Here is a 63788-nt window from a genome sequence, read left to right as displayed (position 1 = left end):
TTATCTCTTCCCACACCTATCATAACTAGACTTTTTGAAGCTGCATCACTGCTTCTGGGGATGCAGTAAGTAGGCTATACATGCACACCTAAGTTGACTCACTTGGGAGAAGATGTCTTGCTCCTTCTGCACCATTCCCTCTGTGGATGGTTTTAGAGAATGAGGGGATCAGTTCTGATAAAAAAATACTGGAAGGTATAGGGCATGGCTCCTGGGTTAGCAAATTAGTTTGTTTTTTCATGTGAAGACTTTTTCAGAGGCCTTAAGGAAGGCTTTGTAAGGGTTTTCATGTAAAATATTTGCTCTTTGCTGCTTTGGTCAAAGATGACCACGTGAACCTGGGACCTGCTAAGGCAGCATCCCCCAGCAGAGGCTGGCTCCAGCTGTGCAGCAGGGCATGAGCTGCACAGCACAGCCACACTGCACCAGACCAGTGCTGATGCCTCACTGCCCACCCTGGGTGGCTCCTTGACACATGCTGGTGGCATCAGGCACCCTGCAGCTCAGGGATAGTCCTGGCCATGATGAGAGTCTCTGTCATGGTTGCTGTATGTGGGTGTGATGCATTCACAGTTTTCCAAGGGAGGTGCTCTGCAAGAACTGGGCTGAAGGTGTGGAGGCGATGAAGCCATGTCCTGGTGTCTCAGGCACATGGGAAGGAGAGGACTGAGAGGGAAGCACAACCTGAGACATGAGCAATAAGTAAATAAGTACATCAGGAAAGCAGGAAAAGACAGGCAAGGAAGCTGGTGCTCATTCAACAAGAATTTGTTTATATGTACTAGATGAGAATATTTTGATGAGAAACTCAGGGAGACCATGACCTCCACTTTACATCCCACAGTCCTTCTCTGCCTTGTCCCATCACCCACAGGCAGGCAGGCAGGCAGGCAGGCAGGCATCTTTCCAGCACTGGTTTCAGCATCAATAACAGTCACCATTTTCTAAGACCACAAGTATGTAGCAAATAATAAAACCCCCAAACCTAAGAGAGGAAGGAGTTCAGGCCTGGAGATTGTGCAAGCTAAGTTCTGACTGTGTCAAAGGGAAGTGAGGAAGAAGCTCTCTCTGGGTGGAGATAGGAACAACATGTGTCAAAGGGAGATAACTGCATATGGGACTTGTCTGTTCAGATACAACTCAGATCCTCCATCCTCAAAGCTCAGGAACATCTTCCATCTTTGGTAATTAAAAAAATGATGATTGTAGTGCCAAACTGCAGAAACAGAAAATAATCTTGCCTTACCTTATTAACAGCAAGCAGCTCCAAGTGTCATAGCTAGAAAGGTTTTCCAGAAATATGAGATTTACTGAGACAATGGTATCATCTGCCATATAGGCCTCATGCTCTGCCTCATTCTGCCCCTTTTAGACAGGCCAGTGTATGGCAGACTAAGCTCTGACCAGGAGGCTCTTTGTTATGACACACAATAAATACAATTTTTTTGCCCTTGAAAACACATAGAATCTCAAACTGTGGTTCACTCCCCATTCTTCTACATCTAATTTCTTTTTATCTGCTTCTATTTTCATCTCAGAACATTAAACTGTGTTGGGTTTTGGCTCCCTAAATAGGCACAGGGAAACTGCAGTGAGCTAGAAAGCTGAATTTTATCTTTCACTGTGAGGCTGGCAGTGCTTTAGCTTGGTGTATTGTGCTGTCAGTATCTCACTGTTATCCTTTAACCTGACAGCAAAAAACCTCCCAGTCTGTATTTGTTCCTGATGAGAGAAATACAAGGAGAGAAGGACATATAGACTAATCTTTTTACTTCATTAGAGATCAGCAAAGCAAATGTTTCTTATTTTATATTTTTACAAGGTTTTTAGCTATTAACATAAGCAATTTATGCATAGCATAAAAAATTAACATCAGGGCTGTCCTTTTAATAATTATAAGCAAAGTTATTGCAACTAAAGAGTTACAGCCTATCCTGCTACATGAATTATTATGTATATTATCCTGGTTATTTACACATTGTAATTAACTGGGACTGTTTTGGTGCTTTGAAAATGTAATTTCTTAGCACTTACAGCCACTTATGGAGATACAAACCCATGTAAAATGTGTGTTAAGAAATTCAGTTTGCTGAGATCAAACTAACATTTTGCTGGAAGTTACCCATTTCCTGTCTCTAGTCCAAGGGGCTTTTATATACACTAAACATAAAATGGGTTACTATTTAAAAGACTGACAAAAAATAGCTTACCAGGTGTTTTGTATACATTAGTCCTAATTTCTCTCAGGCTTGAATGCATCATTGTAATGAAAGCACTGAAAAGTCTTGTGACATCTCTGTCTCAAATTCAAATTATGCAGAATAAAGGAAAAGGGATCTGCACAAGCAGCTTTACCCATGCACCTCCTCACTTTTCCCTGCTGGAGAGGTGCAGCATTTTCAGAGGAGTCTGATGTTCACCTCTTATAGAGAGACACTTTCCTATAAACTGATCCTACAGCAGATTGAGAGTTGTAGCCAGCTGCAAGCCACCTCTGGAAGGATAAGCTATCTAAACTGTCATAAAGGGTTTTTAAGTGGCTCTGCTTAATATCAGAAGATATGTTGTAATTGATCTACCTCAGCTGATCAGAGGCTCTTGATTCATTAAGATGTATTAGGATTAATTTCAGCTAAAGGAGGTTAGGGCTTTGACTTTAACAACATTTTATCTAACTGCCATGACAGAAAAGAGGCACACATTGAAACACAAACTGCAGAAATCCTTATAATACAGAGGTGATGGAGACAAGTAGTGAGACCAAAAAAAAAAAAAGTACACTGCTGCTAAACTATCTTCCTTTGCCCTGGTGATGAATTATCAGCAGTTAACAAAGGTTAACTAAAACAGAAATCTCGTAACAGAGAATACAACAGCACATGCACTTTTGTCTGATTTTTCTCATCCATAAATGCTAGATACTAAAAAAAACCCATAATCAACTTGAATATAAACACTGTGTTTTCATACTTAGTAGATGCATGAAGTATAGGCTGGCAAGCTTAGCTGCTCACATGGTGTCAGGATTTTGTGTTATGGTGTCTGTGCATGTATGTCACGTGCTGGTTTAGGGGGAGAGGATGTTATGCAAGCAGCAGTTCATACTGAAATTTTCCAAGCCTGAAGCAGAAATCACTTGGGAAAAAATTCTAGGTAAAATGGCTTAGCTGTTCCTGAGAACGGGGTTTGGAAAATATGTTGTTTTGAATGTATTAAGCTAAAAGGTTTTTTTTTTTCTAGAGAAGCTCCAAGACGGTCAGGTTTTAAACTACCACTTGGCAATTTGGCTGAAATGGCATCAGCAGTGCTTCTTTTCATTCTTGTCAATTTGCCCAAACCAGAGCAAGTTACAATATTTAGAAAGCAGCATCAGTTTGCCCATGCCAGGTAGAGACATGCCAATGTGCAGGTAGTAAATTCAGACAGGTCCCTCTGTGCCACCAGGGTTCTGTCAGGAAACACCTTACTCAGAGGCACTACAGCTCTGATCCTTGGCTTTGCAGCACCAGGTGCCAGGCCTGGAACAGCACTGGGGGGAGCAGAGTGAGGCGAGAGAGACCGAGCTGATGGGGGACACTGGAGCAAGGAGCTGCAGTGGAAGAACTGGAGGTACAGGGGGCAGGGGGAAGCCACAAGCTCTGGCTGGAGGACAGGTAGAGAAGCTGGTGCTGACTAGAGTCAGGTCCTTGCAGTACCGGAATTCTACACTGCTAAATTCTCTGAGACACATAGGCAGAAGGGTCATTACTCACTTGAATTCCTTGTGGATAATCCCACTCCCACACCATTTTGTGATCTTGCCAATATCAACAATCCCGGTACTTCTAAGAAAGTAAATAATTCTTTAATAAAAGCATTACTGATTTGCTAAGATAAAAATTCCACATGGCAGAGAGACATGGAAGACAGGTTTATTGCGCTGGACAACCATGAAAGTAGGTCAGATACATGCTTTCTGCAGATTCTTGATGGCTGTCACAGTGTGACAGCTACAGAAACAATTGTAGCAAAGCTTCCACTTCTATTTCTTAAACAGCTTTCTCACATGGATTCCTCCCACAAAAATAAAAATGACAAAGAGCAAATTCTAGAAATTTTGCCAGACCAATCAAGCAGATTACAGGGAAAAAGAGAAGAACCAGGCAACGAGGAGACCAACAAGACCAGTCTATTATGAAAGCGTATGCTAAGTCCTTTTGGAGAATGCAGATTTTTACAGCTGGGAAGGAATGAGGTTTCCAAAGTTCACTGGAGTGGCTGTTCAGTGGGAAAATAATTCCTAGAGAAGAGATGGATGGCACTGGGGAAGAAGAAAGAAAACATCCTGAAAACAACACACACAGCCCATTAGCGAGGACAGCCAGAGGTGTTGCTGGGCTGCTGCACGTTGCTATTATAGGTAAGTATATTCCACACCAGGATTTTTTTTCCCTTCATCCAATTAAAAACAAAAAAAAAAAAAAAAAAAAGAAAAAAGCAAGCCTAAATTAATCTAGACATTTGTTGGTAGTTGATATCTGGAGATAAAAGGCAGCAATTCCTTTAGCTTGACAATATGAAGGAGACATGATCAATTCCGTCACAACTGACACTGCTATCAGACAATAGTATTCAGCTTCTTAGATAAGTAGCCTGAGCACAATATTTGATTTAAAGCATTTAACTCAATTTACTAATGTAAAAGACAGAGTTAGGAAATATTCCATAATACACAAGTCACCTCTGTAAGAATAGTATGTTTTTGTTTTTCTTTTTAAATCAAGAGGTTTAAAGTGTCATCACTTTAGGACAGGCTTCTGATTTTTGATGATTCCAAGTCCTTCTATCAATGAAACATGCTTAAGATATTCTTTTAATTAATTTGTTTCATTGGACTAAGTGTCACCACATTTTGCTACCAGCAAATTGAAAACATGATTTGAGGGAATAATCTGAATTATTACTTTCTGAAATAGGAATCTGTTGTATTTTACTCTTATGAAAGAACTATTCAGACCTGTTTCCTTATGAAGTAGAACCTTGCTTTTCTTTAGTGCAGAATCAGTTATTTATTACAATCAGAAACTATGATACATTCCTAATGCTTCTTCACCCACCCCTGCTACAGCAGACACTAGAAAAGCTCTTGCAGACTGGCAACTCCAGTCATTGTATCTTCCCACCTGGTGATTTTGGTTACCAGTTAAGCACTCTCCTGTAGGTAAAACAGCTGTGAGATTACAAGCAAGATACTTGCTTTCCCACAAAGGAGCGCACAAGCAGAGTGGGTAAAAAAAAAGCAGAGTGTGTATAAAAACAAGCAGGGGGGTGAAGAGTTCCAAATGGATTTGTGTCTGCAGCTACATTCTCTTCCAGCCTCTGCCTGAAGCACATGCCCAGCACTACATCACTTCTCTATCACTCTCCTTGGCATTAGTAAGGAGTGGGCTGACACTGCAGCTGACATCAGAGGCACTCTTTCTTCTGTGATGTGTGCATTCACACAACTTGTAAGACCTCTTCATATTTCTCCATATGAAATTTGACCAAAGTTAATGAAGAGGGTCAAATATCAGTAGAAAAAGGGAGAACCATTTGAGAGACTTCATTGTGGTCAAGACAAAAAAAAAAAAAAAAAAAAAATCATGTTCTACATTTGAAAGAAACAATTCCAGATATTGAAAAAACACTTTCCCTTAAGAACAACTTGCCCTCATCTGCCAGCCTGAGAAACACTGCAAACCAACTTTTTCATGCACTGACACTGCTCTAGGTAACTGTGGTGTATCCCATAATCTCCATTCTTCAATGCTTGCTGCTACTACAGCTGTACTTTACCTCAAATAAGCTTTCTGCAGCTATGTGACCTTGACTGGTACAGGTATCAAAACAGGTAGTTCAGCACTAGCCCACCTGTTCTTTCAGGAAATGCAGTCACACCTTTACTGGAATACAGCATTAACTCACAAAAAGGCTGCAGTGCTTTCAGAGGCATTTGTTTCCACCTTATTGGAAACATATTTTATTTCAAAGAGATTGATGAAGGCAAGAACTGAGGCCGGGTGAATTCTTTACCAAATTGCTTCTGGGTCTTGTTACCTGCCTCACCCATTCCTTACAGAGAGGGTTTCATGCTGGTTGCAATTAAGGATAACATAAATTCAAGCTCTGCTAACAAGTTAAGGTTTGAAGTTCATCAGAGGTACTTTAAATCTTTTATGATTAAAGTCCACATTTCTGAACCACTGCTAAATACACATTTATTTAATCTAATACAATTAATTTTCCACCGAATGTACCACATCAAAGGAAAGCATTCACGCAACATCAACTTCCATTTTTCCCCAAGGAGTGCATTCTTACAGAAGTACAGACATGTTTCTTCAGCTCCAGGTAAGCAACTTAAGAGGATGGTCAGATACAAGGAGCAGGAGCTGGTGACATGGGCCATCTTCTTCATTTAGTCCCATATTGATAGGTCAGATAAGTTTTATTGACTCTTTTGCCCTGTCTCTGGTTTGCAGACAAGAGAGACTTGCATCCAAAAGAGACTTTAATCTTAAAGATTTTACTCTTTCTTGCAGTCAGATTGTTCCACATGGGTTATATTATGGCCTTGGGCAGGCATACAGTTGGTGGTCTTGCTCCAAGGGTTTAAAGGATATTTTACACATTCTTCTAGAAAATGGAAGATGGAAATCAGAGGAAGGAGGGGGAAACAAGCACAAGGAAACATACAGAGCACAATTTAAGGCATCTAAAATTTATAATTAATTAAAAAGGTGCATCCTTCAGTTTGGTATTTTGAATCACTTTCTGATTTAAGGCAGAAGAAATCTGCCTTCACAGACTAGACTCAGCTGTCTCCTACACTTGATGATGCCAATACTGCCCAAGAAACACAATTACTGTGTACACAATGCCTACTCATACACCCTTTTCAGAGATCTGTGCCCCAGTCTAGCCAGATGTTATTAAAAATACAATATAAATGAACACACTGCAGCCAGCTTCATGCCTAGAAAGTCACCACATCCCAAGGAAGTTCCTTCTGCCTGGCATTGCTTTTGCCCTTATGACAACACATCGGAGGGGACTGAACACCTCCCCTGACACAAGAAATGGTCCCAGGGCAGGCACAGAGGATCTCAAACAACACAGCACTTTGATTCAGAGCTCTTTCCTTAATGCTCTGCACTCAAATCTGACATGACCAGCCTCCTGCAGTGCTGCAATTACTAACACTTTTAATTCTCAGATTTCAGAAATGTTGAGGGACAGGGAAAATACCTCTTCCTACTAAAGCCAAGAAATTAGTCCTCAACTTCCCATAACGACTAAGAATTCTTGCTCCCTTGGGTGCCTCAACCAAGGGATTTAAGGCATCCTGTAAGTAAACAGTAAATCCTACATCATGTCCAAATTATTTTCAAGTACTAGAATTTGTAGGCTGCCAGAAACAGTTTGAGCTGAAACTTCTTGCTCAGTTCATTCAGACACTTGAAAGCACATGTTCTCATAGGAGAAGTATTTGAGAAAAATAGAGAAGTTGCACCTTGACAAGAGTGCATATTTTTCATATTAGACTGCACTTTAAGCTGAATGAAATGTCACCTAAGACTCCTCTCAAGAGTTTTTTTGCAGTCAAGTGATTAAGATTCCAGAACAGTCTTCTAAGAATAGAAGGGGAAAAACCACAGAAAACTTTGCTGTAAAATCAGAAACAGATTCAATGATGGACATATTGTTGCCTGTGAAGTAGATTATTAACTGTGATCTTAGGTTTTTTCCCAGTCCTTAACAAAATGCTGATACTGTAACAGCAGTATCTTTAAAAAAAAACAGTATGCTGTAAATACTATTTAAACTTCAGATGATGTACGTGCAGTCTTACATAAAAACGGAGTCATGTCTCCTAAGAGCACAGCACTTCTAATGTGAGAGAAAACACTTCAGAATGGTGGAAACATCAGCACTAATAAACCAGATTTGTAGAGGGATACCTGAGAACTACAAGGGCTCTTGGACATCACAGAGCTCCAGTAAAAAGAACATCTGTTATATCTGTACTTTATATTGCATCTGTCCCTATAAATGTTACTTGACAGTTTCTTATTTTGACTTCTAACGGGCTTCGAGGGGTTATGGATTACCTGAAGTACTTGCACCAACTCTTAACATTCACTCATTATTTGAGAATGCATGAATGCTGTTCAACAAAACAGGACATTGTGTGTCAGTATCTAGTATCCCTTACTGGAGACAACTTAACTGACTCAAGCACTATTAATCATCTGCAAGATAGAATACAGCTATTTTATTCCAAACAAAGTATTTTTCAGAGTGACTCAAAAGGCAACCTGAAACAAAATCAGTGAAAATGTTCTGGGAAGAATTATAGGCATAGTAAAAATGGAATTCTTAATAAGAAAACCAATGACCACAAAAATCAACCTAATCCAGAACTGTCTCTTTTTAGTACCAATGAAGTAAATTCAAAGAACAGAGATACACTGCTCCAATTCTAACACACAAGGTGACTCTGAAGAACTCAGTTTGACAACAGAAAATTTTATCCAAGTTTTCATCCACAGTGAGACTTCAGAGCAAGAAGAAACCAACACTTTCTGTGCAACAGGTCCAAGTCACAGCTATAAGCAGCTGTGAAATAATGTGCTGGCATCAAGGTCTAAAGCAATGACAATGCCCTCAAAACAGACAAAACCATGCCATCTAATTCTGACTCAAATACACAGCTGGCAGAAAAAAATGGACTCCAATTCATTTTGTGACAAACTGCAGGTGATGTTGGTCAAGAACTGCTAAAGACTGTATCACCACTGGGTTCTAAACCACCACCACAGTTTGAAAAAGACACAAAAATGTACCCAATCAATTGCAAATCACAAGCTGCAGAGGAGACACAGTCAGCTCAGAGACACTGCAATGCAACAAGTCACCTTGTGAACAACTGGCAAAGACTGCATTAGCTGCAGGTTCAAGAGACAATATTACTATTTTGATCATACTTCTAAATGGATGTGATAAGATATCCAATTACCTCAACATTTAAAGATTTATCACAGGATAACTGGAGTGCCACAATATATATATAGGACAAGCTTATATTTAGCTGTGCCATGAATTTATTGTAAGCATCTTAAATGCCGACCCATACAGTGAATCAGACATCTTGTCTGGAACTGTACAAATGCAGTAAAACCTCCTGAAACTCCCAATAAGAACCAGTAATCAAAATTTTTTTAAACCACTTTATTCAAACCTGAGCACCTCAATATAAAACTAAACACTGGTGAACTGTCATTTTTCTTGCTAAACCCAGATTACTGCAAATTTAAAATCTGCACAAGTAAGTTTCTATCAGTTCAACATTTAAATAGACTAATTCATCTCTTCTGACACACTTTGTAGATTTCATATAATGAAAATAACTAAAAGAATTAGTGCAATATACTGGACTGATCAAAATAAAATGTACTTTGGAAAACAAAGTTGCAAAGTTCATTACTGACAGACAGCAGTACTTATGTTACAGATACAGGAGCATCATTTATTACTGTTCTAGCCATAAAGGAAGAACTCAGAACCCCCTTTGATTAGAGAGGAAAAAAGTTAGCTTTAAGTAACTGTACATTCTGTATACCTTTAAGCAACTCTTAAATATTACAGAAAGTATTAAACAAATGTAGACTACAATGCAGAGTACCTATTTACAGTACATTAATATCCAAATTTAAAATCAAGTTGGATGTACATAATCGTTAGTGCACTATTTTTTTTCCTTAGGGGAAAAACAAACTGTAATGGCCAGCAATGATCAGAAACAAGAAAGAAGTCACAGACACCGAGTTTGTTGTGGTTTTACTTGAAGAGCTCTTACAGTTTGTAGAGGACAAAAAAACCCCATATCCTAAGTTGTAGAGTTGAATTTACTGGTCTGTACCCTCTGAACAGATTAGAAATGAAGTTAGACTTGATTCATCACTAATTCATTAAGATAACTAACTGGGTTGATATAATTTACATACAGTGTACCAACTAAAACTCCACTTTCTGGCAAGCATAGAATTCTTAAAATTGTTAATGCAAGTATTATCTGTAATAAAATTATTAACCTATGGAATGTGTAACTAAACAGTGGATACCTGCAGAAACAACTGGTTGCATCAATACTGCAAATAAGTTTAAGTAATTTTTAGACCCTGTTTCTAAGGAGGTTTTAAAGCACAATTGAGAATTATGAAAAGACCCAATTCTATTTATTATAACAGTGATCAGTATTGAGGCTACAGGAACTGGCCAATTAGGTCCACAGAAAGTAGTTCTTCTACACCTCTAATAATAACAACTGATTTTTAAAACCTTTCAACTGAAGGAAGTTTATTCTGCCTCCATCTCTCCTCTACTGCTGAAACATTACAGCCAGTGGTGGATACATGCATGTTAAAATTTTAGGTGAAAAGAAAACTCTGTATCATGAACTTGACTATTATTGTAAGTCTCTTCGCTGTTTGGAAGCTGTACTGGACCAGGTTAAGCACTCCAATTCCATGGTTATTAACAGTTAGGAAGCAGAAGAATATTCAGAACAGTTTAAAGCAATTGATCTTTTAGTTACTACAACATTGACTCTTGGGTGGTTGTGTGGGTTCAGTAAGGTCTACTCCTCTTCCTCTGGCAGAGCTGGCTCCTGCATTCTGTGGTTCATTCTTGGGCAATTTTTTTGCTGTAAGGTGAACAGGAAGTAAGAGTTAAACCTGAGATTTTACTAAGATTAAATCACTTGAGTAAACAGAACAACACATAATAGGCATATCAGTGTACTCATTGGATAATCTGATTTGATTCGGTGCACTGGTAATAAAAGAAGTGAAGACACTTCTTAATGATTAGCTACTTTATGATTTCCAGGAGTAAAATGGCATTGGTAACCTGAGCAGTAAAATTCATCTGCACAGGTGTGCTATGCCAGTAAATGACAGCTCTTGTGGGAATCCACCCACACAGAACAGGCTTTAAGATCAGGATGTTAGTGCAAAAAGATACAGAAACATTGAAAAGGCAGAAAACACAGACAGAAATGGGTCAAATAGTTCCCAGATATGCAACCAGAATAAGTGTTTGCAGACAACATATAAAATGGCCCTCAACACCAGATCAAGCCACTCCTGGTTTTTTTTAAAGCTGTTTCTTCAGTTCTTATCAGTCAATTGACTGGTAATTTCTTTGTTGCCCTTGTAGCTCCAAGGTTCCTCCTCAGTCTTAACACAAAAAATAAGGGTGAAAGCTGTCACCCTTCTGAGCAGTAGCTTCTCCTGGATTTCTCTCCATCAGAAAATTGCTAAGTTCTACACAAAAGGACTTCCATGGGCCTATCTTACCAGGGCCCAACAACCACCCTTGCTCTATAGTTTGGATGAATGGTTTCACTCCAAAGTAATTACTTCGGTCAGTTTTTAAAAGAACTTTTTCTAAAATGAATGAAACCCAGCCAAGAAACTGCAGAGCAGACATCAACATGCTGTGGTACCAGATAACCTCAGGGTGCTGGGCAAAAGGGTGGGCCACAGGGATCCTCTGATATCCCCTCCAAGCTGGGCTGTTCTACAGTTCTGTGGTAAAATCCAAGAATCCACACAGTACTAAGCTGCTGAGCCACTACAAAGGGTCAATGCACCAATAGAAAAAAGTCTTCAGAGCAATGTTTTGGATTCTAGAACTGTATCTAGAACTGAATTAGCATTGGGAATTTTTAACTGGGAGTTCTGAATGAGTGCTGCAGCAGTCAATTTAGAAGCAGCTGCAGCTTGCATCCAACAATTTACAATATTAATTTACAGTTAATATGAAGCAAGTACTTCTTATAAAGTGTTGCTGATAATTTAATTTGCATCTGCTGGAAGTTTGAAAAACACCAAAAACTACTACTGCTCTCCTGGTTTGGAAAGCCGAAGATTAAGACCTCTTTAAAAACATTTAATTTTAACATCAATGATGTTTTTTCACAAAAAGCAGGTTAGTGAGGTGCAACAGACAAAACAGATTGAGTGAGGTTATTTGATGCTATACATTACTACTACCCACTAGCAAAGCATCTACTATAATTAAGATAACTACTAAATAGATTAGTGGCCAGCCTAAAAATGAATTCTTTTTCTTCCGCTTTCAGAAGTCTATCAACAATTAAATACAATTTTGGGTATCAAAGGAACACAAAAGTTCTTGGTTTATACTTACTACTACAAGCTAGCATCTTTACAGAAATCCCTAAGATTATGTTAAGTTCAGAATATATGAGTAGATCTACTTTTCACATGCAACATCCTTTACTTATAACTTGGACACTGAATTTAAGCACACATTGCCATCTTTGGCACAGCTTTTGGATTTCAGATAGATGCTTAAATAAAATTAAACAAATGAAAGGGAGAAGGGAGTAAGAATACTTCAATACCAAAAATAATTTACATGAAAAACAGAGATCTTAGGTTAGGAAGATTGCCATGGTCTGAATCTCATGAAAACCATTCCCTTTAAAGTTCTCATTTTGTTCACAAACTCACCAATTGCCATGAATATTTCATTTACGTTCATAGATGTTTTGGCAGATGTCTCCATGAACAATAGGCTGTTGTCATCTGCATAAGCCTGTGCTTCCTGAAAGTTAAAATAAGAATAATTTCTTTTTTTTTTCTTATGAAGTAAATTCATACAATCATTACACACTGTACTTTAAATTGCTACAAAAAAAACAATCTCTACAGCATTTTGAAAGAAAGACAGTTTGTGGAAACACTCATCTGACAAATTTATACACCAGCTATGGAGAAGTTACAATTTCACCAATCAGTTAAACAATTTAAGTGGAATCTTAAAGATCCCTACTAATCTTAAAAATATCCAGGTGGAAAAATTTCAGACAAAACTAAATAATAAATTAAAATATTTATGAAAGAGATAACCCCAATGCAGAACATTAGCTCTGATAGTAAGAACAAATAAGCTTCAAAAGTGCCATCAAATGTCAGCGAGTCCATTATTACCCTGGAAAAAGGCAGTCTGTGAACGATCTTGAATCTTTCAACCACTGAGGCAGATGGATCAGAACAGTTTTATTATCCTGATATAAATTCGCAATTACCGCGAATAAGCAGTAATCAGTAATTTGCCATGTTACCTCCCTTTTCAGTATGAATTTTAATCTGATACACTGCTCTTAAGAACCATACTATTTCTGCCACTTCTTATTAGTCAATTCAGCTGAGAATCTGCAGCTTCTTATGATTATGTAACTGCCTTTGCATTCAATAAGAAATCCATGAAAAAGCTGAACTACAGAACACCTTTGATGATCATAAGAATAATTGACGACTCTCTATAATTAAGTGACACCTGATAGAATTACATAGATCTTATCTGAAACAACACATTAACAAATACTTAGAAATCTAATATTTGATTTGCAATGAGAAAGGCCTGTCAAGCCCACAAGGAGCCCACAAATCCACAGTAGCAAACCTCCCCTACATCTGAAAAACATTAAGACTGTAATTGTTCAAAAAATAGCACAGGTAGGTCTACTTTGTTAGTTAAATGTGATTACATTATTGACTGCAGTCATGTATGAAATTTTTGTTAAATACCACCATTTTTCATAAAACACCAAAGCCGCCTGTCAACTGTCACAGAAGTATAAAATTAAAAAACTGGCAGAAAAATACCTAAATCACTACTAACCTTTCAATTCAACTCTATAGTTACAAAAGGATTCATTACTGTATGCAGCTGTATCTCAAACAGTGACCCCAAACACAGATTAAAAACCATAAATTACTGACTAATAAATACTATCTTAATTCAAATTCAGCCAATCATGAATGGACCAAAACTACCTGCAGGTAGTTTAATTCAGTTTAAAAGCTATTTTCTGATGACTTGATTAAACTTTCTAGAAGATAAAATACACACCAGTGAGAGCACAGCTGTAATCACTAAACCAAAAGAAATACCATGAAAAGCTCAATTAAAATTTCAACACTGCTTCAACAGTACCTAAGCAAGTTAGGCACATCAATCAGCTTTGTATCATATGATAATCAAAATTCTCTGGCTGACAAGCCAGACAGAACAGTTTGCACTGAGTTACTGCTATCTCATACACTGAAACTCTAGTTACTGGTAATTTTGGGTAGAAGACAGAAAGAGGTCACATCAAAGAACAGATACTCAATTAGCCTTAAAGATACGCAAATAAATTAATTATTCCTCAAAGTCAAATTAATTATTCCAAAAAGCCTATTCCTCCACATTACTTGTACAGAAATAGGTTTTTCAGTAGCATGTATAATTTAATTAGTCTCAGTTGACATTTATATTTAACAGCGTGACCTCCATAATAACTAGATAGGCTATGCATATAAGCTCCCTGTAGGTTTATTTACTATCTATTCAAACAAAATGCAATTCTTATGAACAAAAATTATGTACATACCTGGAAATCCACAGCTCTTTTGTTAGCTAGATCAGCTTTGTTTCCTGCTAAAGCTATTACAATGTTAGGACTTGCTTGTCGCTGAAGTTCTTTGACCCAATTTTTCGCTCTGGCAAAGGACTCCTGTTAATGATTATAAATGATGCAACTGAGTTTTATCATCCTTTTGTACTCACCTATTATCCCCATCTCTGTTACCTACACTTCAAGCACAAAATGCCAGTGTAAGGCTGCTACCTTAGTCCAAACGCACACTCCAAATTGCCAACTGAGCTTTTAAAATTAAACATTCCTACCTTAGTTCTCAACTGTGCTTAGCTGGGATAATGCTGAAGTAAATAGGTAGGAAGATCTTTGTGTAGACAGAGTAAAGAAAGAAGTGGTTGAGAGAGAAAACAGGAATTTCAGTTTCTCTGGAAGATTCAAGTGTATGAACAGCTACATTGAGAAGGCCTCAAAATTACTTTTTAATTACTGAGGACTGTTCATTATGGTACATGATTTCTGTGTTTTTTTTGAGAGATTTGGGTTTGAAGTCTAATTTTATCAGAAACTACTGAAGCTTAACTCATCCAAGTTCAAATAAAAAGAAATCTAATAACCTTCAGTTTTAGTCTCAATAGCTTGTGCTGCCTTTCCAATCCTTAATCAAAATTTGCAAAAATACAATATTAAAATAATGGCTGCACTCTCAGAAATAAAGGTGCCACCAGTAATGTGATGAGAGTAAAAGCTCAAACTCCATGAACTGATTTAAGGGTGGGTTAGAAACATTTTTACAAGAGGATTTCTCCTCTTCTTTTCCCTCTTTATAATAGAAAAACCACCCCAAAACAACCAACCAACCAAACCAAAACACAACAACAACAAAAAAAAACCACCCCAAAACCAAAAAAAAACAACAAACAAAACCCCAACTCTAGAAATAGTCTTTTAGCCAGAAAAGTTTAGACACAAATTAATTGACATTACACAGTGCAGTATGAAATGAGCAATCTAGTCCAGCAGAAGGCATCCCTGCCCATGGCAGGAGTGTTGGACTAGATAACCTTTAAAGGCTTCTTCCCATCCAAACCATTCTATAATTCTACAAAATGATGAACTGATTTACACAAGTCAGTGAGGAAAAAAATACGTAAAGATCAGTGCAAGACTGGTAACGCCCAAATCCCCCTTATGCATCCCCAGTCCAGCACTTACCTCGTTTGTAATGTCGTATACCACTATAGCTGCTTGTGCTCCTCTGTAGTACATGGGTGCTAAACTGTGGTACCGCTCTTGCCCGGCTGTATCCCAAATTTCAAATTTTACTGTTGTATCATCCAGACATACAGTCTGGGTTAGAAAAGCAGCTACAAAAAAGACAGAGGTGCTGAAAACAGAAGTTTGCTTGTATCTCTATATTCATATATAGTTATGCTCACAGAGATGCAAAACATTTATAGCCTACTATTAACATACAACAGGTTTGATGCAATCATTATTTCCTATCTATTCAAACAAAATGCTGACAGCCTGACTCTGATCATCAAAGAGGAGTTATTTAAACAACTGGACTTTCCTCAAGTTAGACATAAGAAAGCAAAAATTGGAAAGAATTCCCTTTTTCATTATAGTGAATCTGAGTAACCATAAGCCTTCTCTTAAAGCTTCTAGATATGGTCTGTTGAAGCAGGATGGATACTAGAGTACCAATAACAGCATCCCATCATGCTATAATCCAAAAGTTCAGACATTTTCAATTCTACATATTTGTATTACTTGATTTGCATCTTAAAACTTTGATTTTCAGCTCCTAACAACTTTGCCTTAGCTAACAGGTCTGGAATAAAGAGGCACTGCTTGTAACTTCCTATTCTCAAAGCAGCTATATTTTTGACTTTGCAAGTGATCTCAAGAATTAATTTCAGCACAATTTCAACAGCCTGCAGTTTCAGGAAAACTTGCAGCCATTGCTACTATGGCTGAATGCATTACCATAAATAATGGTCTTCCAATTAGAGAAAATACTAACTCATTCCAAGTTTTTAAACAGTTACTACTAGTAAAATTTTTCCATTCAGATTAAGGTACAATCAGAAGTATTGAGGTGAGTGCCCACACAGCATAGAAAACCATATTAAAAACTAAACTAAGGAAAGCCCACTACTTAGCTGAAGCAGGAGCTCTGATCACTAGGCACACAGATGGTCTGTGACCAATTTAAATCAAATGGCTGAAGAGACACTGATCCGTAACACTTGCATACCTGGGATTTCATCCTGTCCTACATACTTCTGAGACATCATAGTGTATGAATCATTCCAAAACTGCTCCAACCTTCAACTCAACTCATTACAGAAACCAAAGTGAAGCCAATCTTGCTCTGTAAAGGACATTGTAACTCGCATACAGAAGTGTCCCTGTCTCAGCTGTAAGCAGCAGCTGCATGGTACTTAGCTGCTGGCTGGGGTTAAACCGTGACCAGAAGCTGACTCCTTAAGTGGTCAGGTGCTCCTGCTTCAGGGGTATTAGCATCCATCACAGATGAGCAGGCAGGCTGGAGAAGGTAAAAGCTTTGATGTTCCAATGTTAAATCAACATAAATCTCTCTAAATGCTACATATCCGAACACTAGAAAAACAGGCTCCACTTGGCAGCTCCCTAAGCAGCCCAGAACCGAAACAGAGTGGAAAAACACCATACACTCTGCACTAAACTAAGGGGCTTTCTCACCAGAACCAGCTCAATATTGTCTTTCTCCAAGGCAGAGACAAGATGTTAAGCAAGCTGATTTTCAAGTTCTCACAGACATTATTCTCTTAACAAGAAATGTACCTACTCTGCATAAATGAAGGTATGTACTAGGAAAGAGAATTAAACAAGAGGTCTATTCTTTGCAATCCTCTTGGTTTTGTCAAAAGTAACATTTCAACCACTTTAAAATGACAGTTAATTTCTGCAAAAAAGATAAATTTCTTCTACCTTCCCAAGGCCACAGTGAATTGACAATTAATCATCTGTTAATTATCTGAAAGTCTGTCATCTTTAACAGCCATACTTTTGTCTTAAGCAACTAACAGGCCTTGCTACACTAGTCTGAAGTGGCAAAACCACACCACCACCATCCAACATGTCTGCCTTTCACTGCACTCCCTTTCAGATGTTTTTATCCAGATTCACAATGCACATAAGCCTCTCTTTGTTAAAAGGCCCTTCTGTATACAAAGAAAATTATGCCTTAGGCAACTACAAGCCACAGAGTTAGACAGCTTTCTCTATAGAAAACTTTTCTGAATCCCAACATTGCTGCATGTAACAGCTCTCAGCTGTATTATATAGCATTTCCTTGTTTCTATTCGATATAGAAGAGGCACAAGTTAATACAGATTACACTAAACTTTATATATATAAACTTGAACTTAGGCTCTTGTTTAACCTTTGTTTAGATTTTGATCAGTGTAACAGGGTTTGGGTTATTCCAAACACTAAAACAAGAAAAAAAAACTAAACAGAGGTTAAATGAATTTTGAGATCATTGAAATGGAACAATGAATTTTACTTAATTTTAACTGTTTTTCTAAACTAAAGACCTTGGTGATATTGGAAAGTTAATTCACAACCCATCTTTGAGAATGTTCTCTGTATTACCACACAGCTGTTTATCAGAGCATGCAGAAACTTTCATACTAACACCTATCCTCAAGCCATGATAAAATGCACAAAGCCAAAAGTATGCATTAGCAAGATTGCTAAAGTAGAAAATATGTGGTTGTCTATTTATGCTGACAGATAGAAAAAATAAACACATGTAACAGCTAGAAATAGGGCAAAAGAAGTATGCAATGAAATTCAGCTTCCATTTATTTTGTAAGCTTTCCAGCGTTTTTACATTTCAACAACTGTTGGTGTGTGAAGACACATACAGACCACTGAAAGGCCTTCACATAAATATTACAATGGAACAGGCTGACTCATGCAAGCTGCAACAGCAGCTACTGGAGAGTATTTATCAATTCACAAAATCCAAACTTTGTAAAGTCTGTATGCTGTTAGGTAGTTTTAGGATACATTTACATCTATCCGAGGAGGAATACAGCTCAAAGCACAAATAACTCCAAAACACAATATAACTTAAGAAATCTGCCAAGGGAAAGAGTGTGATAAAAGCTGTTTAAAGCTAAACAGATTTTTTAAAAATTCTGGTAGCCAGCACCTGTTTTGTTTGAAGTCACAGAATGGAAAAACAGCACAATAAATTCTGTGATTGCTAACACAGAAATATATCCAGAAATGTAGCAAGTTCTCCAAAATCAAAGTCAGAATGCCTAAGTGACAAACCCAAGCTTTATGGAAGATGCAATGCTAAGGTTTTTTTCATAGAAACTAAGCTCATAATTCTTACTAAGCAGTTATTTTATGCATTAAGCATGCAGCACAATTAAAAGAGCCACACACCCACTTACAAACAAAATGTAACATTTAGTCCAGGTTTCAAAACTATGCAGTTCAAGACACCTTTACTACCTCCATTTGAAAAGGATGTTTGTGTTTAACTCAGACAGTTATAGTTCTCAATTACTGACACAGGTTTGATCCTTGCTGTCAATGAGCCACTCTAGAAGTGCCATTACATTAAAGGCTTTCAAGGGCATGGACAATATAAACACATAACATGAAACAAATTAACAGGGTAATTTTCTCACCTCCAATTGTACTTTCTTGAAATTCATGAAACTGTCCTTTTACAAAACGAAGCACCAAACTTGATTTGCCAACTGCAGACTCTCCTAAAAGTACTAGTTTAAATTGGCAAATTTTATTTCCAGCATTTGGCCCGTTGGGCCTTGTCGCTCCTCGATTAGCCATGTCCAAATTAGAAAGCAGTCCTTTGTTTCAACAGCTTTTGAAAGCAAGTTCCACTGAGATCTGAATCCTGGTTCTTCTGCCAGTAACAACCTATTTTGTGAAAAGACAGTGGGTACATTAGATTTACAAACCAAGTAAGACAAGTCTCATTCACTAATGCAATGTATTATGTATAACTTCACCTAGTATTTACCAAATTCAACAGTCCAGACTACAAGTACCATCATTTGTAAGTTGTCAACTATAGCCAGAATTATGATACATGAACCAGTTATCTTCTTCAACACCTAGTCTTCCCATCAAAGCTTCAAATTAGCATATTAAAATCCAATTATGCTGCTTTTTCCAAGACCTCAGTCTCCTGTTATTTCTTAACAAATCAGGACTGATGTATAAGACAACAGGTTTAGACTTTCAAATTGTCAGTAGAATAACAATGACAAGCAAGAATAACTTTTCATAATTATGCTATTGCTAACCAATATTCCAAAGTCAGCACTGCTCAAGGATGCTAAAAAACTGAGCAATTTGGGAAAACCCAACACCACAGCAGCTTCTTTGCAAGTGTAGCTCATCAATTCACTTCTATCCCACCTATCAAACACAATTTCCTTACATAAAAGTACAGATCTTCACACGCAAACCATTAATATCCTCTCTAATTAACAACTGTACTGAGAAGCAAAAGTGAAGCCTTCCATATGAAAACCAATTGACCAGTAAGAATTCCAGGCCACTTTGCACAAACTACCAGACAACTACCATACAATGATAAATTTCTATTTCCAATAGTTATACGTGTCCTAGATCAGTATTAACAACAGAGATTTTGGTAAGAACAAGTAAGAACAGTGTATCGCTTAGTCTGCTTACTCTTCTTTCCAGCTGCTTAAAATAACCCCACCCACAGTACTTATTCATATAGAAAGGGAGGCCTTTAGACTCTGCTGGTACCACTTCTGACCCTAATATTTATGCTTTTACACACTTAACAGTAGATACAAAACAAAAGACCTCTCAAAATTAGCTCATCATTTTGTCCTGCTCCAGCTGATCATTTATTTGAATTAAGCACACTTTGCAGGGATACAGCTTTTCTAACATCTAGGATGCGAGTTAGGTTAGAGTACATGCTCCTAATGCAAAAAAATGGCTTTAACTCATATGTTGCAAAAAAGTAAGCAAACATATTACTTTCAAATTACTTCCTGTTCTTTATTCCTTGTGATAAAGCAACTACATTTTAAACCAAGCAGTATTCTTTAACCACCTTCCTGTTTCAAACACAGATCAGGCACTTGAGCATTCCAGTTTGCTACAGGCCTAGCTCAGATGCTAAGCCTTCCTTCTCCTTCCTAGCTCTCCCCTTCCCTCAACCCAAGTCCTGAAGAACCTTCTTTCCTGGAAAGCATTCCAGCAGTCTAGCAGAACTCTACCCTTCAGTAAGATACTCCCTTTCAAGCTAATATTCAAGGAATAAATGAGAACAAAAAATCTTAGCATTATTTACAGAAAAATGTAACAGCTGAAAAACAGGTAGTTTATTTCCAATTGTAAACAGAATACAGGTTTTAAAAAATATTTTCAGCATCTTAGACACACTTTTATTTGCTCATGGTTCCTCCTTTTCTCATCTCTCTCAAAATAATTTCCTTTCTTTGAGGTAGAATATAACGATTTTGCATTCTGTCCTGAGTTTGCGTTCCATTTCACTATTACATCACACTAAAAATACATATTTTAAACATTTCAGTTGTGCAACATAATCTATCAAGCATTACCTTTTAGCTGTATATTCTTAGAAACATGTGAAAGTATTCCACAGTGAAAGAATGAAGCAAAAAAGCCCCTGCAAATCCTACCATCGTTCCTATTAACGACCACATTAATTCTATACTACAAATCTTATTCATTAAACTAATTTTGGTGAAGTATTTCAGAATACGGGAATAGATCCAGTTATTTTAAAAATATCAGACCTTTCATCCTTACACCATAAAACGATTTTGCACTACTAGTGCGTTGGCTCTCAGGCAAGACTCTTCCCCCCTCCATGATGTGGAAATATGCTTCAGAAGTTGTGGAGTGATTTGGATAAAAATGGATCAGTGACAACAGTTAATCTCTCCCTAACTGTACTACAATAGAGAATGCAGCAAGGCATAACCAAAATATAGGTGGTTCAGAATACTGTTAGACATTTGTTTATCTTTTCCTTTGGAAAAATAATGAAGACAATTAAGTTATTTTTGTTTTAAAATGGAAAAAAACCCATCTGTTTGCTGTAGCATTCCAGTGTGTTTGGACAACCATGAAATAATTTAAAACCCTTTAATCTTAATATGTCCCATGTTTTTCCAGACTGCAGCATTCATAAAAACATAAGGACAACATCCAATGACTGTATGACTTGGTACTCCTGGGAGCAAGTGACTTCCAGATGACACACAACACACAGTGAGGAAATCAAGTCACTGCACAGGTTACTCCCTACGACTGATTTTTTTGCTTGCTGTTTCCCATACTGAGAGCAAAATGAGGTATGAGAAAAGAACATTTAGCTTGCATAATATTTATCAATTTCACCTGAGCATTTATGGCTGGTAGTTATTTCAGATTTTTATCACTCATGAAACAGTAATTACTACCCCTGGCAAAACTACTTCAAAACTACAAAGCTGACACGGGTTGTCAAGAAAAATATCTAGTTTGATTTTTATTGATGCCCAAGCTACAGAAGCCATAGTTATCAGAGACCCTCAAAGTTTACATTCTTACAGCATCCCTCCCCTGAAATCATTCTAGCCAGTCAGATATCATGTACAAAGATAACCAGCTCTCAAGCTGATAGCAGACCACAGGACCTGACAGGAAGGCCATCTAAGAAACATACTGCAAACCTCATTCATTCAACAGTCACATCAATACATCTAATAAATTAATAATGAATCCTACTAGTCATACCACCCACTTTTCAACAGCTCAGGATAAAAGAATGCAAGACTGAAAACCTGATAGAGCACATCCAGATGATTGTGACATATTAAAAAAGTCACTAACACCTTCTATCAGCATATATGGAAATCATAATCTTTTGAAGTTTCAGATGATGCCAAAACTCTGTAGCTGAAGTTCACAACATGGCAGCAAACTTACACAAAAACAAGAGAAGTACCTGCTTGATGTGAAGAGAAGCAGTACTGCAGTTTGACACAGCCACTGCAGAATGGTTTTGGCCTGGTATTTTCACATCTGTGAGCTGAGCACACAGTGCCTCACAAAGGTTCAGAAGTAGATTTCAATGCTGCAGTCCCCCATGCACACTCCAAGTCTCAGGTCACATTAATTCTACTATTTCTTAATTCATCAGTAAAATACAACCCAGGAGGAATAGTACACTCAGTACCCTACACATACACTGCAAACTCAGCTCTGGTGAAAATTTCCTGAGGAAAAAATCCACTGATATGGCTCCTTTTCTCCTCCCCTTCCGATTTTGTATGCAATGTAATCAATATGTTTGGAATATGTAAAGAAAGAAAAGCTGGGTAAGACATTTTCATTCAGCTACACGAAGGCAAGTACACAACTGCTTGACTTGAAACAAGCTCTTAAACCAATACATATATGGGAGTTACAGAAGTGACCTACTAATAAAATCTGCTAAAGAAAATACTATAGAAATTTTGTGATGGACGACTTCACATGGATGGAAATGAGGGAGATTTGCTTACTTTTATCAAGTTTAACATAAAAACTCCACTTTGCAGTCTTGGGCAGTACAAATACATAGGTCACTGCTAATTAGGAACTTTCACTCTTCTCCTGAATATTCCCCCCATGACAGAGCAGATCCATGTCCATGCTGAAGTGCCAGAACACAAAGCCTGGAGTATATTATTAGCCAAGTACTCCTGGAAATCCCACCAACTAATTTACTGGATGCTGAGTATTCTCACTCCAGAAGAGAAATTTGTATGCTGTTGGACAGTCTTGAGTTTTATTTATGAAAGGGTCCTAAGTATAACAGATCAAACACAAATCTTATTATGCTTGAGTCTGTGTACAAAATACCAATAGCCCCAGCCAATACCTACAAACTCTCAATTTAATGGCATAATTCAGACATGTAAGCATAAGCACTGGTCTATTTTCAACTACAATACAGCTAATACAGAAGTATCAAAGTAACACTGGTGACAAAAGCCAGCCTACTGAAGAGATTAAGACAGTGAGCACTGTTCCTACAATTAATGTGATTAAGTGTATTATCAAATAGAAAGGCCACACAAAAAAATTCACGATAAATTTAAAACTGGAACATTCCACCACTTTTATATCTCACAGCAAACAACACTGTTTCTTACTAAAACTTTTGTACGCTGCATTAACGGACACAAAGCATACAATGCTGAGGCTACAACTATTATCTACTTTAAATTTTTTCATATTGGACTTTTTGGAACGTTTTAAAAGGCAGTAACTACAAAGGCTTATATATCAGCCACTCCTACTAACTGAAGTTTCCTTCTAGGTTCAGCAGAATTAGTGTGGCACCTTACTGCAGTGTTCAAGACAGTGACAGAGATAACCAGCAAAATGATCATCATATGTAAGCCATATTGAAACATAATGGGACTATAAGTTAAACAAGTGAATCAACACAGTTGCTGCAAAAAAATCATAGCCCTACAATTAAAGGTAATAGCCATCTCATAAGCTCATCTGAATGATGAATGGTACCAATTACTTTCAGATAAACTGGTTTATCATACAGGAAATGTAAGTGACGACTACAATACCATTGTCTCTAGCCACCATCTACCTTTTCCTGACATTTCCCATTATGGAAGAACAATACCTACATGCAATCTGTAGGTAAGCATGACTGTAACTCTGAAGAGACACTACAAAACTGGAAAAAAAAAAAATCCATTATTTTTACTTTGCCTGAACGTTACATGAAAGAAACCGATTAATTTCTGCTGCTTAAACAGATGTTTAGCCTCTCATTGCCACCTCCAAGCTCTGAAAGAGATGTAAGGTAGGAAAAAATACTAAAAATGCCGAGAGAACAGCCTTTCATGGCCCTGTTTGGAACATTTTGATAGATCTTACGCAATTCAGCTCTCCTCTAAAGCATAAAAAGCTTAGGTTTGTTCCTCCACCCTACCCCAGCTTTGTGTCTAGTTCCAATTCTGTGCGATGCAGAAGATATCCAGCATACTAGGCCTGTCGCGATCCCCCCGATGGCGACGCATTGTCGGGAGCAATTTACTTCCCACCTAGTTCACGGTCCTTCTTCCAGACGCAAGCGAAAGGGAAAGCGAGGGACCCGTCACCCAGCCTCCCCTTCCATATCTCACAAGCACCTCGAGGGGCACAGCCCTCCCGGCCGGCCCCAGGCAGCGATACCGCTCTGCAGGAGCGCCCGCACGCAGGGGAGGATCCCCGCTCTCCCGGGCCCAGCCCCTCCAACCCCCGCCGCCACCTCCCCTCCCCCGCGGCTCCCTTCCAGGCACAGGAATAAGGGGAAGTGGGAAAACCGGGGGCGCCATTTTGAGCCGGGAAGGGAGAGAGCAGCGTCCCCTCCCCGCACGCCGGGCTGCCCACCTCGCCGCCCGTACCGCGGCACGACGCTCCCGCGGCGCCGGGGGAACGGCCGCCGCCAGGAGCCCGGACAAGGCGCGTCCCGCCGCCGCCGGGACCCCCCCGCGCCGCCACCGCCTCCTCACCTGGCCGGGGTGGGGGAGCCGGGGCGGCGCCGCAGCGATGTCCGTCCGTCGGTCGGGGCTGGCGGGCTCGCCGGGGCAGGGTGGGCGGAGGAGGGGTAAGAGGGGAGGCGGCTCCTCGGTGGGGGCGAGGGGCGGGGGCGCAGCCGTGCCTCACCCAGCCCCGCCGCCGACTTCCGCCGCCGCCTCTGCCCCGACCAAAACACACTCACACACACACACAACACGCACTTCCGCCGCCGCCACGTCACTCCCGCACGCGCCGTGCCCTTCCGGTTCGCCCGCGCCAGTCGTCACGTGGCTCCCTTTCTTTCCCACCTTTTCCCCTCCTTCTTTTGTTCCTGCTCCCTCCCCTCCCTCCCGGCCGCTCCCACCGCGGCCGAGCCACTCTCGGGTGTAGGGTGTTCCCTGTCTCCCGCTTCTTCCCTGCGCCCGGGGGAAGAGTCCCTGCGAGCGACCCGCGCGTCTTCCATCTTCCATTTACGGTGGGGATGGTGAGGCACTGGAATGGGTTGCTCAGAGAAATTCCGGATGCCCCATCCCTGACAGTGTTCAAGGCCAGGCTGGGTGGGGCTCCGAGCAACCTGCTGTAGTAGGAGGTGTCCCTGCTCAAGGCAGGGGAGTTGGGAGTGGATGATCTTTAAGGTCCCTCCCACCCTAAACTATTCCGTGATTCTCTGCTAATCCTCTAGGGACTGCATTGCAGCCTGAGGAGGCCTCTGAGGAGCCAGGGGTGGGAGCTGGGCATTGCACACGCAGACAAGTCAGGGTTTAATCCTTTAAAAGAACCAGTTTCAAAGGTATTAGTCAAATGAGTTGAAAGGAGGAACTACATGGGAAAACCTGAATTGCCATCGGGAATTTGCCTTTTTTGAACAGCCACTGATAAAGCCCAGAACAAGTCTCGCTTGCTTCATAGCACAAAGCATGACCTTGCGAGAGAGCAGGATAAAGGCCAGTTGGCCACAGGCTGTAAGTGGGTTGCAGCGGAAACAGAACAATCATGATAAGTGTTTCTTCAGTATAGCGCCTTTAACAAGGTCTAAGAGTTGGCATTTGAAAGAAAGAAACAAGTAAACTGGTAAGACATTTAGTAAGTGTATCAATAATGGTATTTAGTAATTGGTACAATTTAATGAAGATTGTTTGGATACTCCATCACAGGAAATAATCAAGTTGATGTAGTTGCATTCTCAGAATACATTTTTTATTTCAACCACATATATTTAAATGAAGCAAAAATCAAGTTATATAAAGCCTGTGGTCAGTGTTATGCTACTTTCCCCTTCCTTAGTATGGTATATCAATATTTGTACATAATGAAGTGAATGGAGTGAAAAAATATTGGTTTATTAATCTTCATCAGTTCTTCTTTTCCATGCACTTTTCCATTGGTACTAGTTTGCTCTCAGAGGAACAATTTCCCCTTTCTTCTTTATTAAGTTGAAGTTAATCACTTACATAAGTGCTTTGTGAAAGGCCGATATGTAACTTCAAAAAAAGGAAAATAGTCTTTGCATTCACCAGTGATGTAGAATGCCACACTAGCTCCAGAGAAACATGTTTGTGTAAGTAAAGTATACAAACTTCTTTGAGCTGTGAGTTTTCCAATTGTAAGAGTTGTCCTTTAAATCATGTAATCCTGCCCTAATACACTGCTTATTTGCCATAACCCTCTGACTGGTCTCAATACGTTCAACTGGATTGCAGGATTTGCTGAGCAAACAGCAGATTCCTGATAACCAAATGTGTTTTACTACACACCTGACAGGCATGCATTGGAGCACCAGACAATAACCAGTCAACCTGGCTGCTGCTCGCTCACTCACTCACTCACTCACTCACCTCCCTGCAGCAAGACAGAGAACATAACAGAAAGAACAAAAGTAGGAGAAGTTGTGGGTTAAGATAAAGACAGTGTAATAGATGAAGGAAAGTGGAAGCAAAAAGGCAATACAGAGGAAATCATTAGCTACCTCCCATAAACAGGCTGGTATCAGCCAGTCTCCAAGCAGCAGCCAACTTGCAAGACATCTCCTTTGTCTACCTCCATTTTCTATTGCTGAGCATAACGCTGTGTGAGATGGAATATCCCTTTGAACAGTTTGGGTCAGCTGTCCTGGCTGTATTCCACTCCCATCTTTCTGGACCATCAGCAGCATTTCTCCCTAGGTGGGGCTGATGACAAAGTGGGGAAAAAAAGAAAGTCCTCACCCTGTGCAAGCACTGTTCAGCAGTGGCTGAAGTATTGCTGTGTTATCAACAGTAGTTTAATCACAAATCCATAACACAGCACCATTCAGGCTGCTATGAAGAAAATTAACTCCACCTCAGTAAGACACAGTACACAGATGAAAAGTTTTTGTGGAAAAATATTACACCAAATCTTTAGAATTTACACACTTTAGAATTACTTGAACTAAATTCAATTTAGAAATTTAACACGTCATACATGACATTTCATGTTTCACTTAATCTTATCTAATAAAGAACCATACTATTCCATATGTAAGGATCATTATCTATGCTTCTGATATAAATAAATACTTCATAAAATGGAAATAATCTTTCAGATTATCAGATGTACCTGAAGTTCAAGGCTAAATGGAATTTTTGGTGCAGGAATTCTATTCACATTGTAAAGTTGGTGTTAGGAAGCCTGTTTTACATGCAGGAGGTTCCTGCTGGCTAACTTAACTCTCTGAGTGCAAGGCAGAGCTGCAGCACATCTCTCTTGCTTTGTGAAATGCCCAAATTGTTCACAGCTGGTCAACGCTGACAAAGTGGGACAGCAAACACCGAGGGTTCACTGTGAATGTGTGAAATAGAGGCACAAGAGAATGTGGCAGTAATCAAATGACCAAGTTCTTGTATTTACTGGTTTTCTGTATTTCAGGCTTGACAGGTCTCTGTGAGTTCTAGTGGTGAAGACAAGTTTCTTCTGTTGTAGTCTGCACAAAAAGATGTTGAAGGAAAGCTCTGAAATCACACAGATAGCCCCTACCAGTGGTCTTGTTTTCATATTTTATTTTTCGTGGTTCATAGATCATATACCAAAAGTGAAACTGCTGGGTGATATTAACAAATTTATGTTAGTGGGTCATGGTTTCACCAGGTGGCATTCCATCTATTTTAGCATGTCTCTGTAGAGTTTTAATATTATGTTCTGCTCAGCCTTTTTGTGTTTAAATCTAATGCTAGATGTGTAATAATAAGTTGAATTTGACTTTAGAGAATGTGCAGAATCTCTTTATCGTGTTTGAACTCCCCTTTTTTTTTTTTTTTTTTTTTTTTTTGCTATAACATTCTTTTTTTCTGTCTCCTATCTCTACTTGTGTACATTTTCTCTGTACCTACATTGGCTTGGTCGTACCATAACATACAGAAAGTGTGCATTGCATAGAAAACAGTAATTTCCTATCCATAAATGAACTGAATAAAAAACCATGAAAGCAACCAGGCAGTAACAGCAAAGTGCATCAGCATGGCTGACGCAATTAAGACATTTCACAACATTCTGAGTGTTTTACACAGAGTTCTCTAGCCTCCACAGACCTTCAGGAATATACAAACTTAGTGCTTTGACTCCAGTCTATGCCAGCACCATAGTCAGAGTGAGAGCTGTGTTGCAGAACATGGGCTGCTTGCGCTTCATAAAGAAAGTAAAATGCAGGGTTTTGGACAGTTTCCATTCCTTTTTAGCCTAAATGAGACAGTAAAAGGCATTAGGTTGTGGGAATTGGATGTCAGAAATTAGTGAAATGTCAAGTACTGTTGAGGAAAAAAAGCGCTGCTGTGGAATGGAAAATTTTCAACTTTTTCCAAATTGTTTTCTCTAGAGATTCTACTTTTGACATAGGAGATGACAAATTCATGCTGAAGTAAAGAAAGTTTTAATCTTTTTTTCCCTAAAGTTGAGTTCAATTAGTTTTTGTTAATTCATCATCTTTAAAATTACAGGTCCTTCCCACTCCACAAATACTCTTTCTGTGGCCAAAATAACTTTCAGTATAAGAAAGAATGGATGTAACACTGGTTCCAGAATGAGAGGAATTATAGGAAAGTAGGTTTCAAATTGATTTATAGGGACCCACGTTTCTGCAAAAAAAGGAAAGAAGCACAGAGAGGCAAAAAAAAAAGGAAAGGACTTCTGCTCTACTTGTTTCTGCAATAGGCACTCTTCTTACATGTCCAAGTCCTATTTTTATGCCTTTGACACAACCCACTCCATCGGGGCTGAGTGGATGGTTTCAATTAGCAAGTGTGGCCACCTACTGGGGAAAAATAAATCAGTAATGCACAGAAGGTATAAAAATGATACCACCTTAAGCACAGGTAGAGAGCCATCTAGAAATACAACAAACATTAGGACAAAAATTCCATTTCCTGAATTTTATCCTGGGATAAAAAAAAACCCAGTTTCCTGTGCCATATTATTACCATCTAATTTTTACATTACTGTACTTTGCTCTTCTTCTCTATAAATAGTTCTCCCTTCTGACAACTTTACTAGATAGAAATTTAACCTTACAGATTAATGGATCACAAGGCAAGACACAACCAATCATTTTATTTATTAAACTACCAAAAATATTGTTTTGTTTTGCAGGAAAACTCTAAACTTCAAGCAACAACAAATATGATTGAAATATGAAAAGAACTGAACACACTAAGACTTTACAAGAGCTTCTTTAGTTCCCAATTGGACATGGATGTTCTATACCAGGGGTGTGGTGCAGCCATGTCTACAGCAGAAAACACATAATGTCTTTTGAAAAGACATATCAGCATTGCCACAGCTAAATCATAGTTGATGCTATACTGATGCTTCTTGCCTGGAGAACACCAAGATACATTTGCTTGTATGTGCTGGAAGTTCATGGATCATGCCACTGACAAGTACTGTTGGTGACTTGGACAGCCAGAGCACATCATTAGACAGCAGTGGCTGCCTGAACCTCTCAGCTTCCATTTGTAGAAAAGGAATTTAGTTTTAATTTAGCATCATTCATCTAAAGTCCTTACCAAACAAATGTTAGAGCAGAGAATGAAATGGTGACACCTGGTAATGTTTGATTAATTACAAGTAAGGTCTGTATATTTATCTAAAATTGGTTTTGCCATCGAAGGACTATAGAGAATGGAGCAAGATGTGATTAAATTGAGATATTTTGCTGGGAAGAATAGGATGGTTTGCTGCATGTCATCTGAGAATAAGTCTTCGTAAGAACTGAGAGTCTGTTAAACAGCGGTGACACTTGTTCAGTCTTACCCACGCTGCTTTTCTGAAATAATCCACATCTGTTTCTAAAAGGCAAATACAGTGGGTTAGATATACGAGGTGTTGACTCATTTAAGGCAAACAGTGAGAGCACTCACGTGTCTGATACATGGGGTAGTGCTGACGGGCTTCTCTCACCCACCTCCAAGCTATGTGTGGGTGAGCTGCAGTTTTCTCTAGAGGAACTGCCCCAATATTTTAATAGCATGTGACAACACTTGTGAAAGGGGCAGTATTTTTTATTACAGTAATAAAGATTGGAAGTTTGATCAAACTTTTGACCATGTAAGACCTCATTTCAACCTCAAGAGTCAACCTGCCTATCTGAAAGCTGGTAGGTTCTCAAAGATTTAACAGTCGGTCTAAGAAATGTGTGACCTCTGCGGCTAGGCCTTAATTATTTTTCTAGATCATGACGTTTACAAAACAGCCCGATGCAATTTATTTCCTGACTTTTCGCGAGGGGTGTGAGATGTAAGGGGGGTGGCGGGTGCTGAGGGCGGTGGAGGGAGGGTGAGCAGAGAAGAGGTGGGCGCTGGTGCGAGGGGATGGCGGAGCGCTGTGAGGGGCAGGATGGACGGCGCTGGTGCGAGGGGATGGCGGAGCGCTGTGAGGGGCAGGACGGGGAGCGCTGGTGCGAGGGGATGGCGGAGCACTGCGAGGAGCAGGATGGAGGGCGGTGGGTGCGAGGGGATGGTGGAGCGCTGTGAGGGGCAGGACGGGGAGCGCTGGGTGCGAGGGGATGGCGGAGCGCTGTGAGGGGCAGGACAGGAGGCGGTGGGTGTGAGCGGGATGGCGGAGCGCTGTGAGGGGCAGGATGGAAGGCGGTGGGTGCGAGAGGATGGTGGAGCGCTGTGAGAGGCAGGATGGAGGGCGCTGGGTACGAGAGGATGGCGGAGCGCTGTGAGGGGCAGGATGGAGGGCGATGGGTGCGAGGGGATGGTGGAGCGCTGTCACCGGCGGCCGCACGGCGCATCTCGCACGAGCGCTGCCTGCGCCGCCGCCGCCGCCGTTACTGAGCGAGGAGAGTAAGCGGTGGCCATGGCGGAGCAGCCACCGCCATGCCCCAAAGAGACGCTCCCCAACGGGACTCCAGAGCTGCCGAATGTGAGTGCCTTCGCCAAAGGAGTCCTGCCGATGCCCCGGAGCCGCGCCCCCGCTTCTGTGCCCCGCTCCTGTGCCTTTCTGGGGCGGAGTCTCGCCGAGGGAAGGGGCTGGAGGAGGGCAGCGTGTGGGTGGGGATGGCGCATCTCCCTGCGAGCCCCTTCTCTCCCAGAAATGAGGGTGGCTCCTTCCCACCCTCATCAAAACAGGGACAATTGGACAACGTCCCGTGCATAGTGCCAGATCCCAGTTTGACTAGTTGTGTGTATTAATACGAGCCTCCTTATACGTTATTTATTTTTTGATTGCATTGTTTAGGCTGGAAAGTTGAGTCCAGCGGGCAACACAGTTGCGAGTTGTCTCAAAGAGACACCCAGGGTGAGTTGGTTTTGTAGAGGCTCCTGTTTTGTTTTTTTTCCTACATCTCTTCACTTTTGAAACTACCGTTTATTTCAATGTTGTTTTTTATCACGTGGAATTTCTAAGACTAGCCGGCAAGATTGGAAAACACTTCTGGCAGTTCATTTTCATTCCACATGTTTTACAAAAGTCACTGTGCTTGCTTAGTTGGGACTAAATATAATTGTTTTAGGCAGTTTTTCCCTCTGGTAATGCAATTGAAGTAATTACTGGAAATTATTATTACTTCTGATGGAGGTTCTTCTTTACAAGGATGCCTGCCAGAACTGGTAATCTCGCTGGCCCTTCCCCATGGCTCTGAAGAGTCAGAGGCTACTGAGACACAAATGGATCCTGTAAATAGCAGGTCTCCATTTAAATAATAATTAAAGAAACCCCAACACTCTAGTTTAAATAATTTCCAAAATTGCTTCATTGATGGTGGAATTGTGAGTCGGGTTAAAGGTTTCTGAAATTTATAATTGTAACATCTAGTTTTCATCAAGAATATGTGAAGTAGCTGTTACCCAAATTAAAAAAAGAAATAAAAATTATGGGAAGTGTTGAAACTTAGCAATGCTAGTTTGATAAAATTTAGTCTGGGTTTTGTTGACCTTATGCTCACAGTATCAGCATCTGCAGGATCATATGCGTGTACTGCAGCCCTAAAGCATCCTCATATTTTGTTCTTATATCTGGAATGACACAAATATCTGGAGTACATTTTCTTTTAATTAATGTTTTGTGAATGTCTGGTGTAAACTTGTTTTTGCTTTGCCTTACATATAGCCTGTTACTCCCACTGCTGTACGAAAGTTTCGAAAGACAACAGATCCAGCTCCTGGTGCTAAAATAATATTCTACGGCAGTGCAGATGATCCCGATGTTGCAACACACCTGACACATGGCATAAAGTCAACCTCCCAATGCAGTGTAAGAATGTGCCTCCTTTACTCTTGTTTAAGAATGAACCTCTTAAGAGTGTTCTTAATAAAAGCAACTGATGTCTTCATAGTCAGGGATAAAGGTGAGTGATTTATACTGCAGCATTTCACAGCTGCTGTGAATTATCTGAGTTCTTAGGTCAAATCATAGGACTTAGCATTATTGAACCTGGAAAATATTTGAAGTTCAGTGACTGTTATCAGTGATGTAACTTTTTGTAGTGACTACTGAATTGTTAATTTAATTTCAAGATTTAAGTTAGTGAACAGTCTTCTACCCACAAATTTTGCTGCTTGCTTTTTTTTTTTTTTTGGTGGGTTACAGAGATAAACCCAGTTGAGTTCTTAGCAAAAGAGCTGTTATTTGCAAATGTGTTTACAGTTTGGTGTAATCATTCTGTATGCTTTCTTACCTTTGGCTAGAAACTGAGTTTTTTAGCCAAAAAGCGATGGTTTGGATATATCAGACTATTTTGTGTATATTCTTTAGAAATTATTTTTGTAATCTGTAATCAAACAACTGATGAGATCATTGGTAGTTTTATCACACAGTTAGTGTTCCTGTCTCTAAAAATGGCAGTTGGGTTAGTAAAGTGTATTTTTAGGAAGGAACTAAGTCCTAGTATTCCAGGATGTTGAGTAGGACATTTATTAGGCATATCCAAAATGAAAGACCACCAGGTTTTGGTATCTTTCCTTAGAAGTTTTTTGTTGAATGGATTGATCTGTACTGGATTAACCTGTACTGTCTGTTGAAGACTTTGCATTATTAATTAAATATTATGTCTAGGAAGGGTTGGAAGTCTAGTCAGTTTGCTAAGCATAGGTTTGGATCAATTGTATTTGCTACTAATTTTTTCAGTATTTTTTTATATAATATTTAATGAGAGTCTAATAATAAATCTCTAGAATCTCCATTACTTTGATAGCCTGAAAAAACAAATCACTTTAGTTTTGGTCACATTTTAATTTGACTATAGTTTCTAATATGTGCTAAGAAAAGAAAGACTGCAGTCAGAAAATGTATATATTAAAAAGTGGAAAAATAAGCATAAAAGTAATACTTATTGTGAGACTCAATGGATAAAATTATGTCAGTGTAACCATGGAAGTTTATGAGCAAACTTTTGTTTGTGTGGGTAGTCGTAGTGATGTGTGAATGATCAACGTTTGTTGGTTTTCCTGCCTCTGGTGTTGTTTGTGATGTCTTCAGGTAGCTTCATTGATAAGTCCAGTTGCTAAAAGTGAATTTCAAGAAAAGATGCAAGATATGAAAGAAGCAATTTACTTCAGTAATCGTGAAGCACCTTTGGGTAAATCACATGATCAATCTTTGAAGTTACCTGAGGGCTTGGATATAATTAAAACTACATTTGGAATTAAAGTCTTCAAAGGTAGGAAAATGTGCTATTAAAACATATTTCCTGTAAATACAAGATATTCTGCAATTTATTATCTAGAACATGCTCTAAGATTCCAACAACTCCATTTTAAGAGAAGAGGTATTAAATAACAACTACTAAAAGGCCTAAAAATTTTTCAGTTTTGATGAAGAAACAAGCAACTGAGAACATATGGTAACTACCAGGACTTTTGGCTTTCTTCCTTTCTGTGTTTATAGATTTCCTGCGAGAACTGCAGGGCAGCTGTCAACTTACCTTCCTTTTCCCAACAACTCTAATAGGTCTCATGGAAGAAACTTCCTTGACATGTGTAGCTTTCTTCCATAGACTGGAGGAAATCACATCTGTATTGCCCATGTAGCTTTATTGCAAAAGTTCTGTTCATCTGGGTTTCTGTGATTCTCTCCCTAGTCCCATGTCATTAGGTGAACAATGAATTAGATGTTTATTCATCTATTCATTAGATGAATACAGACTGACTAGCAATGTGGTAAGAAGTATCATCCTTCCACAGTATTAGCAACTTCTCTAACAGGTATTGTTTACAATTAAGAATGAATGAAACAAGATATCCACACCCCTTAGCTCCCCCAACCATACTTTCTTTATTTGTTTCCAGATTTAACAGCTGGAGAGCTTGTAAATCCACCAAAAACCTTTGAGGAAGTGGATAAAGAAGCGAGAGAAGGTCATGATTTGTATGTTCTCTCACATGAGGATTATTATGCAGGTAAGGTAAAAGGCTCATAAGAAACCACGTAAAAAATTCCTCTAGGTGTGTTCAGTGCCTACTGTATGCTATTTTTTGAGATATAAACTATTAATTTTAACCACTGTATTAGTAAAATAGATATTACTTTTAAAAATTATGTGAAAAAACAGCAAGTGAGAGAGCATGATCTCAGTTTCTAGAACTGTCAATCACTTCAGGATGGGCATTTAAAACAGTGTAAGAACTTCATGAAGGAGTTGGAAGCCTGGTGCTGTTTGAAAAGCAAAATATTTCCAGGAAACTAGAAACTCACAGATGCCCTGGTTGCTTTTTGAGTTTGGCATTGTCTGTGCCACTGAAAGCAATCTCAGATTTGAAGTCACACACTGTGAGCCCAACCCATTCCAGTACTTTTTCCTCTAGTTCTTGTCTTTCTTCAGGATCCAAACAGAATTTCAGAGCAGGCAGACTTTCTGATGAGGAGCTTAGCATTAAGATCTGGTTGTGAAGAATTTCAGGCTGCTGGGTGGCTCTCTGGAATGCAGGTCCCTCAGCCTACAGAATCCTCCAGTGGGACTGTGGGCTGTGCCTGCATTGCTTCAGCTCCTGGGGGCTGTACCTGTGTGATGCGGTCTGCTCAGGGGTGGTTACCCTTTATTTCACAGGTCTGCACAGGAGCAGAGTGACAAATAGAACTCTAAAATTCACTACATTTATTTTTTTTTGCAGCCACTTCGATTTTTCCCAGTTCTATGACTTCCACTTTGGCTGAAAATGTAAATTTTATGTGGAGACTATTACATTGATGTGAAATTATAGTACTTTGTTGTCTCACTGAGAAATTATTCTATAAATAGTATTGGTACAAATTGGCCAAACCTGTAACTTCATTTCTTCTCTTCTCTGCCTTTCTTGGGTGTTTTAGTGAAATTATCCATTGTCTGTTTCTGTCTCTTTTGTTACATCCATCCACCATGGAGAGGCCAAGTCAGAAGCAGAATGACAGAAAAAAAGTCAACTATGTGCCCCACCAATAGTGTAAAAAATGCCATGCTGCCATACAGCCATATGGAGCCCTTATTAGAAAACATGCAGTGAATAATGTTTTTGGAAGTTCTAATTATCATTCTTTTTAAAAGGTGATAGAAAAGACTTTGAAGAAAAAGAATGACTGTTTTTTCTGTGACAAAAAGACATAGCAAGAGTATATCTGAAAATGCAACACGTCAAAAACATTTTTTGCATTTTTTGAAAACAATCAATCAAATAGTACACATTTCTGCTCAAGTGTAGATATTATAAAGCAATGTTTGTTTGACCCTCATCACTTAGGCTACATGATTTAATTTATTCTGTTGGGCTTGTCTTTAATCAGACATAAAAGAACATCCAACTGAAGCAGTTTTTGCTTTTTATTTTGCCTTTTCACTTTTGACAATGAGATTGTTCCTAACTACTCAATAAACGGGGAGAATGCAAATTATTTATCTTTAATTGAACAGATCTGTTGGTTATTTGCCTTTGTTTCTTCATTGTTTTGTCTTAAGAACGAAGATACTGGGTACATTTTTTTCTCCTTAGGTGTTTTACACAGGTTGAAATGCCTGCTTTTTCTGCAGGGGAATCAGTTAATAGGAAGTATAACTCACACTTTGACAAGTCTTTTGTTTATGGAATGGAAACCCCTCACTATGAAGATGGGCGAAATACAGCCAAGACCTTCAATTGGGTCCTGGACCTGGATTCGTAAGTTGCAATGAGTTAACTAATTAATTATTTAAAAAATTATCAGGAAGAGTGGGTCTTCCTATTTGAAGAAAATTGTATATCTCACAATCCTATCCTTAGCTGTATTGAACTGAATAGAAAATGCAAGATGTGATTTTCAGAACAGTTTATCCAGATAACTTTTACCATACAACAACTCTTGGCATGTCTTATGCATTATGTAAAGCCCTTTGATTTTAAGTAGCAAGATAGTTTAATCACTAAGTTGAAAGGACTTGCTGTTTTCTTTTAATATATAATAATATTTTAAAATAGTATTGAAAAAACATTGAATATTTTAAAAAGTATGTGCAAGAGTTATTTTTGTAATTTGTAGGAAGAGAGCACCACACCTTGTGTCAAAACGAAGTGATGATTTTAAGGAAAAATACCAGCCTCTGGTTGGAAAAGTTTTTGATCCGTAAGTAAGCAAATATACCTTCTGTTACAAATTGATCAAGCACAAAATTCACTCACTTTTGCCATTTCTCCAATATCTTTTTATGTCTTGGATACAAAATATACTTGTGTGCTTGATGCTTCCAGTGCAGCACTCATTTAACAGAAAAGGACCTTCTACCTGCCCTAATTAGGCTGATAAGTACACAAGTTTCTAGTAGAGGCTGTACTGTGTCCATGTAGTGAAGTTAGGTCTTACTATTTAAATGGTCAAGCACTCTTTAAGACATTTTTTCCCCCAGTATTTTGCAATTAGTAAGTTTTGAAAGGACTGACACATATCACCTAATGTTTCGGGATTTGACCATTTTGCTTACTCTCACACTATTTTTGGTCTTCTTTGTTACATCATCTGTAATCTCACTGTATTACTTCCTTGGAAAAGGACATGGAGCTAAATTTTATTACTGAGCAGCATTTACCAATCTCTGTTGAATCATTAGAATGACTGACATTTATGAAGCAATCTGGGATGGTTTGTAATTTTACAGAACAGCGCTTAAGAAGCACCACAGAACTCAAGGTACAGTGTGGTTAGGATCCAGGTGTGCTGCAGATTTAGGGCTCCTGAATGTATCCAAAGGCTGTCTTTGCAGATGCTCTAGATTTCTGCAAAAATATATCTGAAGGCTCACTAACATGGACTTTGGTAGCAAAAGATAATTTTAAACTCAAGATCCCAAGCCTAGGTTGATCTGGGGAAGTGTTCTCATAAATGCATGTGAGCAGTGAGCACAAATACAAGTCAGTTTCTTCTCTCCCTGTCACTGTGTCCCAGCGTACTGTGAGACAGACTTGGAGCATGAGCGCCATGAAGCAGTGTGATCAGTCAGGGATGGGTTGCAGTGTAGGCTGAAACCCACCACTAATATTACAAGACAGATACAGGCTAAACTTAATCTTATTTAGTGAATTTTATGCTATCCACGTCCTATGTGTGATATGAAAATGATAAAAGAAAAATATACATAGTGGTTTTTAGATTGTGCTATTTCCATTTCTCTGTGTGGGTTTTTGTTTTTTTGTTTTGTGCTTTAGAACAAAGCTCTGATAATCTTTTAAATTCTGATGGGGATTTTTGATTCAGATAAGTGTTTTAATTATTTTATTATTAAAAATAAAATGAGCATTGTATCTTTTTAAAATTAAAAAAGGAAGGAGTTCTTTAATGTCAAAAGAGAAAACTTCAATTTTTGGAAAATAGAACTGAGAAAAGTTTTCCACATGGATATGGGCTTGGTTGCTGGCTTTGGTAGACAAAAAATTGCACATGGAAAGGCAGAGATGTGATTCAATTTTTCCACTTTATCCAAAAGTAGTTTATTTCAGACATTTCAGTTGGAGATTTTGTCTAAATATTCCCATTCTTTGACTACAAGGACTTTTCTTGCATGTTTCTATCATTTTCTTTGGAAAAATGGCATAGAGTGTTTTTCTTTATAATGAGCATAAATGTTCAAAAAGTTAATGTTTGGCTGTGTTATGTTATAAACATTTGGCTGTGTTATGTTACAAACGGTGAATGTTCTAATCAGCTTGTAAAGGGTTGCTTTTCTGGAATGGTAATGTTGAAACAAAGTCCTGATAAACAAATTTCAGGTAAACTATGAGTATCATCCCTGTTATTAATCACTTTTTTTTTAACAGTAGCTGAGATTTTATTTTGGGTATTAATAAACTGTTTGGCAATTAACAAAAAAATGTTCTTTTTGACAGTATAGCAGATACTATGAATGTTCCCCCAGACCATACATTTGGATTGGCAATCCGTCCAGATGAATATGGTAAGTTCAAGAGCAGAATAAAATCTTACCTTGCTGATGAAACTCTGCTGAAGTAGTAACTGTTGGTTGTATGTACAATTTTCCTAAAATTTTAAGAGGCAAGGTACAAAAATTTGTTGACAATAAATTTTTGAAATGTAAATTTGAGTGGATTTAAAGTTGCTAGTGGGAAAAAAGAAAATGTCAAAAATATAGAAGCTTTAGGTTTGGGATTATCATGCTGGTTTTTCTTTCTTTTTTAAAGCCTTTTGTCCTGGTTTAAGAGGAAGTGAGTTTTTTGGGATGCTGTGATAAAACCAATGGGTGTTCAGATTTGAATATTGGCACCTGGTGTGGCCTCTGAGAACGCAGGGGGTTAAAAGCAGAGAACGGCCAGGGGGAAGCTCTCTTGGGTTCTGGTGGTGAAAGAGGTGAGAAGAGGTGAGAGCTCCCCTGCTCCCCTGCCCGGCTGCTGCGGGCTGGGCGGGGAGGGGAAGCCATGCGGCCGGGTGAGGTAGGCCGGGTCTTGGACAGAGAGGGGAGGTGAAGGCCCCTGCAGGATGGAAGGGTGGAGGAACATTGGAGAGTCATCAGGCAGTCTCCCCCCGCAGAGAGAGAGAGAGAGAGAGAGAGAGAGAGAGAGAGAGAGAGAGAGAGTTTTTCCTGTGGCACAGAGACTGCATTTATGGGGAGGCAATGGCTCGGAGCAAGAGAGTTCAGTGTTGGTAGGTGACGGAATGCCTGAACAGAGACAACGGGTGAGGAAGGGTGGTGGTGCCCTCGATCTTCAGTGAAGGAGAAGATCTCTGTTCTTGAGACCTCTCAGCCCCAGGGGGTGAAATCTGGGGGGGACAGGTGTCCCAAAAGTGAGAGACCATGCTCTTTTTTGAACTGGGCAAAGCACCCTTAAAAGGAAAACCCTAGAAGCAGCTCTGATCCATGTGCAGTGGTGAGAGCACTGGGCATGGAAGGAAGATGTCACGATGGCAAATGTGCTCCATGCGGTGCCACGTGTGACATGGAAACACACAAGTTTCAACTGTGTTTCCTGGTGAAGCCTATGGCACAAGAGGGATTCCTCTCTTCTTCATGAACTGAGAATTGATTATCTGAAGGGTGGTGATGGACTGAGAGTTGGTGATCTGAGGGGTGGTAACTGAATTCAGAATCCAAGGTTTTGTCTTACTGTGATGTATTGGGAATTTGGTGGGGGGAGGAGGAATGTTTGGAAGGTTTTCATCCTGAGTTCTGTGTGTTTCTTTTATATATTGTAAGTTAACAAAGGTTTTTTTTTCCTTTTATTCCTAAGCTGGAGCCTGTTTTGCTCTATTCCGGGTCACATCTCACAGTAGACACCAGGGAGAATGTATTTTCATGGGGGCACTGGCATTGCACCAGTGTCAAACCATGACATGTAACAAAATGGGAAATGGCAGAAAACCCTTATTGACATCAAAGTGACAAACTAAAATGGCTATTTAAATCAATCATGCATATTCCCTCTCAATGATTTCTCAAGCACTTCTCTAAAAAGAGTAAAAATTACAAGTAATAAATAGGAATAATAAGTTTTGAAGGTTGCAAGGAGATAGAAAGCAGAGTACAGCAAAACTTCTTTATTTTCATTATGACAAAATTTTGAAAGCTATTCAACTCAAATAGTCAATGGGATTGACGATGTTTTAGCGTTGTGTTTAATAGTTAGGGAATACAGTCAATAATTGGGAAGCAAAAAAATGAAGTGGATCAAAGTCGTACAGTTAATCTGGGCCAGAGAAAGTCTGTTCAAAGAGTGAATAATCTTTTACACGTTTTACTACGTAGTATAATAAAGTTCATGCTATAAACAAGAGCAGAAGGAGCTGAACAAAATGCTTGTACACTGCTGTTAGAGGGGGATTAGGTGAGCTACTCATGTTTGTTACTGTACTGTGAATGAACTTCTTGCACTCCAGAAAGTGGCATTGGTACCTTGGGAATTTGGATGACGATTGTAGCTCAGTGTGCTAAAGTGTTTAAAAATACTGATAGAGTTAGGATACATGGAAAATGGGAACAGTAACATAAAGATATTGCATTGTCTTTCTAGAAACCTGTGATATAATTATCCAAAATACTAAATTTTGGATAGTATATAAGTATATACTTATATCTCGTAAGTATGTGGAACGCGACAGACTGGAAGTGGTAGATCAATAATATATGTTCTTTGTTAATCAATTATCTGGACATTGAGTAAAAACTACTGCTTTTAGAAGCTCTTGGAAGCAGTGGATGGATTTGTGAAGCTGCATTATTACGTTCCATACATTAGGTTCTATGTGTGAGTAGAAAAATAATTATATGAACCATTTGATCTTGCAATGAAGTAGTTGTATCAGCTGTTCAGCAGTGCTGAAAATTAGCATCTTGAAACTGAAATTCTCCTTTTCCTAATGAATGCAAGCTTTTTTTTTTTTTGGTAAATGTTTGATTACTGTATATGCACAACTAATTGAGGAATTGTTCATTTTTATAGATGTTCATGATCTTCTTCATGTCCGGGTTCCATGTGAGTTCCTCCGTGGGAAGGACAGAGAAAGAGTTATCTTGATTGCAGTTCGAGAAAGTCTGAAGAAAGCTAACTATAGGAATTTTAATGTGTTACTAGAAGCATTAAGACATTTTGATAAGGTTAGTGCTCTGAAAAGGTATAAATGTAAAGGAATGTGTGACATTAGGCACTCCTGTGCTGTAGAGATACAGACAAGAAGAAACACAAGCATAGCAAAGTAAATATGGATGAAGACTGTAACTGTGAAGATAACTTCATAGTTATTGAATGTCTCATCTACTGTGATATGCTATGGAATTAGACACAATAGTATTTGGAGCTTTTCGTAATATTATTTGGAATATCCAGGTTAGAGGGACAAGCAGGATTGGACTTCAAAGTCTGGCATTCCTTTGCAAAGAGTAAACAGTTGGAAGGGGTTATGTTCATATTTTCTTCCAAGCTGTACTTTTTGACTGAGTTGTCAAGCCTCAGAATTTCAGGTATTTTCTTTTTTTCTCTCTGGAAAAAAATTGTAATTGGCATTTCACATGTAACATTAATTGTAATGTATACAGAATGATTGATGTCTTACTTTTAAAGATAGCTTGGCTTTTCCTCAACATTTATGATTAGATTGCTATCTTGTTACAGTAGCCTGTCTCTCACACCTTTGCTCTCAAATCACTGTTTTATTTAAGTTGAAAATTAACATTTTCAACATTTTTGACATTTTTCAGATTTCTAAAATACTTAGGGTTTATTTTTGTATTCAGCAATATTACTCTTCTTGAAATAGTGTGCCTGGTGCTATTTATATATATGTATAAATATATATACATACATGTATAAACACGTGCATGTGTTTCTTTTGGTGAAGTTACTTTATGATGGCTCTTAGAGAATTATAGAATATAACAACTGTTTTGTTTTCTTTGTAATAGAATGGTGATGGAATGATACACAAGGAAAAGCTACGAAAGATCTTTTCTCAGCTGAATGTGAATCTGGATGATGAGCTCCTGGAATCCTTATTTGACTGCTGTGATTTGGATAAGGATGGTCTGATTAATTACCGGGACTTTGCGAACTTTCTGAACTGGAAAGATAAAATGGGTGTTAAAGAGTTTGAAGAAAAAATAATTACAAAAGGTAGATTCCTTAATACTGGGAAAATATGGGGGTGATCTAGTTCTTAGGATAGCTGTTGAAAGGACATTGCTGTTGGAAACTAGGTGCTCCTTTAGAAGGGTAGGATTTAGAGACTAATTTAACTACCAGCATCTCAGGTACAGATGTGTTTCAGAATCCTGGAGTTCTGTGTTGCATGCTAAGATTGACACTGGAAAGTTTCCTTAGAAATACAGATCAACAGAAAGCAAAATATCACCTAGAAGCATTATCAGGAATGTAGATGAATTATGTTACCTCCTTTACAGTTAGTCAAACAAAGTTTTTTGCCTCTTAGTCTATAATATATTGGTAATCTATCTTGGTTGTCCCATAACTTTTTCCCTTTTGTAGGGAAAAAATTAGATGCCTATCTTCCCAAAGACACAAAGAAAGAGGATGAACCACTGCCAGAACAGAAAGATCTTGAGTTAAAAGAACCAGAAAGCTCAGGAAAGATGCCAAAACCACTTACAAGATCAACAGACCGTGTATATACAAATTATCAAACATCATCTTCTCAGTATAATGCTGTAGTTGGTGGTATCCCAGCATCCTGTAAGTACAGTGGACTGTGCTGCTCACTTGTGAGCATTGTTTAAGACAAAATTAGGAGCAAAGCTAAAAAGTGTTGCTACAGGTTCTACCAATGTAAAATAGCAAATTAATTTATTTAAGCTAAGCTTTTTTTAAGATTAGGAGTTGGAAGGGATGGCCTATTCAACATTGAAATTAATCTAGATGTCTTTGAGAAATTATGCTGGTAAATTTGGATATTCTATCCCCCTACAATCATGGTAGGGGGATAGAATATAAGAAAATAAAGGTAGTATAGAAAGTTATCATACCCCTAAAAAGTTGCAGCTGGGTTAATTATTGAAGATTAGGAGCAGGCCTGACTTTAACAGGCCATAGCTGTAGCCAATAAGAAGAGTGTTCTAAAAGAGTGGATTGGTTGGTTGAGGGGAACTGGAGTCAGTTGGCTACTGCAAGAAGAAGAAGAAAGAGTCAGTGCTTGGAGGAGCTCCCTACAAGAAACATCAAGGAGGTATGAAACCCTTACACTAAGGAGACAACAATGTGAAACCTTTGCACTATAATGACAACACCATCACCTAAAATAATTTCAGCTGGGAATACTAAGTAAGTACTAGTATATTACTGCAAGATTCCTTGTTTTCCTGCTTCATGATGTAGCTGAAGCTAGGATTTCTAAAAATGTGAAAAAAGATAAAAGGAAGAAAATTTTATAACTTGTTACTGAACTTATGTCAAGCATCACATTTCTTCTTTTTTCATACAAAATGTTTTCTCCTCCCTGGCGCTATTTATCTGTGCTACCTGTTGATTGATTTTCACAGGTTATCCGTTGTGTGGTGTTCCAAGTATTCGTTCAGATATTCCTGCTCCTCAAATTTGCCGCCTCAGTGACACGACTAATTATGGTGACCAGGGCAGTAGTTTTTCACTTCTGTACCCTTCTGTCTTCAGTCAAAAGGGAGTATATGAAAAACATCTTTTAAAAAAGAGACCAAAGGCAGAGGTATAGTGAATTTCTTCAGAATATTCTTCCGAGATAATGATTCTGCTAGTCATATGGGAGTGGGAATTCAAGTAAACAGGTTGTAAAATTCATAGTGCAACATTACCATCTTGCTTTACATCCATTCAGCCATCTGAAAAATATGTTCTCTTCACATTCTAAATTGTTCATAAAGCTGGTAGACGTTAATTTTATTGTGATCCAAGCTATTGGAATTTCTGAGCAAGGTCTCAAGCAACATGGTTTAGTAGTAAAGTTAGCCCTGCTTTGATTATGTGATTGGATGAATGATCTCCAGATATCTCTTCCAATCTAAGGTATTCCATGAAACGTCTTAAAAAGCCCCACAAGGAGATTTTTAAAGGTGTATACGAATAATTTCTATCACATAGGGGTGTTTAATGGAAAATTTTACCATAAGTGTCTCTCCTCAGACAAACTTGGCAGGTTTTTCTAATGACAAATTCAGCAAACAACTTGAGAGTACATTTTAAGTGCTCTGCTGAGTCACAGTTGTAGGCTCAGGTCTACAAAGGATCTGTATAGTGATGGAGGACATTGGGAGTCACACAGCAATGCTGTGCTGTCTCATAATTCTCAAGACAGAGATGGGACATGAGACTCTAGGGACTTACCTGGGGACTCCATGATTCCTCTGATACATCTGCAGCCTCCTGCTATTCTGTTTTCTCACAGACCAGAATTTCTCTCACATAAATGCTAAAATAACTTTGCTGTTTCTTCTTCAGTATTGTTTACCACTTTGTTTTTACATTTGTATACAATTCATAGGGAAAAAATATTAAGAGCGAACTTCATTACATGACATACAGTTTATTAGACAATTGTGATGAAATGTGAGATTCCAATCTAAAATGAGAAAAGAGGCTGTGGCAACCTCTTCTTCATTACATTAGTGACCTCTACTCGTTATATTAAATATTCAGCAGTCATGTTTGAAAGTGGATCTAGAAACGGAATATATATTTCACAAAAAATAGTGTTGCTGGTTGGTGACTGGGGGTAGAAGGCATGGTGTCATGCTCATCAAACATCTTGTTAGAATGTTGTGTACATGAGCTTTTACTACTTTATAATCTATCTCTGAAAGCAGGAAATGAGTGCATGCAGCAAATAGCTAACAGTAAATGGAATTCATACTTTGTTGAGAAGCCAATTACATCTGTCAGGCACTAGATAGAGCTGTTCTTTGAAGTTATAACATGTCCTGAGATGTCATACTCTACTGTAGACTATACTAGCTATATAGAATTCAGTGCAGAACCACCTCTGAGTCTGTCGAAACACCCTATGTTCATGAAATGGGATATTTGGCAATTTTATGATTATTGTTTTGAAATGTATAATCAATGTTTCCAAAAATTTCATGGTTAATTCCATGATTATATGATATTATTATTAGATGAAAGCTCAGAGTAATTTTTAATGCTGGTTTTGTATAGTGTGGTAGGAATGAATGCAAATTCTAACTATGAAATAGTTTTGTGAGGTGACTCATCTTGTTGCAAAAGAACAAAATAGTTATTGGACTTGCTGTTTTCTTCACGAAAATTCTCTCCAGTCTGTTGAAGAGGATAGAAGTTATGTAGTTGAGAAATAGTGTGTAATTTGTATGCAGCATGTTGATCATGGGTGAGAGTGAGTTTTATCCTGTCTGCAGACAGTAGTCTGTGGTTTGGTCAGTGATGATTTTACAGCAGCTGATGAGTCAGGACAGAGCTCTCTCTTAACATGGTGAAGCCAAATTATGAGAACATGTAGTCCTTTATTCTTCCTGCAGTGGTGCCCTGTGAAGGAATATTGCTTTTAGTTTAATTTCTATATTTCACTAGCTTGTTGAAGACAACGGATCAGATCTAGTTTGTTTTACTCATGGGTAGTATGATTGATGTAACTGAAACAACACTTATGCTTAAAGAAACAAAATTCAGTCCCTTTTTTCCTCCTGCAATTTCAGCTTGCAGAAACACTCAGATTTATTGGCTAAGATGAAGCTGAAGATCTGCTGTACTGGGGATCAGGCCTATATTTATACAGACATATAAAAGACAGTATAATAAGGCTGATTTGACTGTGTTAAAGGTCTTTATCAAAGCATGCATAAAGCCTCCATAGCATAAATATAGCACATGTACACACACATATATGATACAATTGAAGAAGCCAAATGTTTGCTGATACTAACAGAAGCACAGAGTGAATCAATATTCTTCTAAAGTTACCTTCCTCTAATGAGTCAACAGGTCAGTGTAATGAAGCATGCAACAGGAAGCATCCAAGTGAGAAAACATGGAAAAATCCCTTCTGCTGAATTATTTTGGTGTAAAATTATAGCAAGGCTCAAAGTTGATGTGAACCATTTCATTTTAGTCACTTCACCCACTTATCTATACCAGCTGATGACCTTGTGTGTAGTACTGTTGCTGTGAAATGCAGATAATAATAGAATCTGATTTGTGTTGGTAACTGTAGACAGCAAAAATAGAGTGGATAAACAGAACTTTACTTAGGGCTTTTGAAAAACATTTACTTTTGCCTTAGTCTTCTGTATTTGATTTTTGTCCCAGCATTGAAGTAATGCATCAACATTACTGTATTAATGACAGACAATTTTGTACAGCTTTCATTGCAATAAGATTCAGATTTACTTAAATAGGAACTTCTTTCGTTAAGGATGCAGGATGTGGTCTGTAATTTTAACTTAAGAGTGGGAAAATATTCTTTGGCAAATAGAGATTACTAAATATGTCGAAGCCAGACACTGTAGAGTTTAACAAAATGCTGACTAGAATTACATTAATTGCATTATTTTGTATTATTTTTGTAGATTAAACAAATTCTCCACAATATGGGCATGAATGCTTCAGATGAAAGGTTTGAAGAAATATGGAAGCAAGTGTGTACAAAACATGAGATAAAAGAGCTTTGTGATTGTGAAGAAAGTATGTGGAATATACTGAATAAGATATGTGAATCAGGCATAGAATTCTAGACTCTGATTCTAGTCTCTGGGCACTGCTTTTATTTAACATTAGTCATAATTTTGGTGCTGAATAAAAAAAAAACAAATATTTATGTGTATTGTCTTTCTGAGTAGTGGGTTCACCACATATATATGAATCATTGTATTTGGTAGGAACTGGTATCCATGCTTGTAAATGTAGTACCAATATTTACAAATATATCCCATTTTTCATTTTTTAAAATTTATTTTTTCTTTTTTAAATGGAAAAACACTTTTGAAAGTGCTAAAAATAAATGTTTCAGATATTCAAGGCCTGTCAAAGATTATTATCATATCATGGCATTTTCCCTTTCTTCTCATGTTCCATAAGTCTTGTCAACAGAGATCTGGTTGTGGCAAAGTGTTTGAGATGTTTGAACGTTCATGTGAGAAAGTGCTTTACTGTCAAATAGTAAGAAAGGTAAATAGCAGTAGGTGTGGGATCTAAAGTGTTGTCATGAAATAGACTCCATAAAAACCTATAGATTAAGAAGTGCCAGAAATGAATGTCCAGTTTGTGGTAGAGGCTCCTATTCTTTATGCAACCTTATGACTATTACTTAATAGTATTCAGCTTTCACAATGAGGAAAAAAGATATTGAGAGGTGCTTATGTAATAAGCATTACATTGCTGAGTAGTCAGAAAAGTTTGTGAGGGCTTTCAGAGAGCCAGTTGTTCATTTGTGGCCAGTGTGGTTTCTTGGAAAGAGAGTCATTAATAGAAAACCCTTAAAGATTATTATGCAAATCTCAATGAATAGATGAAAGGTCCGATAAGAATAAGTAATGGAAAGAAAATAATATGAAAACATGCAACTGTGAGTGGGAATGTTCACTCTTCTGCTACAGTACTGAACTTTGATGTAAACCAGATGGAAATTGTTCACTATTTAACAGTGAGAAATATTACTTCTAGACTTTCAAATTCATATGAAAGATCCTTGCCCAATGTAATCTTAATATACAGAATTTAAAGAAGGATGCTATTTTGTCACCTATTAGTGTTTTAAATACCTTAGTAAGATTTGGAGAATGTTGCCAGCCAAAAGCATTACTGAGTTTTACAATGAAAGTAAAGGTTTCTTTTGTTAAATACTAGAAATGCACATGTAATGCCAGCTTAATGTTTTAGTTCCTTCTTCTATTGTGTTTAAGATTCCTCTTTTGCCTATATTCTAGGAGCTGGTCATTTACATGTAACTAGCTTGTTACTTGAAATCTGCAAGCCAGAGCCTTTTGTACGTTATTTTTGTAGCATTAACAGTAGCTGTCTTACATCAAGTAGAAAGCATTTGCTTTCTGGTGTCTCCAAGGACCAGGTGGTGGAAATGTTGCTTGATGAAGGCAACTTCTTTCCTGCTGTGAATGAATGTTCTGCACTGTTGCTGCCTTGCCTCCCCATCCTTCTGGAACTCTCTGCATGCACTCAGAAGAATGCAGGAAGCAGACTGACTGTCCCAAGTGGAACCATGAAAGAAAGATAAATGTACAGCTGATTACAATTGAATTTACAATGTTGGAATTTTACCACCTTCAGTGAAACCCTCTAAAGCTTATTTTCTGCTCATATTATGTGGGAAGGAAGAATCCTTTACACCTTTGTGGCAGCAAACTTTCAAAAGCACTGGAGAGAATTACTTTAGAAAAAACAAAATATTTTTCCTCTTCAGTAGATTTTAGATGAAATACTCAAGCTCGTGTCAGGGGAAAATGAAAAAAAACTTCTGGATCTGTGTGTATGTATTTATGTATGTGTATATATATGAGATTTGTTCAGCAGCTTGAAATTCTGTGAGTTTTTTTTTTGTTCTACCATAAAGTACTCACTTGCACTCCTCTTTCAGTAGAATCCTTTCCTTTGTCAATGGAATTGAATTAATTTTGTTCTTGGTCAGTCTGCTAAATAAGTTCTGAGTAAAGAAGACTGCTAAATCATGGTTTCATTTTTTGTGAGTATATTTGTAATCACAGACTAAAGATTTTCTTTCAGGTTTGGGTTTGAAATTATCCTCTGAAGCTTGAAAAGATAAATTACTGAAAAGATTTGTAATTTCTGCTTGTAGGTGCTTGTTTTTCATCACCATACTGATTAGGAAGCCCCTGAAAGATTTAATCACTATGACACAGTGGTGTCTCAGGAGCTCCCCAATTCTTTTGCTTTCTTTTGTGAAACAGTTTGTGTACACAGAGCTTTGGTGCAGGATTTTCTGTTTCATGTCTGTTTGACTTCCCAATATGTGAATTCAATGACATGTTTTTATGCTTTAAAGCTGCAAGTTGCATTCTGTAATTCTTGAGGGTCCCTCAAGACATTCCAAAAGACAAAAAATATAAGCTTTGCTTTTGTCTATATTTCAGTGTGATTCTAGGTATAGAGCTGGTGTAACAAGGACAGCACACTACCTTGCACTGATCCAGGGGCTGTATTCAAGGTGAAGTTTTTGGAAAGAGATGTGAAGACAACTCAAAAGCCATGTGTTCTAAGAGTGAATGTATAAATTTACTGGTTGAGGCAATTTATTCTGTTAACACTTATATTAAAAAATTACATGTTGACTGATATGGTGGACAAAACTAATAAACAACAAATTGTAGCAAAGGTAAATATTTTGTCAAAAATTGATGAGTTGTAGACATTTTGTGTCAAATTTTCTTAATAGAATTTTCATAAAAATAGACACTGGATAAAAGACACAGCACATTCAGATACTTGTGTGTTATTTCTCCATTAATCTCTGTTTCACTGTAATGAGTATTCCAAAGAATAATGTATTTAATAATGATGCATTTTTAATGCAATTGATTGGTTCTGTCAAATGCTCAAAGTTCATTTTGGAGCAGATGTATTGGTTTTTCAGGAGCTGAGCAGGAGCTCTTCCTATATGCAGAGATAGAGACCAGTGTTTGCTAGTCCCCAAAAGCCATGACAGGGAAACTGACTTTCAATACCTAAAGACACCTCTAAAAGATAAGGTTGAAGATGTGAATGTGTAAAATTACTTTCATTCTGTATTTCTGGCACATTAGAATGTGAATATTAGCATATATAAGAATGTGAATGTACACAGCTAGTATGACTTATTTGGCAGTGACTTGTGCTAAGTAAAACAGATGTTGGACTAGATTTTCTGTTATTATTACTGTTACTATTTCAGTTCTCTAATGAAAATAAAAAATCATCTGTGTAGTGACTTTTGTTTGACATGCTGGAAGATCCAGCCCACTGTCTTCCATAGAAATGTATGTACAAATATATGTATGCCTGATATTATGTCCTTGATATTATTACTAGATAATGTTATTGTATCTGTCTTAAAAAGATATAGTGTTTTTGTTCTGTATATCAAGAACAAAACTGATATACAAATATACAGGTATTGTTTTTCAGTGATTTAGCTGATCAAGTAAATTTCCTGGTCCTTGAACTCATTCCTTGAAGTGAATGGCTCTATATAATTATTTGTGTGCTAAATGGAATGCTAATAATCTCTTATACTAAGAAGAGTACTTCAAATGGATGCCTAAGCAAAAAAGGTGCTGGGGGAAAGTGCCTAGAAAGATGGCTCAAGTCTTTGTATTGCCAACAGATGGGAGCAGGTATGATATTTTCGGAATGACTTACACAGCTTAATTAGTTGATGTTTGTCATTAGGATGCATTTCTTTGGACAGTAGTTATTTGCATTTGACAGTCTGTCACAGACCACCATTTGCCTGAGTGGCTTCACCTTGCTGGATGGCCAGAGTGCTTTTCTGTCAGCTAGGTACAGGTTTAGGTGTGCCAGAGAAACACTAAATGCTACCATGGTTAAATAGTTCCAATAGGATCTTTACTACTCTTTAATACCCTACTAATTTTGGAGATGTCATCATAGATTATTCAAACCTGTTGGAAAGATTTTGAAATCTTTGATCAGGACTAATCTGCAAGGAGAAAGGTAGTTAAAACAGTTGCTAGTAGGTTCTGATATCCTAAGACAGGTGCTTGCTGATTTCTGCCAAATGTGTGTGGCTTCTTTGAGGCCTGGAGGATGTAGAGAACTTGTGCATCCTGGGTCCACATTCTTAGTTCCAAATGTGGAAATTTATATTCCTGGGGACATAGGTATGCACAGCTGTGTTCTGAGATTATACCCTAAGAGATGAAGTGTTAAACTCTGTAATAAAACTAAAGAGTAAATCTGCTCTATTCTGTGTGTTTTCAAAGTGGACTTCTTATTCCAGGGCCTAGACGTAGATGAAAATAGCAAAACTAAGACTTAATCTAAAAGAAAGGAGGTCCTGAGTACCACTGACAAGTTTTAGTCATGGCTTTTGTGAAGGCTCTCTTCCTCTAGTAATAAGGATCATATGTTCTGTGTCCTAAAAAAATTATCCTGTGTGTGGTGTATATTCACTAGATAAGGTTCTACCACACAATCAGATCAAAAGTAGACAGAGGAGCTTAAAAACATGTTCTTCTAGAAATAGCTTTCCTATAAGCCTTGACATTTTCTGCAGATTCTAGAAATTGTCAAGTACTTCTTTGAGTCTGGAGTGGTACAAAGGACTAAAATAAGAGTGAAGCATTTTCAAATGGTACCAGTTAATCACAGGGTGATGATTTTTTTTTTTCAGTAGTTTTCAACAGATTCAAAGACAGACAAACAGAATCCCAAATGACTGCTTTACTAAAAGTGTGTTCCTCAGTGCATGACAAAATGTAGAGTTTTCTGCTTGTGAGCAATGAATATAAAATGAGAATGTAATGAGTATCTGCACAGGGCAGCCCAGGGGTTCTATCTAGCCTAGCATGCCAACTGACAGTGGTCAAAAACATGTTTATGGAGAAGTAGCCCACCAGGGCAAATGCTTCAATGTTTGTTCCAAGCAGTCTCACAGTGCTCCAACTACTTGAGCTTGAAGTGGTTGAAAGGAAGGAAGAACTTTTCTGAGAGGCATTCTTAACATTCAATGATCTTAAACATGTTTCTCTTCATGAGCTTCCCTAGTGCAAACCTTGAAACTTTGGGATGCTCTACCTTCTGCAACATCTTTTGTCATGGATTTCCATAGTTTTAACAATACATTGAACAGAAAACCTAGCTCCTTTGCTTATTTTAAACCTCCTTTCTAAGGTCTTAATATGATGTGAGATGATCAGAAACAACAAACAAATCAATTTCCAAATGCTGTCAGTCATACAGATGTTTATAAACCTTTGTCACATCCTTCCTAAGTCTGGACTGGGGACTGCTTGCTTACCTGCATAGAAATGATTCTTAAGTCTTCTTTTGATAGGTTATCTTTTTCTGAGAGGTTTCTGATTCTGCAGCACATTTTCTGAGGTACCATGAGCATGGCTTTAGAAGTGGCAGACAGGAGCTTTCTCTGTGCTGTCAGTTGATTTCCCCCAGTAACAGTATTGGGAATAATTACTGTATTTCTAACATGGAAGCAGGAGCAGTTTCATAGGAGTGCAGTGATTTTGCACTGAGTCAGAGGTCATTGCTGAGGGCAGCAACCATGTAATATATTGGTGTATGCTTACTGCAAACATAGTTCCCCATGACCTGCTTTGCTCTTATGTACCGAGTCAAGTAGGCTTGATTCTAGGTTGCATGTTGCTTGGAGAACAGAATTTGCTTCCCTTTATACACCTGGACAGTCTACATGATTTCTTTAATAAAATGCTTTGGAGGTGTAGGATGGAAGATGAAACCTAAACTTAAATGGCTTTGCTTTAATAAATACTCTGTTGTTGTCCAGTTGCAGCGGGAATATATACTAGTGCTATATCTGTATTTCTTGGTCTTATTCCAGTGGATTTATATCAATAACAAAATATCACTCAGTGTTTCGCTTAAAGGACAGTCCAGTTGAAAGCCAAATGTAAATGGATTTCAGACTTCTGATGTTTCAATAAGAATGTCTTTTGAAGCCCTTATTTGCACCAACTTTAGAAGGGAAAGCATTGCAAAGAATTTCCGAGAGAAAAAACAAACTGGTGATTAATTACTTCATTTGAACTGTACTTAAATTGCAGTTAAAATAGTAACATGAATAATAGGGATGTAGGATTGGAGGGGTTTTTGGTGTTTTGTTTTGGTTTTATTATTTTTAAAGTCTTCTCCTGTGCTTATTCTACAGGTGGGGAAACAAAGACTCACATTACCATTCTTTTGAGGAGTGCTAGATTCTTTTGTATCTGTGCAGCCGTCTACTGAAGACAGTAGGCAATTGTCTCTGTGTACATGCAGGCATATAATTGTCTGTCACAGACCTGGTTTTCTTTTCTAATTTAATCACACAGGTGGCTAAGTCAAGCCTTGTTAAACCGCTGTAAACCCTTATTAAACCACTATCATCAATGATTAATACATCCTTGCTTAAGAGCGTTCACTTCTTAAGTTGCTTTGATGTGAAACCTAATGCCAGTAGCAGAGATAAGATTGGGACCAAAAGCTTAGATATCATGCCAAGTATTTATCTTCTGAATAATAGCTGTTGTTCTTAAAATTATGTTTGTTTGCCTTGGGTTTGTTGTTGTTTTGTTATTTTGTATTGCTGGAAACAATATCAGTAGCCTGAGTATGTTGTCACAGAAAGTGCTGGTACTTTTTTACTGACTCATTTTATTGCTTCATTTCCCACCATTTATTGTGTTTGTCAGTTTTTCTGTTCAGACAATTTACTTCGGGCTTGTGAGATTGACATCGCTGGAGCACACAGCGTAATAGTGTTTGCAGGTGGTCAGAGATGTGCTAACAATGTTCCAGTGTCATGATTACTGGTCTTATTATTTGAGAACAAAAAGAACTGAGAGATTACTCAGTAAGATTCTGCATAACAAACATTTGTTTGTAAAACTAGGCATGGTTCAGATGAGTGATGAGTGCTTCCCTTTCCACTGCTGCTTCACTAGAGAATTAGAGAAGCAGATTGCTATCCTGGAATGAGCTTTGCATGAATTGAAGATTTTCTGGCCCTGGGGCTTGAAAGATGTCAAGTGTCATGTCCAATTCTCCCTCCAGTTAACAGTTAACAGAATTGGTAGGGAAAACTGACTCTGTTTGGAATGAAAGGAAAAGAAATTAATGTATTGTATGCTGTTACACATTTTTGTGGGTTATTTCCTTCTTAAATGCAAAACCAAACCAACCAATCAAAAAGGAATGTAGGGGAATGTGTGTCTCCTTTTTCATTTTGTTCCACTGAACAAGTGGAAAAAAACACAATAAGAAAAAAAAATAGGAGAATATTGGGAAATTGGAAATGAGTAATGTATGAAAAGGCCCATTTTTCTTTTCAAGAAAGATGTGCATCAAAAGGAGTTTGCTTGGTTTTGGTTTTTTGTTTTTTTTTTTTTTTTTGGTAAGAAGAACAAAAGTATGAAAATACTTTTTGGTCAACTCCATCCATTTCTGCCAAAGAGATGGAATGAGTTTCATGGAAGAAAGCTGTAATTCCCTAAAGGGAAATTCCTGAAAGGACATTGAGCCTTTCATGAAATATAGCAAGGAGTTTGAGAGAAAAACATACTGTAGCTGTCTGTAGAGTGATAGTTGTTCTGCAGTATTAAAAGATGTTTTGAAACATTGAGAGGAATGTTGTGTATTGGATTGTATGACAGCAGTGTGCCAGTACAGTGTGTTCCTGATTCTTTATTTTGAATGACTCTATAAATATAATAATAAATCACCATTCTTCCCTAAGTTGTTAGTCATGCAATAGAAGTACAGTACTTTATTATTCTCTTTAATATCCTTGGAAACTGTAGGAATATTGATAATTATCACTTTATTGAGTGACTGCTGTTGGGGTGATGTAGAAAATATACTTGCCTAAATATTTTGTAGTGTTTCATAGAAGTGGGAGGATATGTTGTATTACTTCAAATCCATTTTCCTGTCAGAATTGTGAGCTGCAACCACTGCATTTCTGACAAGCAACCCGTTTGTTTGAATTTCTAGATGTCATTCACATATTTAATTCCAGGATTCCAGGTTAGTAATGATATTCTGGCATGGTGAATCATACAAAGTGGTTTTACCCAGCATTTAATAATCTATTTCATTTTAAACATAAATATTGTGGTAATTGAGGTATGTATTTGTGAGATAGGGTTATTGTTGATATTAAGCACCACATCCCTCTGTCTTTCTCCTAAACTGCAGGCAATCTATTGAAGCACCAACTTTCCTAAAGGTTCCTTCACATTAAGCAGAAGGAAAGATATGAGTTTTGTGGCAGTTGAGTTTCTCAAATATTTTTCTCGCTATTCAAAGACTAAGAGGATATTTAGAATCTCTTTAAATTAAGCACATGAGCTTGGAGAATGTTTGGGGCTGTTCAGTGTGAGGAAGAGAAGGCTCCAGGAGTACCTAAAAGCAGCTTCCCAGTACTTAATGGGGGTCTATAAGAGCTGGAGAGGGACTTTTTACAAGTGCATGGAATAAAAGGACAAGGAGTGGTGGCTATAAACTGAAAGAGGGTAGGTTTGGATCAGTTGTTGGGAGGAAATTCATTACTGTGAGGGTGTTGGGGCACTGGAACAGATTGCCCAGCAAAGCTGTGGATTCCCCATCACTGGAAGTGTTTGAGACCAGGCTGGATGAGATTTTGAACAACCTGGTCTAGTGGATGACATCCCTGCCCGTGGCAGGAGGGTTGGGACTGGACTGATGCTCTTTAAGGTCTCTTCCAAGTCAAACTATGTTTCTATGATGTTTCTGGGCTCAGCACTTGATTTACCTTCCTCAGTCCATGGGCTGCATTTGTGCCTTCCATTGCCATGTACGTTATGTTAATGTTTCCATCATGTGGAAGAGAGTATTTTTCCTTAAAATTATTTGTGAGTTTGACCTATGACATTATTAAAAAAAAAAACCAAAACCAAAAAACCCAAAATCTTCTCTTGCAGCACGATGCTGCCCCAGCATCTGCACTTAGTGACTGATGCGATTTAAATCTATTGACTTATTTCTCGATGGCAGCGAAAGGAGCGGGAGGAAATCCTTGTCCTTGCGAGCTGCTGTTTAGCAGTTTCAGCTTTGTCGTGCGGCAGCGGCCGTGCCAGCGGCAGGCGGCGCTCCAGGATTTCCAGAGCCGCGGCCGGGGAGCGCCCGAGCCGCGGGGATGTGCGGACGGCAGGAATCGCCTACGCCGTGTTCTCCAAAGCCAGCACCATCACACTGGGTTTCCCTCTCTGCTGAAGCCCGGAGTAAATGCCGCCCCTTCCTCCGCATTGAATTCTAAGGGGTGGGGAGGGGGACGGGACAGTAATTTGGGGATATTAAATATTGCATGCTCACTCTGGTCTGTGTAACCTTCCCTGGGAGAAATGTGCTTCAATAATACTGAAGAATTGTGTAAATAAGTACCTTATCTTGCTTCCTTCCCTGGTATATATCTGTGTAAGTAATCACGGTGGTTTTTGTAGTATATGTATGACAGGATTTCAACATAACAGGTTTATATTTTCAGTCAAGTTCACTAAGTATTAAACCAACACACAAATGTCCAGAATATTTTTGTCTGTTAGGGTTAGCATAGCTACTCCCTGCAGCAGACTGTTCGTAACTCAGAGATCCTCCAGAAACATCGCATTTTGTCATTGATGCAAGCAACAATACAAATGATATAAAAATCTATAAATATATACTTTAATATCTATGAAATATAAGTTATGTGAAAAGTTATTTTTCCTTTAATAGTAAGATTTTTATTTGATGTATATAGCAGCCACAGTGAGTGACAATTAGAATGGGAAAAAGGAAAACTCCAGAAAAGAATCTTCAAAAGCAACTGCAGGTTTTATGGTAGTATTGCAATAACAATTTACAATAACCTAATAAACATGGAAAAAGATTCATTAGTAAGTGCATGTATTAGGGAAATACTTATGTCTTCAGTCTTAATATACAGGGTTTGATTAATCAAAAGACAAAAAATGTGGGTTTTTTTGTTTTTGTTGTTATTATTTTTTTAAGCATTGATAATTTAAAATACTCTTGGAGTAAAATAATGGAAAAAGTACTTTAAAAATGCTATTTCTATTTTATTAGTGATGTGACTGGTAACAAATATATTTTGAACTAAGCATTTGGCTGTGTAATAATAAACATGGTGTTTTCAGTAGTGAATCATTCACTGTGTTGCTTGAACACATATTGGTAATGTGGTTTTTTTTTTTGATTCTCATATTTTCTCAATGCTAAGCTTACTTTGTGGTAAAATATACTCCAATTTGAAAAGTAATAGGTTCACTCTAAACACCTGGCCCCAGGAACTGTCACATCTTCAGCTCTTGAAATTGAACTATATTAAAACATATCAGTCTTTCTCTGTAGAAAGCAAAATGAAACCAAAACAAATTGAGCTGAAAATCAATGAAATTGTTCCTGTATTTAACAAATCTTGAGAGTATACAATTTCTTTTCTCTTAAATCCTCATCTCACACTCCTTTTTCCAACAAACACCCAGACTCTTAGCCAAAAGATATCTTTCTATAAGGTTACAGAGAGATGGAGAAAGAAAACCCATCTGAGTTTAACAGGAGTTCTTTTACAAAAGTGTTTTTTAAGTACTGGAGATTTAACCTGCTTTTAATTTTTTTTTTCTGGGACTACTTGAATTACTCTTAAGAAGTCTGGTATTTGAAATTATAGGTTACCAGTGTTTTATAAAACTACAAGCCATTAAAATTCCTCACAGAGCAACAAGATATGCTGTCACTCACAGGCAGGAGATGTTACAAGCAAAGCAATATGTCTTGATATTACTTCATCCATAATCTTCCAGTGATTCATACTCTAAATTTGTTAAAGGGATCCTGAATTTAAATTCTGCTTTTAAAGAAGTGACTACAAAGCAATAATAAAATGACAGTTTCGTTTAATGACAGAGGAATTGAACCAACATCTCTACTTGTATATTAATAAATGTTATTAATAATTTCTTGATTAATGTAGGGAAAAAATCAAGTCCTAGTCCTGATGTTGTCAGGTTGCCTGATATTTTAATTTTTTTTCCTTAAAAGTTGGTGAAAATTCTAAAATTTCAGCTGAAAGAGCAAACACAGCTGTAAGTGTATTTGGACTAAGTTTGAATCTACCCTTAGGGTTGAATGGGAATCATGCTTTGCTTGCAAAAGCATATCCTCTCCAGTGCCATCCAGCAAAGCAAAAGATTGCCAGCAAAACATTGTGGCCCTTGCAGAGAAGTGTCCGTGTTAGCAGGAGCTCTTGCCGCCGGCAGTGCTGCAGAAAGTGATGCCAGTGACACACAGGCTGCTGACAGGCTGACACTGTGCATTAGTCTGTGCGCAAATGGTTCATGGTCAGACCAGCGTACAAGTCACTCCAGCCACGTCCCATCCTTTGTTCGGTGAGTGGGCTTGTACCTGGAAGTGAAGGTATTTAATTAAGGGTTATGTACCTGCCCACTGTTTTCTTAGGGTTGTTGAAAATTCAGATGCCTTCCTAAGTATAACTGATTGAGTTAAATGGAACTATTCTCTTGGAACCAGTAAAATGATGCCTTTCACTAATTTTTGCTGGTAATTATTTGCTGCCAAGGCTGTCATCTTTAACTGTAATCTTAGACTCCCAAATTGATGCTAAATTTTAGTTCTTCCCCTTTTCTGTAAACTCTTGATTTCTGACATCTATCCCAAAGCTATGGTCTCAGGATGAAGACTTGTCTTTACAAGTCTTCCCTCTCAAACTACTCTTGTACTTTCACTTTGCTTTGTCTCCTGAGAGCACAAATTTACCAACTTACTAAGGACTTTTCTTCTTCCTTCCTTGAGCCTGTCTTGCATCAGAGTCCTTTATGTGGTCCTCAGAAAACATTCTAAAGCCTCTCTCCCCTACTTACTGTGGCTTTTGGACAAAACATGAAGATGAATAAAACATGTCAAAATTTTGGGCTTAAACTGGTTACTTATAATGGAGTAATTAAGTAGTTGAGCTCATGCTTTTGTAGAGGTTGCTGGAGTGACCAAAGCCTCTCTGTCTTGAGTGTGAACTGTAGGACGTGTGAGACCCTCACTGATCTTCCTCTGTGAAAAATGGGTCTGCTTTGTCTAATACTTAAATGTATATTTTGTATGTGTTTTGACAAACGGAAAGTGAATAAGTCAGGCATCTGTGCTCAAGAAAATGAGGGAGAAAATTATTATGTTTCAAAATAATTTGTGGTTAGTTTCCCCAACGAAAAAAAATGCCAAAACCATAAAGAAACCTAAGAAACTCAGGGAAAACTGCTGGATTTCTTTGGTTGTTTGTTTCTTCTCCATTGAAATGCTTTAAAGCAACATTTGCTATTGAGATCTCTCCTTTAGGTTTTAACTACCCAGGCACATGAAGCAGCATCAGCAGATGCAGTGGACTAAGATTAATATTAATTCACAGGTGTAAATACTGTAAATTTTGAGGCTAATAAGAAGAAAGTTCTATTTTAATTTCTTTAATACTCATTGTGTTTTACATGTGGCTTCTACAATGCTTTTTTATTTGTTATTTTCCTATCAACTTTTTCTAATTTTATTTTAGAAATCCATGGTAACTAAACTTATGCTCTAGGTGCAATATTTCATGCTGTGTCCGGCCACCCCTTTTTTATTTATGCACCTTATTTACTTTCACTGCTCATCAGAACAACATGCTTTAATTCAAATACAGCATGGTTTTGCACTTGAATTACTCATCCACTAAATCCCTAGGTAAGTTGAAATGGTCAGTAAGTCTGTGTTAGTATGTTTTCTGTATCCTTAAAGACAAATGTGATCCTTGTATACCTTTGTAATTTTAAATGAGAAACAAAGCTGTATTTTCTGTACTTACATCATTGCTTTAAAGACTGAAGAAAAATAGGTTTATTGATCTATATGGCTAGGCTTGATGTGTGCCTAAGAGGTGAAAAAATCTTTAAAGTAAATAGAGAACTTTTAGTACTTCAAATATACAAAGGTATTGTGGGTTCATGTTCTAGTTACTCAGCTTTCATAAATATGGAATTTTAGAACAAAAATTAACAACAAAGAGAAATCAGTAATTTTCAGCCTGGTTAATAGAAATTATGGTACACTTCTGCTGTTTTACTGCAATCCTACTGAGTCTTCACTAAGACTCAGTTCCCTCATATTCCCCTGCAATCTGTTTTATTCTTTGTGCCAGGTATGTGTGCTTTAATTGCTCTGGGATGGGGTTTTAGTTTAAACAGCCTGCCCTCAGCCAGAAAGAGAATATGGTAATGTCTTTCACATGGGAAGAGTCACAGTATTAAATGTAAATAATATTCAGGTGAGAAGATGAAAACAAGAAAAAGGTTTTCTCTCCCCACAACCCCTTGTTTCTCCTCAATTAGGTGGTTGGGATCTTATTCAGCTGATGTTGCTTTTATCTCCTAGTCTTGTTCATAGAGGGGGAAAAGGTAGAGAATTCCCCATCTTTGTGGTATGGCAGAACTAGGCTTCTGCTTTTCCTTGGTCTGATGATTTTGTCTTTTTGTGGTGGGATTCCAGCTAATGCTGCAATGCTTTCATGTCACATGGAAGGAAAAGAGGTATGTGATGGTCTTTTTGTTAATTCTTGTGTATCTCTGTGGTTTATTTACTTTTGTTCAAGCTGCAGTTCTGTAAACAGAAGTTTTACATCTGACTTTTTTTTTCATTTAAATAAAGGCATTTCAAATTCTTATAGCTGTAAAGAAAAACTTGAAAGGATTACTGCAATATGCTATATGAATACTGTATTGTAGAGCTATTTTCCTACGACTAATTAATGATGCTATAAAATATGCTATGAAATGCATCAAATTCACACACAGGATCACAGAATATTTTGAGTTGGAAGGGTTTTAAAGTTATGCAAACAACCCTTGAAACTGGGACATAGGCCTGGAACTTCAGGTTCAAGGATATATATTTCCTTGTTTCTGCTTTCCCACTGGGACCCGAGAAGTTGCCTTAACAAATGTCAAAACAGACTTCATCAACATTTATTTCTGTTCTTTCTCCTAAGCAGTTTTGTTTGTTTACTGTCAATGTTTCTGATACTCTCAGCTGCCTATTCTCTGCAGCCTCGCACCATAAGTGGCACTACAAAACGCTGCCATCTGGATTTCAGAGGGCCTTCAAAACTGCTGAGTTATAAATCCTCTCCACTTCAGTGCTGTCCAGGTCAAGAACTTGGTTCTGCCTCCAGCAATGCTGGTTGTAAACTGGTTGTAAACTATACGAAGCTAAATAATTTAAGGAAGTTGTCAAAAATATGAGAGCAGGGCTAATCCTTAAGTCTAGCTAAGACCAAATGCATGATAAAAGTGGTGCAAAGACTGAGTATGTCTTGATTGGTGCAGAACCAGACAGTGCTGCTGTCCTCAGTGGTGTCCTAGATGAGGAGTTCAGCTGCACAGAATGAGGACACTTTATGATTTTCAGTGTGATCCTGGGAGATAGAGGATGCCCAACAACTCATTATTTAGTGCCTCTGAGCTCAGTGTCTGGTCCCCATATGTTTAGGAGATTTGAGCACTGGTTATTCAGTTTAAGAGAAGGGACTATAATTCTTTAACTGAATGGCTGCCCTGGCTTTTTATAAACTGCTGAAAACATTCATATCAGGAAAACAGTGAATCTGTTATGAATAAATGCAAAATGAACAGAAGGTGCTCAGACTTTTTTAGCTGGTAATGATGAGAAATCAGTAAACACATGGATAAAGTGATTGCAGAGCATCCTGTAGATGAGGTTGCAGAAATCCAGCTGACATGTTCCCAAAATATTCCTTATTTATTTTAATTTTTTCCTGTTACACCAGCTATTTCTCACCAAGGGTAAATGTTTTAGTTAATGTCACTAATGGCCTTAGGTTTTAAATCCACATTTATGTAATATTTTCCCCTCTTTCTATCTAAAGGAAAAAAAAGTATGAATATTGGCCTTCTCTAGATAAGAAAAGTACAGAGGTGTTATTTTTTGTGCCTCCTTCCCCTAAAGAAAGGGGGTGGAAAGGATGAAATTGATTCTAAATACTCTATCTGAAATGCTGCACCTGTTCTTGCAACAAGCTTCCTAAAATGAACTATTGTAGCTATAACTTTTGTATATAGTTATTCTCTCTCAGAAGAAAAAGATTAGGAGCCCTTTTATGTAATTTTGTTTAGTTCTGTTCTCAAGGTTTTGCTATTACTATGGGTTTTTTGATGCTTCAGAGGCAAAGTGATGTCACATTGCTGTGATAAAACGTGTGATTTGACAATTCTTCCCTTGTGCCCTGTGAGGCAGAAGAGAACAGAATGCAAATGCTTATTTGCATTTCATTGCAGGTAGGTGCTTCCTGCAAAGCAATCTGCTGCACCTTGCCCATCCAGGAATCATCTCTGTATCCTCCTTGCAGGTTCTGCTGATGTTACTTATGCACAATGGCTCCTCAACCTCCTGACTGTCTTTGTACCCAATTCAATGCCTAGGGGCTGACCCTTATGTTTCAGAAATATTTCCTGCATGAATGATAATGTGAAGAGAACACCGTGACTACTTAATGTTTCCCTAGTACTTTCATATACTTAAGTCCCTTAGAAAATTAACTCTGAGAAAACTAACCAAAGTTTACTCAATGAAAAGAACAAAAGGCACTGCTCTTCTAAAATAGAGACTGTATGGGGATGGGAAGCAGTGTTAATTAATTCACTGCTTAAATAGGATCGTGAGCTGTGCTCCTTTTTTTTTCTTTTTTCACTAGATATGTTTTGGATATTTCTGAACTGATATTTACTGAACTTTTAACATTTCTTGAGGTATTTAACCTTTCTTATAGCCTGGAGTCAGAGGTGCAGGTATTGGTTACCTACATCTCTCTAGACCTTTATTCCCTTAGTGACTTCTAAGGGGTCTCACTGAAGAATGGGTGATAACTTGGGGATTTCATTCTGGGATCTTCTGAACTACAGGTCAGAGTCCAGCTTGCTGAACTATTCATCTTTCTGTAGTAAGAGGGGAATACCGAGAATACAAGTATTGAAACAGTCCTAAAACTAAAGGTCAGTGTTTTAAAATTCCTTCTCAGAAAAGAAAATCTACCTGATATTTCAGAGGTGGAAATGGTTGGTGTGTTGGGCGTGCATGGCCAAGCTTTGTAGCTGGAAGGGCTACAGGGATAGCTTCTGTGGAAAGCTGCCAGAGGCTTCCTTCATGGAGCAACTCTGCAGACTAAGGTCAGTGGAGGACAAGGTGCAGAGGGTGCTCCAGGCACTGGAGCTGAGATTCCTCTGCAGGCTGTGGTGCAGCTGTGCCCTTGCAATGCATGGAGGTCAATGGGAGTGCAGAGATCCACCTGGAGCCCATGAGGAGCCCATACTAGAGCAGGTGGATGCCTGAGAGGAGGCTGTGATTCCATGGGAAGGAAGCCCGTGCTGGACCAGGGTCCTGGCAGGGGTCTGCAGACCTGGGGATTGACGAGCCCACAGTTGAACAGGTTTTCTGGAGGGACTGGTGACCCTATGGGGGCCCCATGCTGAAGCAGCCTGTGCCCAAAGAAAGGTCTGCACCCCATGGAAAAGGGATCCATGTTGGAGCAGTTTGTGGGGAGCTGTTGCTGATGAGATGAGCTCACATTGGAGCAGTTCATG

At 38.2% G+C, this 63788-nt stretch overlaps 4 protein-coding genes across 6 annotated transcripts; 3 read left to right on the top strand and 1 right to left on the bottom strand.

Annotated features, from left to right (window-relative positions):
* The first annotated feature begins 3566 nt into the window (after positions 1-3566).
* Positions 3567-4491, top strand: LOC136557747 (protein phosphatase 2C-like domain-containing protein 1). Its single transcript, XM_066552266.1, is given in 5 exon segments — positions 3567-3609; positions 3693-4160; positions 4163-4205; positions 4207-4265; positions 4268-4491. Coding segments are annotated over 5 exon segments (837 nt in total).
* Positions 4492-6222: 1731 nt separating this feature from the next.
* RAB5A (RAB5A, member RAS oncogene family) lies at positions 6223-25314 on the bottom strand. Of its 2 annotated transcripts, none has more exons than XM_066555205.1 (6): positions 25075-25314; positions 19177-19429; positions 15692-15843; positions 14492-14614; positions 12564-12657; positions 6223-10726 (listed from the first exon to the last, which is right to left on the bottom strand). In XM_066555205.1, the coding sequence occupies exons 2-6, from the start codon at positions 19337-19339 to the stop codon at positions 10611-10613; spliced, it is 648 nt and encodes a 215-aa protein (XP_066411302.1). In that variant the 5' UTR covers positions 19340-19429; positions 25075-25314; the 3' UTR covers positions 6223-10610. The 2 variants fall into 2 exon arrangements, with proteins under 2 accessions (XP_066411302.1, XP_066411308.1); XM_066555211.1 differs by lacking the exon at positions 25075-25314 and adding an exon at positions 24625-24731.
* On the top strand, positions 6355-9075 carry PP2D1 (protein phosphatase 2C like domain containing 1). Its single transcript, XM_066551023.1, is given in 6 exon segments — positions 6355-6372; positions 7936-7966; positions 7969-8482; positions 8484-8776; positions 8779-8892; positions 8895-9075. Coding segments are annotated over 6 exon segments (1128 nt in total). The 3' UTR covers positions 9053-9075.
* A 6072-nt stretch (positions 25315-31386) lies between the features above and the next one.
* Positions 31387-47523, top strand: EFHB (EF-hand domain family member B). 2 transcript variants are annotated; one of them, XM_066570077.1, is made up of 13 exons: positions 31387-31459; positions 31775-31834; positions 32645-32788; positions 34013-34193; positions 34822-34932; positions 36534-36660; positions 37019-37102; positions 38857-38924; positions 41422-41576; positions 42381-42588; positions 42961-43164; positions 43968-44149; positions 46998-47523. In XM_066570077.1, exons 1-13 carry the CDS (start codon positions 31394-31396, stop codon positions 47160-47162), a joined length of 1755 nt encoding a protein of 584 aa, XP_066426174.1. In that variant the 5' UTR covers positions 31387-31393; the 3' UTR covers positions 47163-47523. The 2 variants fall into 2 exon arrangements, with proteins under 2 accessions (XP_066426174.1, XP_066426239.1); XM_066570142.1 differs by lacking the exon at positions 42961-43164.
* Positions 47524-63788: the final 16265 nt, after the last annotated feature.

The sequence above is a fragment of the Molothrus aeneus genome, chromosome 1 (genome assembly GCF_037042795.1).
Source record: "Molothrus aeneus isolate 106 chromosome 1, BPBGC_Maene_1.0, whole genome shotgun sequence".
Taxonomy (NCBI): Eukaryota; Metazoa; Chordata; class Aves; order Passeriformes; family Icteridae; genus Molothrus; species Molothrus aeneus.
The sequence above is the reverse complement of the archived record's forward strand: the minus strand, read 5'-3'. Positions and strand labels throughout refer to the sequence as shown.

Coding starts and splice junctions, on each gene's coding strand:
- RAB5A (XM_066555205.1), bottom strand. CDS start 19,339: ATGGCTAATCGAGGAGCGACAAGGCCCAACGGGCCAAATGCTGGAAAT. Junction 14,615..15,691: donor TATACGACATTACAAACGAG/GTAAGTGCTGGA, acceptor AATCATTAACAG/GAGTCCTTTGCCAGAGCGAA. Junction 12,658..14,491: donor AAAGAGCTGTGGATTTCCAG/GTATGTACATAA, acceptor TTTAACTTTCAG/GAAGCACAGGCTTATGCAGA.
- EFHB (XM_066570077.1), top strand. CDS start 31,394: ATGGCGGAGCAGCCACCGCCATGCCCCAAAGAGACGCTCCCCAACGGG. Junction 31,460..31,774: donor GGACTCCAGAGCTGCCGAAT/GTGAGTGCCTTC, acceptor TGCATTGTTTAG/GCTGGAAAGTTGAGTCCAGC. Junction 34,194..34,821: donor TGGAATTAAAGTCTTCAAAG/GTAGGAAAATGT, acceptor ATTTGTTTCCAG/ATTTAACAGCTGGAGAGCTT.